Genomic DNA, 72089 nt, shown 5'->3' on the forward strand with positions numbered 1-72089 from the left:
ATCACTTGATTGAGGATGGAAAGCAGTGCTAAAAGATAAGTGAGTCCCCATGGCATTCTAAAAACTCTCCCAGAAGCGAGAAGTAAAGATACTTCCATTATCTGAGTTAATCTCCAGAGGAACACCATGAAGAGGCACTATTCGAGAGATATATAACTCTGCTAGCTGGCTAGCTGTTATACTCTCACGAACTGGAAGAAAATGAGCTACTTTGGAAAGATGGTCGATGACCACAAAGATAGCATTATTTCCTTTCTTGGTCTTGGGAAATCCGGTGATGAAATCCATACTGACTTTATCCCATTTCCATTCAGGAATAGCTAAAGGTTGAAGGGTGCCAGCAGGCCTTTGATGTTCTGCCTTAACTCGACGACAAACGTCACAGTTAGCAACGAACTCATCAATTTCTCTCTTCATCCTAGTCCACCAAAACCTGTGGCGTAGGTCCTGATACATCTTAGTACTACCAGGATGAATGGTGAGAGGAGAATCATGAGCCTCCTTAAGGATCAATTGCCGCAGACGTTTGCTCTTAGGAACCACTAGACGGTTCTGGAAGAACAAAACACCTTGCTCATTGATAGAGAAATCCCTAGCGTTTCTGCTAGCAATATTCTCCTTGATCCGGGATATACCCTTATCATATGCCTGCACGGCTATGATTTGATCCCTAAGAGTAGGCTTCACCACCAGGGTTGAAAGGAATCCTCGAGGAACAATGTGAAGATTTAACTTCCGAAATTCCTCATAGAGATGTGGTTGACCTCGTTGTAGCATCAGGTTGTTACAGTAAGACTTACGACTTAGTGCATCAGCCATAACATTGGCCTTCCCCGGGGTGTAAGTTATTCCTAAGTCGTAATCTGTGATCAACTGAACCCACCGTCTTTGCTTGAGATTCAAATTCGGCTGGCTGAAGATATATTTCATACTTTGGTGATCAGTGAATATTTTGCAACGATTACCAAGAAGGTAATGTCGCGAGGTTTTAAGTGCATGGACTACAGCTGCAAGCTCAAGATCATGTGTAGGATAATTATCCTCATGTGGACGCAACTGTCGAGATGCGTATGCAATCACATGACGATCCTGCATGAGAATGCAACCTAATCCTTGTCGCGAGGCGTCGCAATAGATAAGAAAGGCCTTAGAGAAATCTGGTGGTAACAACACAGGTGCGGAAGTTAGGCGTCTTTTCAGTTCCGGAAAACTATGCTCACACTGTGGTGTCAACTCGAACTTTTTATATTTCCTGAGGAGTTCAGTTAGAGGATTTGCAACCTTGGAGAAATTCTCGACAAAGCGGCGACAATAGCTCGCTAGACCAAGAAAACTCCTAACTTGCTTAACCGTTTCAGGTTGAGTCCAATCAAGGACAGCTTGAACTCTCTCGGGATTGACAGCAATACCCTTACTAGAGATTACGTGACCTAGATAGGTCACTTCTGGTAACCAAAATTCACATTTTGAAAACTTGGCATACAGGCGGTGCTCTCGAAGTTTTATCAATACCAGCCTTAGATGCTCGGCATGTTCTTGTTCATTCTTCGAGTAGATGAGAATATCATCGAGGTATACTACGACGAATTTATCCAAATACTCCATGAAGATTGAATTCATCAAGCGAGAGAAGGTGGCTGGGGAATTGGTTAAACCAAAGGACATGATGGTGTACTCATATTGGCCATAACGATTGACAAAAGCCGTTTTTGGGATGTCCCCGTTCTTGATCTTGATTTGATGGTAACCCGACCTCAAATCCATTTTGGAGAAGATTGAGGATCCAGCGAGTTGATCATACAGGTCGTTGATCCTGGGGAGCGGATACTTGTTCTTTATGGTGACCAGATTAACTCATCGATAATCTACAAACATCCGATCCGTTCCGTCTTTCTTCTTAACAAAGAGGACGGGACAAGCCCAAGGAGAAGAGCTAGGACGAATGAACCCTTTATTCAAGGCCTCATCTAGTTGCTTCTTAAGTTTGGCTAGCTCCAAGGGTGCCATCTTATAAGGTCTTCTGGCTATTGGGACAGTTCCCAGAACAAGGTCTATCACAAACTCTACATCCCTGTCAGGTGGAATTCCTGACAGTTCTTCTGGGAAAACATCCGGAAAGTCACGGACTACCGGAATGTCTTCAAGTTCCGGAAGAGGGTTGGCATTGAGGGAATAGATTTGGAATTTGGCAACTCGAGTAGAGACATTGACTATCTCACCCGATGGATGGGTAAGCTGAACATTTCTAGAATGAGTATCAATCTTGGCATAATGAGCTAACATTCAGTCCATACCCAAGATGATATTGATATCCGAAGATTTCACGGCTATCAAAGATGCTAGAAAAACTAGCCTATCTACTAGAATTTCATTGTCATAGGTTATCCTGGAGGTTTGCCACTTACTACCAGGGGTTTGGACAACCAATGGGATTGGCATATCACAGAAAGACATGTTATGCAACTGTGCATAACTTTCTGAAATGAAGGAATGAGATGACCCAGTGTCAAAAAGAACAGACGCTGGGTGATGATTAACAAGGAGAGTACCCAGTATAACGTCGGGATCCTCTGCATTTTCTTCTGCTGAAACATAGTTCACACGGCCACGTGCAGGTGTTGGCTTCACATAGTAAGCTTTGTCCGACTTGCCTTGCTCAACGGACTTTCTGGGTTGCTTGGCGCCCATATTCTGAGGACACTCTCGGGAATAGTGCCCTCGTTCTCCACACTTGTAACAGATCACCTGATTGGCAGGTGGTGCAGCATTGCTAGCTGGACCACCATAGGTTTTTGCTGGAGGGTTGGTGTGATTCGCCTGAGGCGCCACATAGGATGGCTTGGCGGCAGAGAACTATTTGGAACCCACAGCCTGCGTTTTTCGAACACTGAACCAGATGACGAGCCAGAGTCACGGGAGTGCTTCCTTGTGGCTTCATAGTCGGTATGACTAGTCTCGGCACTGATTGCCTTGTTGACAAGATCTTGAAAGCTTGTACATTCGTGGATGCACAAATCACGACGAAGTTCAGGGCTCAGACCCTTGCGGAATCTTGCTTGATTCTTGGCGTCAGTTGACACCTCTTCAGTTGCATAGCGAGCGAGGTTACCGAACTCGCGGCTATAGGCATCCACGGTCAATTTTCCCTGGGTGAATGCACCGAACTCCTCTCTCTTTCTGTCCGTCAGACCCTCTGGAATATGGTGCAGACGGAAGGCTGCACTAAAGTCTTCCCATGTGGCTACTGGTCCAGTAGGACGCATAGCTTCAAAGTTCTCCCACCATAGATTGGCGGGTCCTTCCAGAAAGTACGCCGCAAAGGTCACCTTGTCGGCCTCAAAAACAATTGCAGAGCGAATCTTGCGCGATATACTGCACAACCAGTCATCAGCGTCGAGGGGGTCGACAGAGTGATGGAACTTCGGAGGATTCAGCTTCACGAAGTCATTGAGGGACACTGCATCATTCCTCGGCTAACGAGCCGTATTTTGCTCAATACGCTCTAGCAAACAGTTGGTCCCCCTTTTGTTTCTTTCTGCCTCAAGCTTAACTTCCGCTAGAGAGGGCGGGTGTGGCAGTTCGTACTGCGATGCTTGACTACCCTCCCCCTGCTCATGAGCAGGGGCACGGTTCAACCTGGTGAACACCATCCTGACAAACAAACTCACAGCTTAGACCAATATAAACATCAATACTAACTATGGATTAAGAATGCACTCAACAGATGGAATGCGGAAATGAACATCCGAACAACATGGTAACAAGCAATTGCTATATATACACCATGGTTCATACACACAATTACATAGTTCAGTACAACCTTAACCGAAGAGCAAACTACTGAAAAGATGACATAACTCGTCAGAGGCTTTCCAAGCTTCCTATACATTATTTATCTATGCCTCCAGAATTCATCTCACGACATAAGCATACTCCACAAGACACACGTGACTATGGAAGTACAACTACTACCATACAACTCTTCCACTCATGGATTCAGGCATCCGCATAGAACATCTCATAAAGGTTGCCTCCATGGCCTAGAAGCTCGACCTGAGGATCAGGAAATACTCGAGCCTGAGTACCCTGGGAACCGTGAGGACACGGATGTGGCCTTGATCCCCTGACTGGTGGTAGTAGAGGTCCCCGAAGAGGGGTGACTCCACCTATAGCAGGCTAATGTTAGCTGAGCTTCCCTTGCAACGACGCCAGAAATAGTCATGTCGACGGCACCAGGAATCCTTCTGCTGCCGCTACGCCTTAAGGGACTTCCTAGGCAAGTATGCAAAGGATTTCCCCCGTGGCCTTGGAGCCTTGCGTTGTTGTTCCCTCGAAGCGAAAAGGGTGATGTACCACAGCGGTGGTAAGTATTACCCTGAGTTTGAGAACCAAGGTATCATTCCAGTGGAGGAGTATCACAAGATCCTGCACAAACACAAAAGCTTGCTCCCAACGCTATGAAGGGGTTGTCAATCCCTTATAGATTGTTTGCCAAGCGAGAACTGAAAGCAACAAAGTAACAAAGCAAAGTAAAAGCGGAGGTGTAAACGATGGATGTGAATAGACCCGGGGGCCGTAGTGTTTACTAGTGGCTTCTCTCATGAAATCAAGTAGACGGTGGGTGAACAAATTACTGCCGAGCAATTGATAGAACCGCGTAAAGTCGTGACGATATCTATGGCAATGATTATATCTATAGGCATCACGTCCAAAACAAGTAGATCGATACTTTCTGCATCTACTACTATTACTCCACACGTCGACCGCTATCCAGCATGTATCTAGCGTATTAAGTCCATAAGAACAGAGTAATGCCTTAAGCAAGATGACATGATGTAGAAGGATAATCTCAAACCAATGATGAAAACCCCATCTTTTTACCCTTGATGGCAAGTACTTAATGTGTGCCTTGCTGCCCCTACTGTCACTAGGAAAGGTCACCACATGGTAGAACCCAAAACCAAGCACTTCTCTCATTGCAAGAATCATAGATCTAGTTGGCCAAACAAAACCCAAGACTCGGAGAGACTTACAAGGATATCAAATCATGCATATAAGAAATCAACAAAGACTCAAATATATATCATAGATAATCTGATCAAAAATCCACAATTCATCGGATCTCGACAAACACACCGCCAAAGAAGATTACATCGGATAGATCTCCATGAAGATCATCCAGAACTTTGTATTGAAGATCCAAGAGAGAGAAGAAGCCATCTAGCTACTAACTACGGACCCGTAGGTCTGAAGTGAACTACTCACGAGTCATTGGAGGGGCGATGATGATGATGATGAAGCCCTCCAACTCCAATGTCCCCTCCGGCAGGGCGCCGGGAAGGGTCTCCAGATGAGATCTCGCAGAAACGGAAGCTTGCGGCGGCGGAAAAGTATTTTCGAGGATCCCCTAATTTTTTGCTGAATATTTGGGAATATATAGGCCAAGGATCTAGGTCAGGGGGCGGCCAGGGATTCCACAAGCCCTAACACCGCCGCCTCCCCCCTGGTGGCGTGGTGGGAGCTTGTGGGCTCCCTAGAGCCCACCTGGCTTGGCCCAGAGGCCCCATGATCTTCTTCCGTTCGGAAAAAAAATAATTTCGGGGTTTTTATTCCATTTGGACTCCGTTCCAAATTCAGATATGAAAAGAGTCAAAAACACAGAAAAACAGGAACTCGCACTTGGCACTGAATTAATAAGTTAGTCCCAAAAAATATATAAAAGGTACATAAAACATCCAAAGATGACAAGATAACAGTGTGAAACCATCAAAAATTATAGATACGCTTGAGACGTATCAAGCATCCCCAAGCTTAACTCCTGCTCGTCCTCGAGTAGGGAAGTTATAAAGAATGAATTTTTGATGCTTTCATGCTACCTAGCATATGTGTCCTTTGTAATTCCTCTTATGTGACGTGAATGTTCAGATCCATTAGATTCAAAACAATAGTTTGCTATTGACGTGGAAACAATAATAATTCAAGCAAACTAGCAAGGTAATCATGAACTTTCAAAATAACAAGGCCAAAAGAAAGTTATCCCTACAAAAGCATATAGTCTGGCTATGCTCTATCATCATTGCACAACGAATTTAAATCATGCACAACCCCGGTATTGGCCAAGTAATTGTTTCACACCTTTACTTTCTCAAACCTTTTCAACTCTCACGCAATACATGAGCGTGAGCCATGGTTATAGCACTATAGATGGTGTGGAATGTGGTGGAGGTTGCAAGACAAAAAAGGATAAGATAGTCACATTAACTAGGCATATCAATGAGCTGTGGAGATGCTCATCAATAGATATCAATGTGAATGAGTAGGGATTGCCATACAAATGATGCACTAGAGCTACGAGTATGTGAAAGCTCTTAAGGAAAACTAGTGGGTGTGCATCCAACTTGCTTGCTCACGAAGACCTAAGGAAATTTTGAGGAAGCCTATCATTGGAATATACAAGCCAAGTTATATAATGAAAAATTCCCACTAGCTATATGGTGGTGACAAAACGAGAGACTCTCAATCATGAAGATCATGGTGCTTAATATCCACAAGTGTGGAAAAAGTGGTAGCATTGTCCCTTCTCTCTTTTTCTCTCATTTTTTATATATATTTTTGGTGGGCTCTTTGGCCTCTTTTATTTCCTCACATGGGACAATGCTCCATTAATGATGATCATCACACTTTCAACTCAAAACTTAGAGCAACTATGACTCTATATGGAATGCCTTCGGTAGTGTACCGTGTCAATGATCTAGCATGGCATAGATATTAATGGAAACATCATGCTAGCTATATTACGATCATGTAATGGCAATGTAGATGTGGTGGCACATGTCATGGTGGTAGTTGCATGGAAATATATCTCAGAATGACTTTGAAAAAGCCATAGTAGGTAGGTATGGTGGCCGTTTTGAGGGAGGCTAATGGTGGGTTTTGTGCACTGGCGAAAGTTGCACGACACTAAGAGGATAGTGATGGTGGTAGGTGAAAGTGCATCTAAACCATGGACTCAACATTAGTCATGAAGAACTCATATACTTTTTGCAAAAAATTTATTAGTAATCGAAACAAAGCATTCAACGCATACTCCTAGGGGAAGGGTTGGTAGGTATAAACCATCGCGTGATCCCGACCGCCACGCAAAGGAAGACAATCAATATACTAATCATGCTCAGATTTCATCACATAGCGGTTCACCATACGTGCATGCTACGGGAATCACTAACTTCAAAACAAGTATTTCTAGATCACAACACCTTACTAGCATGACTTCAATATTACCATAACCACAAGTCAAAACTAATTGAGATGAATCAAACTTCTCTAACTATTCATTGCACATGAAGGTGGAAGTTTTCGTATCCCTTTGGATAACTACCCATTTTGAGACTACTTTCAAAGCATAGATCAACTACCAAGCCACGCACCGCTGCGCTCTAAAAGATATAAGTGAAGCCCATAGAGCAAAAGTATCTAGCTCAAAAGATATAAGTGAAGCACATGTGAGCTGAATTGTCTAACAAAAGATATAAGTGAAGCTCGACAAAATCACGGTGAGTGCATGTCTCTCTCTCTAGGTGTGCAGAAAGGATGATTGTGACACAACAAAAATAAAAGACTCCTACGATACAAGATGCTCCAAGCAAAAACACATATCATGTGGTGAATAAAAATATAGCCCCAAGTAACGTTACTGATGGATTGAAGACGAGAGAGGGGATGCCTTCCCGGGGCATCCCCAAGCTTAGGATTTTATGGCATCCTTGAATCTCTCGGGGTTCCTTGGGCATCCCCAAGCTTGAGCTCTTACCACTCTTTATCTCTTTGTCCATAAGAACTTCACCCAAAACTTCAAAACTTCACAACACGAAACTTAAACAGAAACTCGTGATAACATTAGTATGAGAAAGCAAACCACCACTTCCTTAGGTACTGTAGAAAACTTAAATTCTACTTGTGCTGATGTTGGGTTACTGTATTTTCAATCTTAAATGGCTAATACCCCCCGATACTATCCATAGTTCCATCAAAATAAGCAACCAACACAACAAAAACAGAATTTGTTAACAACAGACCAGTCTGTAGCAATCTGTATATTTCGTATACCTCTGGTATTCTAAAAATTCTGAAAGCTTACGACCATCTGAAGAATTTGCGTAGAAATCAGTAGAAGAAAGAATCAACTAAAAACTCTTACAGGAAAAAAATGAACATTCTTTTCGTGAGCAGAAAGTTTCTGTCTTTTCCAGCATGAACAAACGATTATCCCCAAGACTCATCATAACGGTTTTGCTTGGCACGAACGCAAAAGAAACACAAGAACACAATCATAACAGAATTATGAAAGTGTGGAAAACACAAAACAAAAAGAAAAAGGATAGATTCGTTGGGTTGCCTCCCAACAAGCGCTTTCGTTTAACGCCCTTAGCTAGGCATTGATAATTCAATGATGCTCACACAAAGACAAGAATTGAAGCACAACGAGAGCATCATAAAGCACGTGAAAATCAAGTCTAAGTCTAACATTCTTCCTATGCATAGGCATTTTATAGGAGAACAAATTGGCAAGACAACCAATAGTTACAAAATGCAAGGAAGAAGAAAGAGACAATAGCAATCTCCACATAACGAGAGGTAATTTGGTAACATGAAAGTTTCTACCAAAATATTTTCCTCTCTTATAGCAATTACATGTGGGATCATATTCAAATTCAACAATATAGCTATCCCATAGGATATTCTTTTCATGATCCACATGCATGCAAAGTTGATGCTCTTCAAAAATAGTGGGATTATCATCAACTAAAGTCATGACTTCTCCAAACCCACTTTCAATGTTATTGCAAATATCATATTCATCATGAGGTTTGAACAAATTTTCAAGATCATAAGAAAGATCATCACCCCAATCATGATTATTGCAACAAGTAGTGGACAAAGCAAAACTAGCATCCCTATGCTTAGGGTTTTGCATATTTTTAGCATGATTGTCACTAATAGAATTTATAGTGAAACCATTGCAATCATGCTTTTCATCCAAGGAGCCCTCGTGAATCACTTCATGAATTTGTTCATCACGATTTTCAGATTCACGCATCTCAAGAAAAACTCCATAAAGATAGTCAAGTACCCTCAACTCACTAGCAATTCATTCCACATAAGTGGGTCTCTTAAAGAGATTAGCAAGTGGATGATGATCCATATCACTAGATTTTCAGGAAGCGAAGATGCAAGCATATTGAAGGCACATAGCACACAAGAAACGGAAAGGCAAACGAGAGAAAAGGGAAAATAAAAACGGCAAAAGGCAAAAGGCAAAAGAAAACGACAAATGTGAAGTGGGGGGGGGGGGGAGGAAAACGAGAGGCAACTGGCAACAAAAGTGGGGGAGATGAGTTTGTGAGACCTACTTGGATAGATCTTGATTTCTCCTCCCCGAGAACGGCGCCAGAAATACTTCTGATGTTAGCTGAGCTTCCCTTGCAACGGCGCCAGAAATAGTCGTGTCGACGGGACCAGGAATCCTTCTGCTGCGGCTACGCCTTAAGGGACTTCCTAGGCAAGTATGCAAAGGATTTCCCCCGTGGCCTTGGAGCTTTGTGTTGGTGTTCCCTCGAAGTGAAAAGGGTGATGTAGCATAGCGGTGGTAAGTATTTCCCTCATTTTGAGAACCAAGGTATCAATCCAGTGGAGGAGTATCACAAGATCCAGCACAAACTCAAAATCTTGCTCCCAACGCTATGAAGGGGTTGTCAATCCCTTATAGATTGTTTGCCAAGTGAGAACTGAAAGCAACAAAGTAACAAAGCAAAGTAAAAGCGGAGGTGTAAAAGATGGATGTGAATAGACCCGGGGGCCATAGTGTTCACTAGAGGCTTCTCTCAGAATAGCAAATAATACGGTGGGTGAACAAATTACTGTCGAGCAACTGATAGAACCGCGCAAAGTTATGACGATATCTAAGGCAATGATCATACATATAGGCATCACGTCCGGGACAAGTAGACCGATACTTTCTGCATCTACTACTATTACTCCACACATCGACCACTATCCAGCATGCATCTAGTGTATTGAGTTCATGACGAAGAGAGTAATGCCTTAAGCAAGATGACATGATGTAGAGGGATAAACTCAAACCAATGATGAAAACCCCATCTTTTTACCATTGATGGCAACAACACGATGCGTGCCTCGCTACCCCTTCAGTCACAGGGTGAGGTCACCGCACGGTATGAACACAAAACCGAGCACTTCTCCCATTGCAAGAATCATGGATCAAGCTGGTCAAACAAAACCCACAACTCAAAGAGAATTACAAGAATATGAAATCATGCATAAGAGAGATCATAAGAAACTCAAATAAGATTCATAGATAATCTGATCATAAATCCACAATTCATCGGATCTCGACAAACACAGCGCAAAAGAAGATTACATTGGATAGATCTCCATGAAGATCATGGAGAACTCTGTATTGAAGATCCAAGAGAGAGAAGAAGCCATCTAGCTACTAGCTATGGACCCGTAGGTCTATGGTGAACTACTCACGCATCATCAGAGAGGTCATGGTGTTGATGAAGAAGCCCTCCGTATCCGAACCCCCCTCCGACAAGGCACCAGAACGTGCCCCAGATGGGATCTTGTGGAGATAGAAGTTTGCGGCGGCAGAAAAGTACTTTCGATGATCTCCTGATTTTTTCCGGAATTATTGGGAATATATAGGCGAATGACCTAGGGCAGAGGTGGCCCAGGGAGCCCACAAGCCTGGGAGGCACGGGCCCCCTGGCCGCGGCTAGGGGGCTTGTGGGGTCCCTGGTGGCCCCCTGGCTTGGTTCTCAAGTCCCCCGATCGTCTTCTATTTCACAAAAAATCTTTTTGGAAGTTTCATTCCGTTTGGACTCTGTTTAAAATCCTCCTCTGAAAGGGGTCAAAAACACAGAAAAAACAGGAACTGGCACTTGGCACTGAGTTAATAAGTTAGTCCCAAAAAGATATAAAAGGCATACAAAGCATCCAAAGTTTGACAAGATAATAGCATGAAACCATCAAAAATTATAGATACGTTGGAGATGTATCACATATGACCCCTCCATTCTCGAAGAATGCCGCACTCATCTGTGTGCGGTCTTGCAAAGTATTCAGTCCATTGATAGCAGTCTGAAAGGAGGTTTCGATGCACTATTAGAAGGCATCAAGGTAAACCACATACTTTTTTGTTTATAATTATGCATTGTCTAAATGTTTATTATACCAAGTAGCCCTCAAGCCGTGTGTGAGTTTGAAAGACTCGTGCAGGGGTTAGAATTATTTGGCAAACAATGCATGTAGCCCTCAAGGCTCTGTTGGGTTGACCAGAACACATCTTGGCAAAAAAGATATTTGATTTTTTCAAAATGAACACAATATGTTCTTTTGCACACCTCTGCGTGACCTGCAGCCCCCAACTCTCTGGAGTTGAAGGAGATCTATAGGAAGTTAACGGTTGTCGTAGAGGAGCTGGATATCATCAACAAGCATTTTGAAGACGCTCAAAGTGAGTGCGCGAGCCTTAGCATTTATATGGCTTTATATGTAATTTCATCTCTAAACAAGTGCTTGCCAACTGATTATCACACCTCTAGCTGTCGGTGTTGATCGTCTCAAGGCCGAACTGAGCGAAGCCAAGCAAGGGGCTACGAAATAGAGGACGACGGCCATACAAGCTAAGGCTATCAGTGAGAAATTTGAAGCTTGGGACAGTGAACTTCAACATGAACTTAAGGAGTCCATCACGAAGAATGAGGCCCTCGAGCCAAAAAAGGAGAAAATCGACCGAACTGACATCGGTCACCGTTGCCCTCCAAGAAGAATGGAAGGAGGCATATGATCTTGATACGTCTCCAATGTATCTATAATTTTTCATTGTTCCATGCTATTATATTATCTGTTTTGGATGTTCTATATGCATTAATATGCTATTTTATATTATTTTGAGACTAACCTATTAATGTAGAGCCTAGTGCCTGTTTTAGTTTTTTCATGTTTTCAGTATTGCACAGAAGGAATATTAAATGGAGTCCAAACGGAATAAAATCTCCGGAATGATTTTTCTTGGACCAGAAGACATCTTCCAGAATTCAAGAAGGGGGCATGAGACCTTTTTGGAGGCGACAAGCCTGCAGGGTGCGCCCTAGGGGGGTGCCCCCCTGGCTTGTGCCCGTGCAACTCTCCTGACCCTAATCCTTTGCCTATAAATTCCCAAATATTTTCCCATTACCGAAGGGAGGCACAAAAATACTTTTCCACCGCCAGGAGCCTCCGTTCCCATGAGATCTAATCTCGGAGCCTTTTCCGGTAATCTGTCGGAGAGGGAATTGATCATCGAGGGCATATAAATCAACTCCATTGCCCCTGTGATGATGCGTGAGTAGTTCACCATAGTCCTACGGGTCCATAGCTAGTAGCTAGATGACTTCTGCTCTCTCTTTGTTCTTCAATACCATGTTCTTCATGATCTTCATGGAGATCTATCCGATGTAATACTCTTTTGCGGTGTGTTTGTCGAGATCCGATGAATTGTGGGTTTATGTTCATATTATCGATGAATACTATTTGAATCTTCTCTCAATTGTTATATGCATGATCTCATATCTTAGCAAGTCTCTTAGAGTTATTGGTTTGGTTTGGCCAACTAGATTGGTAATTCTTGCAATGGGAGAAGTGCTTAGTTTTGGGTTCAATCTTGCAGTGTCCTCACCCAATGATAAAGTAGGGGTAGTGAGGCATGTATTGCATTGTTGCCATCAAGGATAAAAAGATGAGGGTTTCATCATATTGCTTGAGTTTATCCCTCTACATCATGTCATCTTACTTAATGCGTTACTCTGTTCTTCATGAACTTAATACTCTAAATGCAGGCAGGAGTCAGTCGACGTGTGGAGTAATAATAGTAGATGAAGAATCATTTCGGTCTACTTGACACGAACGTGATGCCTATATGCATAATCATTGCCTTGGATATCTTCATAATTATTCACCTTTCTATCAATTGCTCGACAGTAATTTGTTCACGCACCGTATTATTTTCCTTTATGAGAGAAACCTCTAGTGAAACCTATGGCCCCCGGGTCTATTTTCCATATTATAATTTCAGATCTATAAACCAAAAATATCAAAAATATATTGTTGCTATTTATTTACTTTTGTTTTACTTTTAGTTCTAGCAATCTTTTATCTATCTCTATCAGATCTCGTCCTTGCAAATAACTCTGAAGGGATTGACAACCCCTTTTTAGCGTTGGGTGCAAGTGTTTGATTGTTTGTGTAGGTACTACGATTGGGGCCTTGCTTGTTCCTCCTACTGGATTGATACCTTGGTTCACAAAAAATTGAGGGAAATACTTATCTACTTCACTTCATCACCCTTTCCTCTTCAAGGGAAAACCAACGCAAGCGCAAGAGGTAGCAGATCTCTAGAAGGAGGTTCTTTAGATCAAACATATCATGACTGGTAAGCGATATTTTTTGCAAGGTACCTTTGGCGGGCGAAGATTTGTACCCCTTAACCGAGTATGGATCTCTTCAGGTGCGATTGCCAATCTGCCGAAGAGCGCGATAGTGGCTGAGAAGTACTATGCTTCTCAGGAGGATGCGGCTCAACAGAGGCTCTTTGGGCATAGTTCCTGAATCCGGAGCATCCGCAACTTGCGCCTGACCAGTTGAAGCAGCTAATGGAGCTGCACAAGATGACTGAGCCGGCCATGAAGGACTTGTGCATCAGGCTGTTCCCGACCAAACCGTTGCTCATCAACTACTTTGGCTTGGTTCATAAGCTAATTGTTGCGTTGCCTTAAATTGACGTTCTGAAGTGCTCGATCTGCATCGAAGGAGCTCGCATGGCTTTTGCGAAAACAATGATGCATTTGCCAAAGTTGGAGCCTATAAAAATGGCCATTGCACCTCCGCCTCCTTGGAAGGAACACATGTGCCCGAACGTTATTTCTCCATTGCTATGGAGGGTGCCCAAGCTAAAGAGGCACTATGCATGAAAGACATAGTCCTATGAAAGTTCTTGTATGATACAATGCCTTTTAGTTTTTTGCATGGTAGATCATGCCTTTGAATTGCAACTCTTGTTTTGGTTTCTAATACTTACAGTTTCCACTTGTCAGCTTCATCCCCCACCAGATTGTAGTGAGGGTGTTTTCAAATTCCGCATTGTTACCCTTAGCCAACGTCTTGGCACCATCAAGGCGGTAAAGTGGGATAAAACCACACAATCGGGCCATCGGGTTTTAATAATTCCGTTTGACCATAAGATCATGACCATGGGTGCTAAGTAGAACCCTTTCAAAAATTTGTGATATTTGGTTTATACCATGGTGTAAAAAATCTTTAATCACTTGGTCTGAATGATTTCAAACCTGTCGCAAGAGGCGTCGAACCCCTAATGGTTCCATAGTTTGACACTTGTGTTCGGATCGCGGACCAGTTCGCGCTCATCGTGCCGGTCAGTTTCGGCTTTCTCCATTGAGGTACTTAACCAGACAAACAAGAAATACAATCAGAGTGGTTCTCCCTTTACCCTTTTAGCCGAACTAGTGAAACGTAAATGGGTAAACACAGGAGCGGGGTAACCCAACATTTGACCAAAGACATGATTCATAAGTGATACATATAACACAATTCGAAGACCCCACACTTAGTAAAATTCCCAAATAGCAATGTAACCGTCTGAAAGGGGGTGATTGTGAAGACCAAACCCCCTGTTAGTGTAGCCAATGAGTGCGTACAAAACAAACTTGTGTAAGTATTCGAGAAGCAGTTCACGAAAAGTAGGAGGCAAAGAATCATTGCTAAGCTCATAAGTAAGAAAAGAGCGTTCCTACTTTAGAAGAATTATGAATTGTATAATTCGGACTTTCACAAGCAGTTGTATATATATAGATGAATAAAATAGTATAGAGTAGGGGTTTACACAGGGTTGGATATGACTAGTATGATGCTCCTGCAAGCACCATGTTGCACGTTTGTGCCTTTACTCTTTTGGAGGATACTCCTTGGCTAGGAGGGAACTCCAATGAACAACTCTGGTGGTCAATGTGGTATTGAGAAGCCGCCGATGTGTATGTGTGCTTGACACAGAGATTGGTCCTTAATGGTACGTGTATATGTCCGGAGATTGTACTACTCATGGTTCGGTTTATCTGAACATTAAGTGGTGTACTATTGGTCCTCATAGCATCCCATGGAATCTTAAGAGAAAAGTTGTGTCTTTGAGGTATTTACTTTGCGGGCGGCAAGGTGCGGCTATGAGGGGTGTATCCCTATCTATCCACTAAGGTATGCGACTAAGGTATGCAGCCCATTTATGCTCCTTAACACATACTCTTGTTTAGGAGTCGTGTCACTGGCATGTACTTTTGCTGCTAAAGCCGCACTATGTTCCACGGTCTGAAGGGATCGTTCGGTGTTACATTAATTGTGATAACACCCTTGGATCCCATCATCTTGAGCTTGAGGTATGCATAATGGGGGACGGTGATGAATCGAGTGAACGTCATACGACTGAGGAGTGCATGGTACCCGTTGTGGAACGGGACAACATCAAATATTAAATCTCTGCTTCAGAAGTTGTCAGGTGAGCCGAACACTACCTCTGGGTTATCATGCCTGAACAACGAGCTTTGATGCCAGGAATTACTCCTTTGAAGGTTGTCTTACTAGGTTTAACTCATGATGGATCAATACCCATTTTTCGCACTGTATCCTCGTAAATAAGGTTAAGGCTGGTGCTCCCATCCATGAGGACTCGTGTGAGGTGATACCCATCAATGATGGGATCAAGTACTAAGGCCACTAACCCCCATGCCTAATATTGGTAGGGTGGTCCGTGGGATCATAGGTCATTGGACATGCCGACCATGGATTGTACTTCGGGGCTACCGACTCTATGGCATATACGTCCCGAAACACATGCTTCCTCTCCTTTTTGGGCAGATGGGTGACATAGATCATGTTCACCGTCTTTACTTGAGGAGGAAACTGCTTTTGGCCACATTGTCCGGGCGACGGGGCTCTTCGTTCTCCTCACTGCGCGGGCTTTTGGACTGGTCTTTGGCCATGCTTTTACCTGCCGCTTTGACTACCCAATAATTACGGTTGGTGTGTGTAGCAGGCTTATTTGGAGTGCCATGTATCTGACAGGGCCTTTCGAGTATTTTGTCCAGCGCGGTCGGCCCATCCCGATTTCCCTTGAAGGGTTTCTTCTTGGGTCCAGGCTTAGAATTGATGAATCCAGCATTGACTGTCGTGTCACCGGCTTCACTGCCATTGTGTCGATGCTTTTTTTATTGCATCCTAGTTTCCATTGCTATCCCGGAATGTAGAAGTGCCAGGGTTTACGGGAGGGTTATTCCATCGAGCCAGCCAAGTATCCACGCCTGCACAATGGCGTGTCCTGAGGGAGGTGAGGCCAGCCATTGTCCTTGGCCGTTCCTGGCCTAGTGTCCAGGCAAGCCACTCATCCCGTATATAGTTGCGGAAGGAAGCCAATGCTTCAATGTTCGAACAATCAACAATCTGGTTTTTCTTTGTGAGGAATCTATTCTAGAATTGCCGGGAGGACCCATCGGGCTGTTGGATTAGGTGGCTTAAATCATTGGACCAGGTGGACGAATGTAAGTGCCTTGAAAGTTGTCTCGAAAGACGTATTCAAGGTCCTCCCAACTCCCAATAGAGTTTTCTTGGAGGTTGTTCATCCACTGCCTCATCGGCCTTTGAGCTTAAGAGGTAAGTACTTGATGGCATGGAGATCATCTCCACGGACCATATTGATACGCAGGAGGAAATCCTCGATCCAGACAGCCTGATCTGTCGCACCATCGTACTGTTCTATATTAAAGGGTTTAAACCCTTCGGGGAACTGATGCCACATTACCTCGTCCGTGAGGCACATTGGGTGAGCGACTCCCCTTATCTGAGTTGTATCCTGCTAGAGATTGGTCGAGGTTCTACGGTGGTGAGCACCCCAAACACCATCATTCTGGTACGAGCTTCGTATATGTTCTGTCTTGTGGGAGTGCGACGTCCGGATCCATAAATGGATTGGGTTTGATATTCTTTAGAATTGATTTTCAGCCACAAATCATATCGGTCATTGGTTTGAACCGGCTCTTTTGCTTAACCTGTCGTCGAGGAGGACGGTCTGGTTGATCATATTGTGCGAAACAGGGTGGTGCGGGCTCCAAGGCCTCATCTCCGAATTCCGGTAACATGCGCCGACTTGGGTAGCTCTTGGTTGGACCCTATCGCTCCTGTCCACACCTTTGTTTTGCAACCAAGACTTCGGTCCATATTTCATTAATGGAGTCTTGTTCGGCTTTGAGTTGTCTCTGCTTTAGCTTAAGGCTCCGAATAGTGGTGATGAGCTATTGCCTTAACACTTCTTGATACATCGGGTCTTCGAGGACAATAAAGTCTTCGGCTCCGAGGCTCTCGTCCTCCTCGATCGGAGGAACGTAGTTGTTGTCTTTAGAGTCGTCAAGATCCTCCGGCTGGTGTATACCTTGTATCCTGGTAAATCAGTTTTATATACGGAGTCTAAGGGTTTTGGGGATTCGGCAAGATTTTCCATATCCTCGGGATCTGGTTTTTCCCTGTGCATGTATTGCTTTCCTTGCTCTTACGAGCTTTAGGCTTTTTGCGCTGGCGGCGGTGTTTGACAGGTTCGTCGCCGCTGTTTTTGGCTAGGGTGTCATCATCGCTTTTTCCTGTATCACCTTCGTCCCTGGGATTGTCCACCATGTAGACATCATAAGTCGAGGCGAGAGTCCATCGTACCACGACGGGAGGGTGTGGTGATTGAATAGCCATGTCCATATCTTTGGCTTCTTTAGAAGAGAAGTCTATCACATTGGTTAGGTATTCAATGGTGGCAACAAAGTGGGTGGTGGGCAGGCAATAAAGTTCCCTGCACCTAGCTCCAGGGCTGGAAAGGTCCTGTGTAGGAGACCGGTTGTCTGAAAAGTCATCGGTTCGTGCTTGGGTCTTAGTCTCATTTGACCATGAGAGATCCGCCGTTCTGGTGATCGAAGCCCCGATGGGACTGTATTCTGAAGGTCTGGCGTAGGAAGTGTATTAGGTGGGATGACCCTCGTGCCTACGAATTCCATAGCCGGATCTTGGCTCAAGGCTGAATCAAGGTTAAAACCTATTCCAGACTCGAAGTCTAGAGTAGGGTCCGAAGTTAAAGCTTCAGAGTCTCCGAGGTTTTCACGCGCAATCGGATTCTCCAAAAGACGAGGTCACCCCTGATACGTCTCCAACGTATCTATAATTTTTGATGGTTTCGTGCTATTATCTTGTCAAACTTTGGATGTTTTGCATGCCTTTTATTTATTTTCTCGGACTAACTTATTAACTCAGTGCCAAGTGCCAGTTCCTGTTTTTTCCATGTTTTGACCCCTTTGAGAGGAGATTTTGAAACAGAGTCCAAACGGAAGAAAATCCCCGAAAAGATTTTTTCTGGAACGGAAGAAGATTGTAAGTGCATCTAGTGCCCCTTAGTGATTTTGGTGGTTTGAAGACTTATAGGTTAAGTATCTAATGTGTTCATGAGTGTACACATGATCTATAAGTCGCTGAGGAGTTTGAGATATTTGAAGAATATCGACCCCTAAAAATGTATATCTTCGGCTGAAGAAATTGGTCTAAAGCTGAAGAACTGAATCACGAAGAATTTGAGATGAAATTGATATTCCTCTTGAAGATATTGAAATTGAGGAATTCGGTGTGTCCTGAAGAAAATCAATCTGAAGACTTTGAAGCATGAAGATTTATCCTTTCTGTTTTATTTTCTTCACACTTGAGTAATAGGAACACCGTACTGTTAAAGGGGGTCGAGGTAACACATTGGAATGAATTTCCTCATGATGCTCAACCCAAGCCTAATCCTACCAAAAGCCTCAAGTGAAGAATATGAGAGACATGAGGACTCTCACAGTTGAGGGTCCAGACCGTTATCGATAGCCACGCCACATCATTGGTCTTATCCACACCAACAATCATATTATTTAAGGGCATTAATGTCAAATCATGTCGGGATGCTCCCAGGATATAAATAGCCGCCCCCACAACCATTAGCTGGTTGGCTGCTCCGTTAGAAACTGGCACTTGTCATAAGAGCAACCCAAATTCCTCAGTGTCTTCGAGAGTAATTCATCAGTGAGGAAATACCCCAAACACCAAACCACAAACCAAGAACCGAGTGATTGAGCATCACTGAAGAAGTTGTTCCTGTGTGGGACTAAAGCCTTTTACCTTTGAGGACTGTGCATCCTCCAGACGGTTAGGCGTCATGGTCTAGAGCAATCCAGCAGTCAATTGTGGATCGCCAGGTGACCAAGTTTGTGAGGGTTTGGAAGTCTGCCCTGAAGACTTACCACAAGTGTTGGGCGACGACTGTGTGTTCTTAGCCCAAGGAGAATACGATAGGGACTGGGTGTCCTTTGGTTTCAATACCAAGCCTCTCCAAACCAGATGTACAACTGTTACAGCAGTTGGAACTGGGTCATCAACCATTGTCTTCATTGTGAAACAGGTTTTATTTCCTCAACTCTTTATATTCCTCAGATTGTGTGTTGATGATTTTCACTATCACTGTTTGAAGAATTTGCTGAAGACTTTCTCTAAAATTCCTCAACCCCAAATTCTTCACGCAAGTAAATCCTCATCTGTTTTCTGCGTGCCTGCATACTGTGCAAACTATTTTCATATTCTTCATCCTGAAAAACTGCTGTAGTGATGAATTTCCTCAAAACGAATTTCCTCAATGATGAAATTCTAAAAATCTCCTATTCACCCCCTCTAGTCGATATAACGCACTTTCAAAGAACGGAGAGCTTGGGGGCCAAGCCAGAAGAGCCCCAGTGCCCCACAAGCCCCCACCCTGTGGCTAGGGGGCGCCATGTAGGCTTGTGGGCCCCCTGGAGGTCCCCTGACCTAGATCATCCGCCTATAAATTCCCAAATATTCCAAAAAAATTAGAGGACAATCGCAATCACTTTTCCGCCCTCGCAAGCTTCTGTCTCCGCAAGATCCCATCTGGGGCACGTCCTGGTGCCCTGCCGGAGGGGGGATTCGGACATGGAGGGCTTCTTCATCAACACCATAACCTCTCCGATGATTCGTGAGTAGTTCACCATAGACCTACGGGTCCATAGTAACTAGATGGCTTCTTCTCTCTCTTGGATCTTCAATACAAAGTTCTCCATGATCTTCATGGAGATCTATCCGATGTAATCTTCTTTTGCGGTGTGTTTGCCGAGATCCGATGAATTGTGGATTTATGATCAGATTATCTATGAATCTTATTTGAGTTCCTTCTGATCTCTCTTATGCATGATTTCGTATCCTTGTAATTCTCTTCGAGTTGTGGGTTTTGTTTGGCCAACTAGATCTATGATTGTTACAACGGGAGAAGTGCTTGGTTTTGGGTTCATACCGTGCGGTGACCTCACCCAGTGATAGAAGGGGTACCGCGGCACATATCGTGTTGTTGCCATCAAGGGTAAAAAGATGGGGTTTTCATCATTGGTTTGAGATTATCCCTCTACATCATGTCATCTTGCTTAAAGCGTTACTCTGTTCGTCATGAACTCAATACACTAGATGCATGCTGGATAGCGTGTCGATGTGTGGAGTAATAGTAGTAGTGGCAGAAAGTATCGGTCTACTTGTCTCGGACGTGATGCCTATATGCTAGATCATTGCCTTAGATATCGTCATGACTTTGCGCGGTTCTATCAATTGCTCGACAGTAATTTGTTGACCCACCATAATACTTGCTATTTTGAGAGAAGCCTCTAGTGAACACTATGGCCCCCAGGGTCTAGTCCACACCATATTTTCAGCCTTACACTTTTTACTTCGTTTCACTTTCCGCCTTCAGATCTCACTTTGCAAACAATCTTGAAGGGATTGACAACCCCTTTGAACCGTTGGGTGCAGGCTTGTTTGTGTTTACGCAGGTACTCTGGACTTGACGAGACCCTCCTTCTGGATCGATACCTTGGTTCTCAAACCGAGGGAAATACTTACTGCTCCTGTGCTGCATCATCCTTTCCTCTTCAAGGGAAAAACCAACGCAAGCCCAATCTCCGTCAACGTGTCAATTTCTGGCGCTGTTGTTTGAGAAGTAGTAGAAGGATTTCTGGCACCGTTGCCGGGAGGAAGATCAAGTCAAGAACTCATCCAAGTAAGTGTCGCAAACTCATCTCTTGCATTTACTTTGTTTGCCAGTTGCCTCTCGTTTTGCTCTCCCCCACTTCACCAATTTGCCTTTTTCGTTCGCATTTTCGTTCGCCCTTTTTCTCACCTGCTTTCTGTTTGCTCGTGTTCTTGCTAGCTTGCTAAAGTCACCATGAATGAAAACACCAAGCTTTGTGACTTCTCGAATACTAATAATAATGATTTTATTAGTACTCCGATTGCTCCCGCCACTAGTGCGGAGTCATACGAAATCAATGCCGCTTTGTTGAATCTTGTTATGAAAGAGCAATTCTGTGTGGCCTTCCTAGTGAAGATGCTGCATGCCATCTCAATACCTTTATTGAGCTTTGCGATATGCAAAAGAAAAGAGATGTGGATAATGACGTGATTAAATTGAAGCTTTTTCCTTTCTCGTTGCGAGATCGCGCAAAAACTTGGTTTTCTTCTTTGTCCAAAAATAGTATCGATTCTTGGGATAAGTGCAAAGATGCTTATATATCCAAGTATTTTCCACCGGCTAAGATCATATCTCTCCGTAATGATATCATGAATTTCAAGCAACTTCATCATGAACATGTTGCACAAGCTTGGGAGAGAATGAAATTAATGATTAGAAATTATCCCGCTCATGGCTTGAGCCTTTGGATGATTATTCAAATCTTTTACGCTGGCTTGAATTTCGCTTCTAGAAATATCTTGGACTCCGCCTCAGGTGGTTCGTTCATGGAAATCACGTTAGGAGAAGCCACAAAGCTCTTAGACAACATCATGACGAACTACTCTCAATGGCACACTGAAAGGTCACCTACTAGTAAGAAGGTACACGCTATAGAAGAAATTTACTCGTTGAGTGCTAAGATGGATGAGTTAATGAATTTGGTTGCTAGTAGAAGTGCTACTTTGGATCCTAATGATTTGCCTTTGTCTTCTTTGATTGAGAGTAGCAACGCTAGCTTGGACGTTAATTTTGTTGGTAGGAATAACTTTGGCAACAACAACGCTTTTAGAGGAAACTATGTTCCTAGGCCTTTTCCTAGTAACTCCTCTAATAACTTTGGCAACTCCTACAACAATACCCCTGGAAATTACAATAGATTACCCTCTGATCTAGAGAGTAATATCAAAGAGTTCATCAACTCTCAAAAGATTTTCAATGCGTCCATAGAGGAAAAACTACTCAAAATTGACGATTTAGCTAAGAGCGTTGATAGGATTTCTTGTGATGTTGATGCTTTGAAAGTTAGATGTGCTCCTCCCAAAATGAACAAGGATGAAACTTTGAAATCTATGTGTGTTTACATGATTGAGAGCCAAGAAAGAACCGCCCAAATTCGTCCTAGACATGAATGGCTTAAAAAGGCGTGTTCTCGTGATGAGAATCATGAAGATCTTAATGTGCTTGGTGTGACTCCCATTGAATCTTTGTTTTCTTGTGTCAAACCTAATGATTATGGGGCTGGATATGAATCCAATTTGGTTGAAAAGTTCCCATTGATTTGGAGTCCATCTATCTTGATGCTAAAAGCGTTAAAAGTGGAGTAGAAGACGTTAAAACTTTGAGTAGTAATGAAGCTACTACCGTGGATTTCGAGGAATTCAATTATGATAGTTGCTCCTTGATTGAAGGCATTTCTTTGATGCAATCCATGATGAACTCTCCACACGCTTATAGCCAAAACAAAGCCTTTACCGATCATATCGTCGAAGCTATGATAAAACCTCATGAAGAGAAACTTGAATTGGAAGTCTCAATCCCTAGAAAGCTTCATGATGAGTGGGAACCTACCATCAAAATCAAACTCAAAAACTATGAGTGCAATTCTTTGTGTGATTTGGGTGCTAGTGTTTCTGGGATTCCAAAGTGTTTATGTGATATTCTGGGTTTTAATGAGATTGAAGAGTGTTCTCTTAATTTGCATCTTGATGATTCTACTATCAAGAAACCCATGGGAAGGATCAATGATGTTCTTATTATTGGAAATAGGAACTATGTACCCGTGGATTTCATTGTGCTTGACATTGATTGCAATCCTACACGCCCTATTATTCTTGGTAGACCTTTCCTAAGGACTATCGGTGCTATTATCGATATGAAGGAAGGGAATATTAGATTTCAATTTCCTTTAAGGAAGGGCATGGAACACTTTCCTAGAAAGAAAATAAGATTGCCTTATGAATCCATGATGAGGGCCACTTATAGTTTGAGCACCAAAGACGACGATACGTGATTCTATCGCTACTATGCCTAGCTAAGGGCGTTAAACAATAGCGCTTGTTAGCAGGCAACCCAATGAATTTATATTTTTCTTTCTGTTTTGTTGCGTCCACACTTTCATAATTCTGTTGTGATTGTTTTTTTTGTTTTTCTTTTTGTGGTTGAGCCAAGCAAAGCCTTTATGATTGGTCTTGGTAATGGTTGTTTGATCCTGCTGGAAAAAGACAGAAACTTTTCGCTCACGAGATGATTTTTCATTTTTATTCAGAAAGATATTTTGAGTTGTTTATTTTTGCTGCTGATTGATATGCTTTTTCCCGAGACTGTCGTAATGTTTCAGATTTTTTGAGGTACCAGAAGTATATGAAGTATACAGATTGCTACAGACTGGTCTGTTTTTGACACATTTTGTTTTTGTTGAGTTGGTTGCTTATTTTGATGAAACTATGGTTAGTATCGGGCGGTACTAGCCATGGACAAGTGAGAATACAGTAGCCCATCATCAATATAGATGGAATTCAAGTTTTCTAAAGTACCAAAAGAAGTGGTAGTTTGTTTTCTTGTACTAATGTTATCACAAGTTTCTGTTTAAGTTTTGTGTTGTGAAGTTTTCAAGTTTTGGTGACGTTCTCATGGACAAATAGATAAGGAGTGGAAAGAGCTCAAGCTTGGGGATGCCCAAGGCCCCCCAAGACAAATTCAAGGACACCAAAAAGCCTAAGCTTGGGGATGCCCCGGGAAGGCATCCCCTCTTTCGTCTTCAATCCATCGGTAACATTACTTGGAGCTATATTTTTATTCACCACATGATATGTGTTTTGCTTGGAGCGTCTTGTATCTTAGGAGTCTTTTATTTTTGTTGTGTCACAATCATCCTTGATGCACACCTTTTTGGGAGAGAGAGACATGCACTCATCGTGATTTTGCTAGATACTTTTGCTCTTGTGCTTCACTTATATCTTTTGAGCTAGATACTTTTGCTCTTGTGCTTCACTTATATCTTTTGAGCTAGATACTTTTGCTCTTGTGATTCACTTATATATTTAGAGCACGTCGGTGCGTGATTTGGTAGTTGGCTTATGCTATGAAAGTAGTCCCATGTGCTAGGTACCCAAAGAGGATGCAAAAACCTCCATCTTCATGTGCATTGAGTAGAAAGAGAAGTTTCGATTCCTCTCAATTAGTTTTGAGACATGGATTCGGTAATATTGAGAGTTATGTTAGTAGGGTGTTGTGAATCTAGAAATACTTGTGTTGAAGTTAGTGATTCCCGTAGCATGCACGTATGGTGAACCGCTATGTTAGGAAGTCGGAGCATAATTGATCTATTGATTGTCATCCTTTGTGTTGAGGTCGGGATCGCGCGATGGTTTACACCTACCAACCCTTCCCCTCGGAGTATGCCTTTAGCACTTTGTTTTGGTTACTAATAAAAAGTTTTGCAACAAGTACGTGAGTTATTTATGACTAATGTTGAGCCCATGGTATAGATGCACTTTTACCTTCCACCATTGCTAGCCTCTCTAGCGCCACGCAATTCTCGCCGGTGCACAAACCCACCAAATTCCTTCCTCAAAACAGCCACCATACCTACCTACTATGGCATTTTCATAGCCATTCCGAGATATATTGCCATGCAACTCACACCGTTCCGTCTCATGACTTGTGTCGTCATTCTCATATTGCCATTGCATGATTATACTAGATTGTTGCACATCCCGGTACACTGCCGGAGGCATTTCCTATGGAGTCATCATCATTGCGATCTTTGAACTTTCAGTAACTAAAAAGTGTGATGATCATCATTATTAGAGAATTGTCCCATATGATTAAATAAAAAAAGGAGGCCAAAGAGCCCAAAAACAAAAAAAGAGAAAATATAAAAAATAGAGGCCTAAGAGCCCAAATAAAAAAAGAAATGAGAGAAAAGAGAGAAGGGACAATGCTACTATCTTTTTCCACACTTGTTTTGTCACTACCATATGCTAGTGGGAATCTTCGTTTTATAACTTGGCTTGTATATTCCAGTGATGGGCTTCCTCAAAATTGCCCTAGGTCTTTGTGAGCAAGCAAGTTGGATGCACACCCACTAGTTTTCCTCTTGAGCTTTCACATACTTATATCTCTAGTGCATCTCTTGTATGGAAATCCCTACTCATTCACATTGATATCTATTAATGGGCATCTCCATAGCCTATTCATACGCCGAGTCAATGTGACCATCTCCTCCTTTTTGTCTCACAACCACCACCAGACTCTATTCCACCTATAAGTGCTATATCCATGGCTCGTGCTCATGTATTGCGTGATAGTTATAAAAAGTTTGAGAAAGTAAGAGTGCGAAAACAATTACTTGGTCAATTCCGGGATTGTGCATGGTTTACATTAGTTGCGAAAACAATTACTTGATCTATGATTCTTGCAATGGGAGAAGTGCTTGGTTTTGGGTTCATACCATGCCGTGACCTCACCCAGTGACAGAAGGGGTAACAAGGCACGTATCGTGTTGTTGCCATCAACGGTAAAGAGATGGGGTTTTCATCATTGGTTTGAGATTATCCCTCTACATCATGTCATCTTGCTTAAAGCGTTACTCTGTTCATCATGAACTCAATACACTAGATGCATGCTGGATAGCGGTCGATGTGTGGAGTAATAGTAGTAGATGCAGAAAGTATCGGTCTACTTGTCTCGGACGTGATGCCTATATGCTAGATCATTGCCTTACATATCGTCATGACTTTGCGCGGTTCTATCAATTGCTCGCCAATAATTTGTTCACCCACCGTAATACTTGCTATTTTGAGAGAAGCCTCTAGTGAACACTATGGCCCCTAGGGTCTACTCCACACCATTTTTTCAGCCTTACACTTTTTACTTCGTTGCACTTTCCGCCTTCAGATCTCACTTTGCAAACAATCTTGAAGGGATTGACAACCCCTTTGAAGCGTTGGGTGCAAGCTTGTTTGTGTTTGCGCAGGTACTCTGGACTTGACGAGACCCTCCTTCTGAATCGATACCTTGGTTCTCAAACTAAGGGAAATACTTACTGCTCCTGTGCTGCATCACCCTTTCATGTTCAAGGGAAAAAACAACGCAAGCCCAATCTCCGTCAACGTGTCAATTTCTGGCGCTGTTGTTTGAGAAGTAGCAACCCCGAGCATTGGCGGCGAATTCTAACTTGCCAAAATTAAATTCCTGCATCGGAGTGATCCCGTTGATCTGATGATGAGTCGCCTTGGTGTGCGAGGTGCTGCCGAAAGCATAGGTTTGGCCAAAGACAAAGATATCTCCGGACTAAATGCCACCGTTGGTGACCAATCAAGCCATCGATCCTTCTCGTGATCCTGCAGCACAACTCTCAGTGAAAGCACCAATATCGGTGTCAAAACCGACCGATCTCGAGTAGGGGGGCGAACTATGGATCTAGGGTCGATGGGTAACAAGAGACAATGGAGATAATGTTTTACCCAGGTCGGGGCCCTCTTGATGGAGGTAAAAGCCTACGTCCCGCTCTTGGTGTTATTGATGAGATAGTACAGAGTACAAGGTTGATCTAGTGCGAGATTGATGTTGTGGTCTAAACCCTAATCATAATGAGCTTGATGTTTTTTGCGAGCTATGACCCCCTAGTTTATATAGACGCTAGGGGTGTAAGGGTTTACACATGGTCGGTTATAATAGAGAAGGAACGTGTCGAAGCCTATATTTCCTTGGATTGCACACCATGTCTTCGGAAAAGTCCATCTAGAATACAACACTTCTCCCAATGGTCAAACAACTGAGAGAGCCTAGCCCATACGGATAGGTATGCGGCCCAAGGACCCCTAGTCCCGAACTCCCTCACTTATGTCCTGCTCCAGTTGTACTAATGAAGTAGTACACAGTACAAAGTTGATTTGTCTCGATATCAGATGTTGTGGTCCAAACCCTAATCGCAATGTGCTTAATGTGTCCTATGGACTATGGCCCCCTAGTTTATATAGATACAAGGGGTGCTAGGATTACACAAAGTCAGTTACAATAAGGAAGGAATATGTCAATTACCATGCCGCCTTCGATTGTACGCCTTGTCTTCAGAAGAGTCCATCTTGATCGCAATACCTCTAATGAAGGTTGAACATGTCCATGAGTACGGCCCATGATAATTGATAGGCGGCCCGAGAACCCCTTAGCCCCGGACTACCTCAGTAGCCCCCTAAATAGCCTCCAATGAGGTAGTCTAGGCTCACCATCTTCATGCTTCTAGAGTCTTTGGTTTGTGGGGCAAGTTCTACCATATATTCGGTTGATCCTATCATGTATTGTTCTTCATCTACGATTGATGAATCACTGCTGGGTCCACAAAAATGAATATTTCCCCCCGCGGTATTAACCACCTCCTCGACTCCCCCACACTAGAAAAAAAGGAGGTTCCTTCCCAAGAGAAAAAAGAGAAGTTGCTTCTCATATAATCTACACGTGCCCCCAGCAACGCTCCCCATCCCCTCCAATACGTCAAGAAGAACACTAGAGAAACAAAGGCATGGTGAGTGCTACAGGCTCATCCTCATTCCCTCATGGCTCTCTTCCAAAAGATTGGGCTAGTTGCTCCGTCTCACACCTTCGTCTGTGCGAGGTCGAGGTGCAAGAGTATTTGACTGACTCAGATCTGGCACCCTCCCACCCCGTGCTAACCTCCGCCAATGGTGAGGCCTTTGCGGAGAAATTCCCTATGCTCAACACGATGGAGAGAGTATGCTTCATCCCGTTCCTCTTATGAGGCCTAGGCTTCCCTATTCACCCCTTTTTACGGGGTTTGTTGGAGTACTATGGGATCCAACTTCATCACCTTACCCCTGGATCTATCCTCCGCATCTCGGGATTCGTCGCTCTTTGCGGAATGTTTCTGGGTTGCAAGGCCCATTTTGATTTGTGGAGGAAGTTTTTCTACATTCTCCCCTGTATTGAGGGAGGGACTATATGCGAAGCGGGTGGAACCAAAGTGTGGCGTATAGCAGGAACTGGGTATCCGGTAGGGACCCCGAGGGCAGCTCCGGAATAGTGGACCTCAGAATGGTTATATATCAAATATGTTCCCCTATTCGACCCCGTCCAAAGGGTTTTGCCCAAATTTGCATCCGCTCCCCTTAAGAAGCGGTTCAACTGGCGCCCGAGGAGTCCTTACCAAGAAGACAATTCGGAGGTGAAACAGTTGGTTGCCACGGTAAATTTTTTGACACATTTCCAACTCACCATGATCGTGGTGATGGCCGCGACCGTAAATCGATGTGTTCAGCCTCTTCAACAAAGGTCCCATCCCATGTAGCGATACAATGGTTCAAGCGACACCATTCGATACAAGCGGGAGGGTCCAACTAGTCCAGTACCAATAGCTGTCGTATTAGCTGACTCTTATAAAGGAGAAAAGGAGTATTTTATCAGCCGAAACACCAAGGAAGGTTATTCCAACCATGGCCCTATCAAATGGGTTAGTATGGCTCGATTCCCCCTAATTCGGATTCTTATTCGCATCAATCTTTGGATGAATGAATTCCTAAAACTTTGCATGAACATGAATGGAGGCGCGTGGTAGAAAAAATTAGCTGCCCACCTCCTCAGCCAAAAGACTATGCCAAGGACGACGACCCTGGATTTCATGACGATCCGAATATGTCAATTACCTTCCACGATGGATCCTTTTTCACATGAGCATTAACGGCTCCGAGGTTACCCTCGTAGCTGATTATCCTAAGATACCTCCTTCCTTGACCAAGGGAAAGAAGAAAACTTCTTCTCGAAAAGTACGCCTACCTATTACAACAACAACTCCTGCCACAACCGGTCGTTGCTCCAGGCGGCGGACGTCTATTAACATAGAGTCTGCTGAGCCCATGCCAAATAATGGTAGGGCCTCTAAGCGTGGGGCATCTTCAGGGCCTACTTCGATTGCTCCTCCTACCAAGAGGTAACAAATTCCCTGCAAGCATTGCTTTTTCAATCTACGACAAGTATTTACGCGTGTCGTCATATTTTATAGGAGCCGAACACAGCCATCACAATCAACGGAAGGGGATAATGCGGAGGTCCCTCATGCCGATCAACCCCGTGAGGATCACGACGAGGTTTTGGTTACCAACTCCAAAGTTGAAAGTGCAATGAACGACGAGGAGGTGCCCGAGTAGGACTTGAGGGAGTCACTAGTTATATGTCAACAAGCCTTAAGGTATGCATCCAAATATTTTCCATTTGTGAATAAATCCCTAGCCACTACCCCCGATCCTCGATTGGGTAGTATGACTGATCTGAGGGTCTAACCATGATTGTTGACATGCTTTCTAGGCTGGGAGGGACAAGAATAAGGAGTTGTCCCAGGAGATTGGGACGTACCACACACAACTCGAGGTTGTGAAGGTTGAACTAGAACAAGTGAAGAGTTTCACAAGAGAAGCACATGCTGAGAATTTTTATTTTGAACTTACATAATTGCCCTATTTTCTTTGCTAGACGAAAGTGTATTTTGTACGACCTAAATCTACACGTCATCTGCAAAAAGATCTCGAAGCGGCCAGAGAATCACAAAGATACATCGAATCTCAGAATGGAACCAGTTGTAACTCATTATTCGTGTTGATGAAACTAAAAAGCTTAAGGCGAAAAACAAGAACATATTAGCCGAATTAAGAGTTTAAAGACTCAGCTTGCACATGCCACCAAGGAGAACAAGAGATTGAAGGGTGGAATGTTCAATAAGTAATATGCCAAACTCGTAAATATACGAACATGTGTTCTGAAATTGACGAATATTCCATGCCTCTTTATAGTACTCCTAACTAGGCGGCCTGATGAAGAAGTCAGTTTATTTAGTGGTGACCTTCTAAGTGATGAAGAGCATGATGAAGGCATTATGGCCGCCGAGGACCCTCCATAAAGGATGACCGACTGGCTGACCGCTTTAAAGGAGCTCATCGCTGATTTGAATTGTGGAAAACATTGGCCGGTCAGGAAGGTGCTCGGGGGGCATGGTCAATGGTGAAGACGAGGTTTATTAAGCTTAATCCTAAAGAACTCGCACGAGTTGGGCCGACAGGGACCGATAGTCAGGATGTGCCTCTTAACTTATTTTATGACCAAGTGTGCGTGCCACACGCTTGTCACAACAAGATTGTCGCCTGGATGTAATAATAGACAACCTAAACCAGCAACTGATGCGTGATTTTATGTAACTAAGTATTTATATCATTTTTTTTCTCCGTACGATGTGTTAATACTTTCTTAACCGACCATCCAATTGTGCCTCCCTTGATAGTGTTCCGTTCTATGTGACCTATGAACTAGGTAAACAGTTCGGTGGACCAGGAAATCTGGCCATACGGTGCTCACAGACATACAATTATCTTGGTGTTATGTTATATTACTTTTATTTAGTAAGAAACATCTTCCCAATAAAATAGTTCCTTCATAGGTTCCTTTCTTTGGATTTTGGAGTATCCGTTGTGTGCGGATCAAGTGTATGCTTGAGAAATTTAACCCTTGGTGATGACCACCTAATTGTTGTCACCTTCCTGTGTCGGACCAATTTGTCATTAAGAACACTAGCTTTTGGCTTCACCCGTCTGGGGTACGTATTCGGATTACCCGGTTGTAACAATCGGAGAGGTGCTCCCTTTATCCTCTAGCCAAACAATTGGGGATGTAGAGGATAAGCACAGGAGCCACGAAACCCAGCTTGGCAAAATATTAAATCAAATTTAGTGCATATAGAGGCTTAAGTATAGGAAGAATAGACGTATCATGAAATAGATACACAAATGTACTATTATCGACTTTAGAAATCTGCAAAGTGTTTGCGGTAAATACATGTTTAGAGACACAGTTCGTTCTATTCGAACATAATCTGGGATATGCTAATCCACTTGAAGGAGGAAAAAGGATATAGAAAAACTTTAAAAGCTAACAAGGGAACAAATCATCATGACTGCACTAGTTTAGCTGTAGAAACACCGAAGACGAGCCGCATTTCATGGGTTTGGTTCAAGGGGATTATCTAACCATTGCACAGACGATGAGCCCCTCCTGTAAGTATGTCTTCGATGATAAAGGGGCCCTCCTATTTGAGTGCAAGTTTATTCTTTTTCTTCTCAGGGAGATGTAGCACATGCTCGTCCACGTTTTAAGTCATCGCCCGAACCTCCCTGCTCACATAGCACCGAGACCGCTGTTGATAGAAGGTGGAACGTGCCACAACTATATTGTGCTATGATACGTCCCCATCGTATCAACTTTTCCTAACAGTTTTGCTCTTGTTTTGGACTCTAATTTGCATGATTTGAATGAAACTAACCCGGACTGACGTTGTTTCAGTAGAACTACCATGGTGTTGTCTTGTGCAGAAATAAAGTTCTCGGAATGGAACATAACTTTTTGGAGATTTTGTATGGAATAAAATAACATTTCTAGAACCAAGACCCACCACAGGAGAGGCCACAGGCCCCCAATAGACATCTGGGCGGGCCAGCCCCCTGGCACGGACTAGTGTCTAGTGGGGCCCACGGGGCTCCACTGACCCTATTTCCAGCGCTATAAAATTCTATTTCCAGAGAAAAAATCTGAGAGGAAGTTTCAGCACGTTTCATGATACGGAGCCGCCGCCACCTCGTGTTCTTCATTAGGAGGCCTAATATAGAGTCAGTTTAGGGCTCTGGAGAGGGGAATCTTCGGTCTTCGTCGTGACCAACCCTCTTTCATCACCAATTCGATGATGCTCTCTAGTAGGAGTGAGTAATCCCTTCGTAGACTTGCTGGTCGGTGAAGAGCTGCATGAGATTCATCTTGTAAACAAGTTAGTTTTGTTACGGAGATTGATGTTTCTATGACTTTGTTGTGCTTCATGCTTGTCAGTAGGGCCCGAGTGCCATGATTTCAGATCTGAACTGTTATTTTTTTCACCATTATATCTATGTTCCTGATTTGATCTTGCAAGTTATATGCACCTACTACGTGTTAGGATCCGCATACCCCCAAGTGACAATAACTGGGATTTTTTGCGGCAATTACCGTAGTATGAGGAGTTCATGTATTCACTATATGTTAATGCTTTGTTCCGATTCTATATTAAAAGGAGGCCTTAATATCCCTTAGTTTCCTTATGGCCCCTGCTGCTACGGGAGGGTAGGACAAAAGTGCTCATGCAAGTTCTTTTCCATAAGCACGTATGACTATTTACACAATACATGCCTACATTATATCGATGAACGGGAGCTAGTTCTATGTCGCCCTATGTTGTGAGTGTTATATGATGAATATTATCCAGCAATATCACCGATCCAGTGCCTACGAGTTTTCCAAATATTGTGCTTCCTAAGGTACTACTGTTGCTACTGCTCTTACAACTACTACAAAATTGCTATCGCTGTTGCCGTTACTGCTGCTACTGTTATCGTTACTGCTCCTACTGTTACCACTACTATCAAAACTATCATATTACTGTGCTAGTGATTATTGTGCTGCAGGTACTAAATCTCAAAGTGTGGTTGAATTGAAAACTCAGCTGGTAATACATGCAAATATTCTTTGGCTCCCCTTGTGTCGAATCTATAAATTTCGGTTGAATAATCTATCCTCAGAAACTATCACGATCCCATATACTTCTGGGTTGTGATGCTCTTCTTCTAGTGCATCCAAGCCATCGTGTCGATCCAACTCGACTTCGTTTTCCTCGTACATGCACACTCTAGGTGCATTATGGATGATATCAAAGGGGAGGGCTGCTTCTGCCCCATACACCATCAATAAGTGTGTATAACCCGTGGACTTGTTCGGAGTTGTGCACAAACCCCCACAGTATAGAATCGAGCACCTCTACTCAATTGTAATCATATTCTTTGAGAGATCGGACTAAATGAGGCTTGATTTCGCTCATGCCGAGACCATTAACCCATGCATTTGTTTGTGGATGATACACAGAAGCATAATCAAGCTTAATGGCCAACTTCGTTCACTAGTCCTTAACTTCCTAGGCTATAAAATTGGATCCATTATCCGTTATTATGCTATGCGGAACACCATAATGGTGAACCATATCTGGTATAAAATCGATGACCGGTCCCGACTTGGTAGAAGTTACTGGCTTAGCTTCGATTCACTTAGTGAATTTATCGACCATAATGAGTAAATATTTCTTTTTCTTGGATCTCCTTTAAGAGGTCCTAGCATGTCCATCCCATAGACCGCAAACGACCAAGTGATAGATATTGTTCGAAGATTTATTGCAGGCACGTGGCTCTGATTTGCAAAATGTTGGCATCCAACACAATGCTGGACAAACATATGAGCGTGGGCTCGAGTTGATGGCCAACAGAAGCCAAATCAGAATGCCTTTCTTACTAGATTTCTAGCCGCTGCGTGGTGACTGCCCATACCTGCGTGTATTTCAATCAAAAGTTGTTTACCTTCTTATTCGGATATGCATCGCTGGAGGATTCGAGTAGTGCCTTTTCTATAAAGTTCCCCTTCATGAACCTTGTAAGACTTGGATCGTCGAACTATTCATCTTGCTTCTGTTTGGTCACATGGAGTTCGTGGCAAAGAAGAAAAGCGAGGAAGGGTTCGCTCCATGGCGCGATTATGGCCATAATTTCGTAAGCCGAGAGTGTTTCCTCCACTCCGGAGCCGCTGATGATTTGATTATCTGGCTCAACTGTAGGGAGAGTAACTTGCTCTGTTCATGTGGCTCCCACGTCTTCGTTCTCGTCCTGCAATACCACAGAAGGCCTGAAAATTCATTCGAGGAAGGTATTTTTAGGGACGGGGTCGCGCTTGGCACCCATACGAGCGAGGACATCAGCATCCTGATTATTGTCTCTAGGGACATGGTGGAACTCAAGGCCTTCGAACCGAGATGATATTTTGAGGATAACGTTCCTATAAGCTTCCATCTTTGGATTTTTGGCCTCAAATTCACCATTGACTTGAGAGATAGCAAGGTTCGAGTCCCCTCGTACCTCCAGCCTTTGTACGCCCACCGAAGTTGCCGTCTGTAAACCATGTAGGAGAGCTGCTTATTCAGCCTCGTTATTAGAATCAGTATACATGATTTGTAACACGCACCGAATATTATCATTGGTGGGGGATGTAAGTATGACTCCAGCCCTCAAGCCAGCAAGCATCTTGGAACCATCAAAGTACATTGTCCAATGGGAGTATGCACTATACTCTTTAGGGAGTTCGGCTTTCGTTCATTCAGCTAAAACGTGAGCCAACGCCTGAGTTTTAATAGCTTGACCTAGCTTGTAAGTGATTCCAAAGGGTAAGAAACCTATAGCCCATTTAGCTATGCATCCCGTGGTGTCCTTGTTGTTGATTATATCATTCAAGGGTACCTTAGATGCTACCATTACCGAACACTCTTGAAAGTAGTGTTGGAGCTTGCGAGATTCCACAAAGACTATATAGGCTATATTCTGGTAGTGACGATAGCGAATTTTTCACGGGGTCAGGACTTCACACACATAGTAGACTGATTTCTGTGTCCTTAATTTGTGGCCCGCCACCTCTCGTTCGACCATGAGCACCATATTGACAACCTGGTTAGTGGCTGATATGTACAATAGCATTGGTTCTCCTATTGTAGGTGTTGTCAGTATTCAGTTGCTGGCTAGCAAAGTTTTAATTTCCTCCAGGGCTACTATTGCTTCTTCAGTCCACTCGAAGCTTTTGGTTCGCTTGAGCAGTCGATGGAGCGGTAGTGCCTTTTCGCCGAGGCGAGAAATGAAACGACTTAAAGCCGCCACACAGCCCGCCAGTTTTTGTACGTGTTTTAACTCCGTCGGGATTGCCAGCTGGGATAGAGCTTGGTTTTTTGCCGGATTGGCCTCTATTCCTTTATGGGAGATGATGAAACCGAGCAGTTTACGTGCAGTAACGCCGAAGACACATTTCTCGGGGTTGAGTCGTATATCATATTTCCGGAGATTGTCAAAGGTTTGACGGAGGTCATCCACCAGCTGACTGACGTGTTTGGTTATATGACCACGTCATCCATGTATGCCTCAACTGTCTTGCCAATTCGTTTTTCTAGTCATGTTTGAATCAAGCGTTGATATGTGATGCGTGCGTCTTTTAACCCGAAGGGATTGTGTTGAAGCAGAATGTACCGTAGGGAGTGATGAAAGCAGATGCATCCTTATCGGATTCATCTTTTTCTGATGGTTTCCGAAGTAGGCGTTGATACGTCCATTTTGCATCATGCTTTTATGTTGATATTTATCGCTTTATGGGCTGTTATTACACTTCACGGTACAATACTTATGCCTTTTCTCTCTTATTTTATAATGTTTACATGAAGAGGGAGAATGCTGGCAGCTGGAATTCTGGCCTGAAAAGGGAGCAAGTTTGAGATACCTATTCTGCGCAACTCCAACAGCCGTGAAAATCAACAAGGAATTATTTTGGATTTTATAAAAAATACTGGCGGAAGAAGTACCAGAGGGGAGCCACCAGGAGGCCACAAGCCTGCTAGGCACGGCCTACCCCCTGGCCGTGCCTAGGGGGCTTGTGGGCTCCCTGTTGCCCCTCTGGCTCCCATCTTTTGCTATAAGGAGGGTTTCGTTCGAGAAAAATCAAGAGGAGGCTTTTGGGAGGAATCGCCGCCGCCACGAGCTCTGGCAGGGCCGTCCTGTCGGGGAAACTTCCCTCCCGGAGGGGGAAATCATCGCCATCGTCATCACCAACACTCCTCTCATCGGAGGGGATTCATCACCATCAACATGTTCATCAACACCATCTCATCTACAAACCCTAGTTCATCTCTTGTAACCAATCTCCGTCTCGTGACTCCGAGTGGTACTTGTAAGGTTGCTAGTAGTGTTAATTACTCTTTGTAGTTGATGCTAGTTGGATTACTCGATGGAAGATTATTGATGCGGCAACAAAAGTCCTTCCCTGGCGCGTAGGAATTCTTCTTGTTACTTCTCTGATTTGCGTTGGTTTTTCCCTTGAAGAGGAAAGGGTCATGCAGCATAGGAGCAATAATTATTTCCCTCAGTTTGAGAACCAAGGTATCAATCCAGAAGGAGGGCCTCGTCAAGTCCAAAGTACATGCACAAAAACAAACAAGCTTGCACCCAACGCTCCAAAGGGGTTGTCAATCCCTTCAAGATTGTTTGCAAAGTGAGATCTGAAGGCGGAATGTGCAACAAAGTAAAAAGTGTAAGGCTGAAAATTTTATGTGGAGTAGACCTTGGGGGCCATAGTGTTCACTAGAGGCTTCTCTCAAAATAGCAAATATTACTGTGGGTGAACAAATTACTGTCGAGCAATTGATAGAACCACGCAAAGTCATGACGATAGCTAAGGCAATGATCTAGCATATAGGCATCACGTCCGAGACAAGTAGACCGATACTTTCTGCAACTACTACTATTACTCCACACATCGACCGCTATCCAGCATGCATCTAGTGTATTGAGTTCATGACGAACAGAGTAACGCTTTAAGCAAGATGACATGATGTAGAGGGATAATCTCAAACCAATGATGAAAACCCCATCTTTTTACCCTTGACGGCAACAACATGTTACGTGCCTCGCTAGCCCTTCTGTCACTAGGTGAGGTCACCGCATGGTATGAACCCAAAACCAAGCACTTCTCCCATTGCAAGAATCATAGATCTAGTTGGCCAAACAAAACCCACAACTCAAAGAGAATTACAAGGATATGAAATCATGCATAAGAGAGATCAGAAGAAACTCAAATAAGATCCATAGATAATTTTCTCATAAATCCACAATTCACTAGAACTCGACAAACACACCGCAAAAGAAGATTACATCGGATAGATCTCCATGAAGATCATGGAGAACTTTGTATTGAAGATCCAAGAGAGATAAGAAGCCATCTAGTTACTAGCTATGGACCCGTAGATCTATGGTGAACTACTCACGCATCATCGAAGAGGTCATGGTGTTGATGGAGAAGCCTTCCATGTCTGAATCCCCCCTCCGACAAGGCACCAGGACGTGCCCCAGATGGGATCTTGCGGAGACAGGAGCTTGCGGCGGCGGAAAAGTGATTACGATGCTCCCCCGATTTTTTTGGGAATATTTGGGAATTTATAGGCGCAAGATCTAGGTTAGGGGACCTCCAGGGGGCCCACAAGCCTGCATGGCACGGCCCCCTGGCCGCGGGGTGAGGGCTTGTGGGGCCCCTAGGGCTCTTCTGTCTTGGCCCCCCCAAGCTCTCCAATCTTCTTCCGTTCTAGAAAAAATCATTTCGGGGATTTTCTTCCATTTGGACTCCGTTTCAAAATCTCCTCTGAAAAGGGTCAAAAACATGGAAAAACAGGAACTGGCACTTGGCACTGAGTTAATAAGTTAGTCCCAGAAAATAAATAGAAGGCATGCAAAACATCCCAAGTTTGACAAGATAATAGCATGAAACCATCAAAAATTATAGATACGTTGGAGACGTATCAATTATATGTTCAGATCCTTGATGCTATTCAATACCTCTTTGGTCATGAATATAATTATGCTTCGTGAGTAGTCACTTTTGTTCCTGAGGACATGGGATAAGTCTTGCTAAAAGTAGTCATGTGAATTTGGTATTCGTTCGATATTTTGATGTGTTGTATGTTGTCTCTCCTCTAGTGGTGTTATGTGAACGTCGACTACATAACACTTCACCATTGTTTGGGCTAGAGGAAGGCATTGGGAAGTAATAAATAGATGATGGGTTGCTAGAGTGACAGAAGCTTAAACCCTAGTTTATGCGTTGCTTCGTAAGGGGCTGATTTGGATCCACTAGTTTAATGCTATGGTTAGATTTTGTCTTAATTCTTCTTTCATAGTTGTGGATGCTTGCGAGAGGGGTTAATCAGAAGTGGGATGTTTGTCCAAGTAAGGGCAGCACCCAAGCACCGGTCCACCCACATATAAAACTATCAAAGTAGCGAACGCGAATCATATGAACATGATGAAAACTAGCTTGACAGAATTTCCCATGTGTCCTCGGGAGCGCTTCACCTCCTATAAGAGTTCATCCAGGCTTGTCCGTTGCTACAAAAGAGATTGGGCCACTTTGCTGCACCTTTGTTACTATTGTTACTTTCTACTTGCTACGAATCATCTTATCACACAACTATCTGTTACCAATAATTTCAGTGCTTGCAGAGATTACCTTGCTGAAAACCACTTGTCTGATCCTTCTGCTCCTCGTTGGGTTTGACACTCTTACTTATCGAAAGGACTACGATAGATCCCCTACACTTGTGGGTTATCAGGCGTCAAGAAAACATAGTGAGTCGTGTCTGGCGGTGGCATAAACGATTTGGTCTATGCGTGGTAAAGTGAATGGATCCTTAGGGCAAGCTTTATTGAAAATCTTGTTTAAGTGTCAAAATATTGCCTTAAGGGACTGATACTCTGGCGTTGTATGCACATGTTAGGAAAAATAGAATATATGGTTGAGCTCATAGCACATGAATACAGAAGAAATTGGGTATAGTGATTAGTGTCATACTGAACCTAGGATGGAATAGCATTTTCTGCACCAAATGTAAACAGGACTTGAAGAACAAATCAAACCTGTCCAATCTCGCTATCACCATTGGTAACTAGCACAACATCTCGAGGGTCCTCGATATCTATTCTCATCCAAAAATGTGCCTACAAATAAGATATTATGACAACAGAACAGTATACATCTATGGACTTTTTTTGTCTATGCACCTGAAGACTCATCCTCCTCGCCCTCGGCACCCCCATCCTTGGGAAGCAAATCGGGTGCTCCATACCACTTCCTCAACTTTGGACCGCCTGTACAAAAAGATTTCAGAGAATACAACCTGGTAGGCAATAGCACAAGACTTGAACAAATAGACTTGATCCAACAAAATTTAATATTCAGCTTACCTCGCAATGGAATCATACATCTATCAGCGCAATCATATATGTATTTGTGCATGACATTAGTCCCATTACTTTTAGTCATACATCTAGCAAGTTTTAGTCCCATTACTTTTAGTCATGGGATTAAAACGTATCAAGCACCCTCTCAGTATTTGCATTGGCACACGAACGCTGAACACTCGCTCTAGAGCCGACGACGCAAACCCGGAGATGCAAGCAGCAAGGAAGGGCCTTGCAAGTAACGGACATATATTCTAGGCATTAACACTTAGTGAATACATGAACTCCTCATACTATGGTCATCTCCGGGAGTGGTTCCGGCTATTGTCACTCCGGGGTTGCCGGGTCATAACACATAGTAGGTGACTACAACTTGCAAGATAGGATCAAGAACACACATATATTGGCGACAACATAATAGGTTCAGATCTGAAATCATGGCACTCGGGCCCTAGTGACAAGCATTAAGCATGGCAAAGTAGCAGCAACAATAATCTTAGAACATAGTGGATACTAGGGATAAATCCCCGTCAAAACTAACTCGATTACATGATAGATCTCATCCAACCCATCACCTTCCAGCAAGCCTACGATGAGATTACTCACGAACGGTGAAGAGCATCATGGAATTGGCGATGAAGGAAGGTTCATGATGACGATGGCGACGATCTCCCCTCTCCGGACCCCAGAACGGACTCCAGATCTGCCCTCCATAGGAAGAACAGGAGGTGGCGGCTCCTCCGTATCGTAAAACGCGATGAACTCTTCTCTTTTATTTTTTCCGGGAGAAAGGGACTAAATAGAGCTGAGATTGGCGGCGGTGGAGCAATGTGGGCCCCACAAGCATGCGAGGCGCGACCAGGGGGGCCCACGCCTGGTGGGCTTGCGGGCTCTCAGCTCCACCCCTCCGGTTGATTCTTGCGCTAGTATTTTTTATATATTCCACAAAAAATCCCCGTAAATTTCTGTTGGGGAACGTCGCATGGGAAACAAAAAATTTCCTACGCGCACGAAGACCTATCATGGTGATGTCCATCTATGAGAGGGGATGCGTGATCAACGTACCCTTGTAGACCGTACAGCAGAAGCGTTAGTGAACGCGGTTGATGTAGTGGAACGTCCTCACGTCCTTCGATCCGCCCCGCGAACCGTCCCGCGATCAGTCCCACGATCTAGTGCCGAACGGACGGCACCTCCGCGTTCAGCACACGTACAGCTCGACGATGATCTCGGCCTTCTTGATCCAACAAGAGAGACGGATAGCTAGACGAGTTCCCCGGCAGCGTGACGGCGCTCCAGAGGTTGGTGATGAGCTCGTCTCAGCAGGGCTCCGCCCAAGCTCCGAAGAAACGCAATCTAGAGGTAAAACCGTGGAGATATGTGGTCGGGCTGTCGTGGCAAAGTTGTGTCAAATCAGCCCTAAAACCTCCGTATATATAGGGGGAGGAGGGGGAGCCTTGCCTTGGGGTCCAAGGACCCCCAAGGACTTCGGCCGAGCCAAGGGGGGGAGTTCTCATCCGGGTTTCGAAGGAGGAGTCCTTCCCCCTTTTCCCACCTCCTCTTTTTTTTCTTTTCTCTTTGATTTTTCTTCCTATGGTGCATAGGGCTCTCTTGGGCTGTCCCACCAGCCCACTAAGGGCTGGTGCGCCACCCCCAATTCCTATGGGCTTCCCCGTTGTGGGTTGCCCCCCGGGTGAACTCTCGGAACCCATTCGTCATTCCCGGTACATTCCCGGTAACTCCGAAAACCTTCCGATAATCAAATGAGGTCATCCTATATATCAATATTTGTTTCCAGACCATTCCGGAAACCCTCGTGACGTCCGTGATCTCATCCGGGACTCCGAACAACATTCAGTAACCAGCCATATAACTCAAAAACGCATAAAACAACGTCGAACCTTAATTGTGCACACCCTGCGGGTTCGAGAACTATGTAGACATGACCCGAGAGACTCCTCGGTCAATATCCAATAGCGGGACCTGGATGCCCATATTGGATCCTACATATTCTACGAAGATCTTATCGTTTGAACCTCAGTGCCGAGGATTCATATAATCCCGTATGTCATTCCCTTTGTCCTTCGGTATGTTACTTGCCCGAGATTCGATCGTCACTATCCGTATACCTATTTCAATCTCGTTTACCGGCAAGTCTCTTTACTCTTTCCGTAATACAAGATCCCGCAACTTACACTAAGTCACATTGCTTGCAAGGCTTGTGTGTGATGTTGTATTACAGAGTGGGTCCCGAGATACCTCTCCGTCACACGGAGTGACAAATCCCAGTCTCGATCCATACTAACTCAACGAACACCTTCGGAGATACCTGTAGAGCATCTTTATAGTCACCTAGTTGTGTTGTGACGTTTGATACACACAAAGTATTCCTCCGGTGTCAGTGAGTTATATGATCTCATGGTCATAGGAACAAATACTCGACACGTAGAAAACAGTAGCAACAAAATGACACGATCAACATGCTATGTCTATTAGTTTGGGTCTAGTCCATCGCGTGATTCTCCTAATGACGTGATCCAATTATCAAGCAATAACACCTTGTTCATAATCAGAAGACACTGACTATCTTTGATCAACTAGCTAGCCAACTAGAGGCTTGGTAGGGACAGTGTTTTGTCTATGTATCCACACATGTATATAAGTCTTCATTCAATACAATTATAGCATGGATAATAAATGACTATCTTGATACAGGAATTATAATAATAACTAAATTTATTATTGCCTCTAGGGCATAATTCCAACAATTTCCAGGTCATTCCGAGAACTTTTATTTCTGCGCAAAAACAACACCATGGCAATTATGCTGAAAACATCGTTAGTCTGGGTTAGTTCCATTCAAATCATGCAAATTAGAGTCCAAAACAAGGGCCAAAGAATTTGGAAAATAGATACGATGGAGACGTATCATTGTGCTACTCCGTTTGACGTGAGATCTATCGAACTGCATTTTATCCAAGGTATGCTCAGAAATGAGGTTTAAGCCACTGTCACCATCCATTAGTCCCTTGGATAGTTTTAAATCATCTATAATTGGATTGAGGACTAATGCGGAAGGTGCTTGGTTAGAATGTATTCCAGGCTGGTCTTCCTCCATGAAGCTTACATGCACGTTTATCCAAGGGTTTGTTGCTACCACCATGAATACCTGGTTGGTTTCTCGAAGAGCCCTTTTCCTTTGATTATTTGGGGAGATAGTCTCATAAATTGTGAGTACGTCGGCACAATTGTGATGCAATTTGGATGAACGCCCCAACGGTGGTTGAGTCCCAAGGATAGCCTCCCCACTTTTGGCCACCTGCCTGACGACCCAACAAGTTTGAAGCATGTGTGTTGAGACAGTAATCGGTAATGCATAATGTATAGGACATGGGATGTCAAGTAGTTTATCAAGTACGGTTTGGGATCCGTCAAGGAATTTATTCTTCTTTCCCGAGGGCCCGCACTCGATCGGTCGTTGTGGGGGGTGCGCTTCCTTCTAGTTCTTTGGGCTGCTCAGTATGGATTGGTTCCACTTGCAATTGCTGAGACCGCTAGGTACTTTCCATCGCATGGTACTTACATATAAATTGAGAAAGCTCAGTAAGGCTTCGTATGCACTGGCGGGAGAGGGCATTTAAAATTCCCTTCTCGTGGGATTTATGCTAGAATATGTCTATAATATCCTAGTCGTTGCAATCCGGTATCTGGTTTATGGTTAGTAGGAATCTAGCCCAGACGTGTTGGACTATTTCCCCTGGCTCCTTCCGGACGCGGTGCAGGTCCCACATGCTAGGCCTTTCTAAGATGCTCAGATGACGCCTAGATTGGGAGGTGGGTGGGAAAAATTTGGTGTTTCGACAAAACAGGTGCATCTGGTATCGCCAATCCTATATGATACGGTTGAGGAGTTCGGAACGTAGAGTTCGGAGCCAGGACAACCGTCCAGGCATGATTGCTTGCATTCCGTATTGAGTTCGGGGTGTATCTCGATTGCCGGATGGACTGGAGAGTCTGGGTTACTGGGTATCGCGAAACAGATGGTTCTGAGTTCCGGTGGTCGGGAGGGCAAAACTTCCGCTGGTTCCTCAAAAGTGATGATTAGGTGAGTGATAGGTGGGATATGGATGTCCCTGTCACCGGGTCTGATATCGATCTGGTCATAGATCGATGGTTGTTCTTGGGACAATCTCATGGCTAACTCCCTAACATTCACGGTGTATGTGCGCCCAAAATCCGTGGGATCAACCAGAAGTGTTGTCGTCTTTGGAATAGTCGGAGCCGTGCTCGAGTTGCGTTCAGCCGCCGGTGATCCGCATAAAGGGCTCGGCTCGGGATTCAAGACCAGAGCCTGGTCAAGAGCCGCCTCGAGGACGAGATCCACCTCCTTTGACGTTGATGCATCAAAGGTAAGAGGTGTTGTGAGAAAAAGGTCTCCCTGAGGATCACCGATGAACTCTAAGTTCCTGAACCTGATCCCTTGATCGAGGGAAAGTCTTTCGACCCGGTCTAGGTGACCGGTGGGATCGGCATGCAACACCATGTTACCGAACGCGAAGATCAGCCCACGAACGAAAACATCCCCAGTGCGGATGTCGTTGTTAATGATGTGGCGAGCCATCAATCCTTCCATAGTTCCAAAGCGGGCTCTCAATGAAAGCAACAATGTCGGTGTCAAAATTGGTCGATCTCGGGTACGGGGTCCGAATTGTGGATCTTGGATCGACGGGTAACAGTGGATGAAGGAGACGATGTTTTACCCACGTTCAGGCCCTCTTGATGGAGGTAAAAACCCCACGTCTTCCTCTTGTTGTATTGATGAAGTACTACAAAGTACAGAGTTGATCTATCTCGAGATCAGATGTTGTGGTCTAAACCCTAATTGTAATGAGCTTAACGTGTCCTATGAACTATGGCCCCTAGTTTATATAGATACCAGTGGTGCTAGCGTTACACAAAGTGAGTTAGAATAAGGAAGGAATATGTCGATTACCACACCGTCTTGGATTGTATGCCAAGTCTTCGGAAGAGTCCATCTTGATCCCAATACGTCCAATGACAGTTGAACAGGTCCAGGTGTCCGACCAATGAGAACAGATAGGCGGCTCGAGGACCCCTTAGTACCGTACTCCCTCAACTATTGCTACACATGTTGAAACTGAAACTATGCGACTGGATGAATTAATTGATGCTCATATTACCAAAGCAAGAGAACCGGAAAATGCTGAAACTGATGAAGATTTTCAATCTCCTGTTACACCTCCCTCTCCTAATAGAAATGAATTGCCTTATGTACCTGAAGGTTATGTTATGGATGTGGAAGTAGTTAGGGACTTTCTTGCATGTGGAAATAGAGATGATTTGAAGAAACTACTACGCAAACTAAAAGAAAATCTATGATGGAGTAAATGAAACATGATCCTAAATTTGCCACTTCTCCTACATTTTTCACTCATACGGAATATGAATTCTCTATAGACCGTGAATTGATTCCATTAGTAGAGTCTGATCCTTTTCATGGTTATGAAAATGAAACTATTGTCGAACATCTCATGAAGCTGAATGATATTGCTGCTTTGTTTACTAATGATGAAAAGTATGTTACAATTATATCCTTAAGATTTTTTCCTTTCTCACTAAAAGGCAAGGCCAATGAATGGTTCCTTTCTCTAGCTCATGTTTTTATGCATAGTACCTAGGATATGCTTTATTACTTTTCTGAAAAATACTTTTCCGCTCATAAGAAACAAGGTGCCTTATAGGAGATATTTAACTTTGTGCAAATTGAAGAAGAGGACCCCACCTCAAGCTTTGGGAGGGTTCTCTAGTTACTTAGAGCTTTGTGTGATCATCCTCTTAAGAAAAATGAAATTCTTCATATCATTTATAATGGACAAACCAATGCCTATAGGGATATCCTAGATAGTTCTGGTGGTTATGTTTTTAGGGAAAGAACAGTTGGACAAGGTTAAGAATTATTGAATAACATATTGCAAAATGCTGATGATTGGACACTCCTTGAACCATCTCCGGAACCTATTCAAAAGAAGAGAGGTTTTCTATTCCTCAGCCCTGAAGATATGCAAGAAGAAAAAATATCTATGGAAGAGAAAGATATTAAAACCAAAGATGTCAAGAATTACCAGCTATGAAAGAAATGCATGGACTTTATACCCCGACATAGGTAGTAGAGGTAAATTCTCTCCATTCCTTTAAGGAAAGTGATATACCTTATACTAAGACTCCCGGTCACTACATGGATGGATTTGATAATTACATTGTTAAGCAAAAGTACTTCAATAATCATGTTAAGGATGAATTACGACGTAATGCCACGATGATAGACCACTTAAGCGACTTGATGTTTACAATTTCTAATGATGTGAATGGTCTAGGTAAACATGCTTCTATGGTTCACAACCAACTATACCAAGTTGCTGTCACAAAATGATTTGCTTGCCAAAATAAATAATAATATGAATGATCATGTTGTTAGAATAATGACTAGAGGAGGTAGGATGACTCGGGAACCTCTTGATACTGAGGGTCACCCTAAAAGAATTGAACAAGATTCTCAAAGGAATAAGAAAATGCACCTAGATCATATAATAAGAGAAATAAAAGGAAAGATGATAGGGCTTTGCATCCTTCTAGTGACCCCGTTGAGAAACATAATGATGTTTCTATTTATGATGTTGAGACACAATCAGGTAGTGAACATGAACTTAGTTATAATGATAATGATAATAGTGATGTTCATGTAGAAGCTCTACCACATAGTAATAAGGAACCTAGTAATGAGGAGGAAATAGAACCCGCTTGTGGGGAAAAATGACACCTATGGGAACCTTCAAGGATCCCTTCATAGTTTGGCGGGGAGAGAGGTGACGCCTAGAGCGGAGCTAGCGATCAGCACCGACAAGAATTTTACCCAGGTTCGGGCCGCTTAGCGCGTAAAACCCTACTCCTGCTTTGTTTGTTGTATTGGGTGCTTACTGTAGGCTTACCTTCTACACTGATTGCCTTTCAGCTAGTGATCAAAAAGCGTAAACCCCAAAAAGGTCCAACCCCTAGAACTGAGCTTTGGGCCTCCTTTTATTGGAAAGGGGTTACCAACAATGCTCTATAGTGGGTTCACGAGTCGCGTAGTAAACAGGGTTCACCGCTATCCATCTACCGCAGTGTCAGGGGTAGTAAATGCCCTGTTGATTGCAATCTCTGGCGATAGCTAGACGAATGCTTATGACAACAAACCTTCCCCCGCAACGGCACCAGAAGAATGCTGATAGCACTCCCAAGTAATGAAACTAGAAGAATGTTGTTGACGGCCCACCAACGCGTGGGTTCGCAGCAGTTTTAGAGGGTAGACTATTCGACCCAATTTGTTGGTTTGCACGACGGGAGGTGAGAGAATACTCTCAAGTATTAGCAGCTGAATTTGTCAGATTCAACCACACCTGAAAGATTAGTATCTGCAAGAATAGTAGTAGCAGCAAAGTAATGAGTAACGGCAGTGTAACAAGCAATAGCGACGACAAGGAACAGCAGTAGTGACAACAGTAGTAAGTAGCAACAGTAGCAAGCGACAGTAATAGCAAGAGTGGTAGCAGCACCAGAGCAAAACAAGTAACAGCAGTAGCAACACTAGTAGCAGCAGCAATAGAGCAAGACAAGTAATAGCAGTAGGACAAACTCGTAGGCAATGGGTCGGTGATTTGTTTGGATGATATTCATCATGCAATAGCTATAACACTGAGAGATATGTGGCTAGCTCCCGTTCGTCAATGTGATGTAGGCATGCATTCCGTGTGTCGTCATACGTCCTTAGGGAAAAGAACTTGCATGACATCTATTGTCCATCCCTCTCGTGGCAGCGGGGTCCAAAAGGAAACTAAGGGATATTAAGGTTCTCCTTTTAATAAAGAACCGGACCAACGCATTAACACGCATGGTCATCTCTGGGAGTGCTTTCGGCTATTTTCACTCCGGGGTTGCCGGGTCATAACACATAGTAGGTGACTACAACTTGCAAGATAGGATCTAAAACACACATATATTGGCGACAACATAATAGGTTCAGATTTGAAATCATGGCACTCGGGCCCTAGTGAAAAGCATTAAGCATAGCCAAGTAGTAGCAACATCAATCTAGAACATAATGGATACTAGGGATCAATCCCCGTCAAAACTAACTCGATTACATGATAGATCTCATCCAACTCATCACCGCCCAGCGAGCCTACGAATAGATTACTCATGAACGATGAAGAGCATCATAGAATTGGAGAGGGAAGAAGGTTGATGATGATGATGGCGATGATTTCCCCTCTCCGGAGCCCAAGACGGACTCCAGATCTGCCCTCCAGATGAAGAACACGTGGTGGCGGCGCCTCCGTATCGAAAACGCGACGAAAACTCCTCTTTTTCTTTTTTCTGGGACGAAAGGGATCTTATAGACCTGAGATTGGGGGCGTCAGAGCCGTGTGGGCCCCACAAGCCTGCCCACCGCCACCAGGGGGTGGTGGCGGAGCAAGGGCTTGTGGCCCACTGGCCAACCCCCTGAGGTGGAACTTGGCGCAGATATTTTTGATATTTTCCAAAACTGCTCCCCGTAAATTTTCAGGACGTTTGGAGAACTTTGATTTCTGCACAAAAATAACACCAAGGCAATTCTGCTGAAAACAGGGTCAGTCCAGGTTAGTTCCATTCAAATCATGCAAATTAGAGTCCAAAACAAGGGCAAAAGAGTTTGGAAAAGTAGATACGATGGAGACGTATCAACTCCCCCAAGCTTAAAACATTGCCTGTCCTCAAGCAACTCAGTTGACAAACTGAGAGTGAAAGAAAAACATTGACAAACTCTGTTTGCTCTTGTTGTTGCAACTATGTCTAACTCATAACCAGAATTTCAGCAAGATCATAAGTTAACCACATAAGCAAATGACACAAAGATCTCACGGTAAACTAATATCTATGGCATAATCAGCTAACGAGCAAATAATAATGAGTTTCAAATACCAACACTTCAATCAAAACAAGCATGAAACTATATGAATAGATGGTATCTCGCTAGCTCTTTGTGATACAGCAAAACATAAGTGCAGAGCACTTTCAAAGATCAAGGGCTGACTAAACATTGTAATTCATAGCAACGAAGATCCAGTCATAGTCATACTCAATATCAATCAAAAGCAAAGCACATAAATGACAGAGGTGCTCTCTAATTGGTACTTATAAAAGAGGAGGATGACTCAACAGGAAAATAAATAGACAGGCCCTTCGCAGAGGGAATCATTGATTTGCAGAGGTGCCAGAGCTCAAGCTTTGAAAACAGAGATAATTATTTTGGGTGGCATGCTTTCATTGTCAACGCAATGACCAAGAGTTCTCAATATCTTCCATGCTACTCATGCTATAGGCGGTTCCCAAACAAAAAAGTAAAGTTTTAACTCCCCCACCACCAATCAATCACACTCCACGGCTAGCCGAATCCTCGGGTACCGTCCATACTAACATCAATCCAGGGGGAGACTTGTTTTACAGTTATGTTTTCGATTTAAGCGTGGAACTCGGCATTCCAAATACCGGCCCCTTTCTCGTGAATTACTGTGAATAAACACATGTCGAGGATAACACTCCTAGCATGGAAGATACCAATAGCCCTCTGTCACCACATGAGCAGTTCGGGCATGCAAAACAGATTATTTCTTGAAGGTTTAGAGAATGGCACATGCAAATTTACTTGGAACGGCAGGTAGATACCGCAAATAGGTAGGTATGGTGGACTCTCATGGAAAAGCTTTTGGGTTTATGGAAGTGGATGCACAAGAAGTATTCCCGCTTAGTACAAGTGAAGGCTAGCAAAAGACTGGGAAGCAACCAACTAGAGAGCAACAACAATCATCAAGATGCAATGAGTTTGACTAACATTAAATGCAAGCATGAAGAGTATATAAATCACCATGAACACGAACATCATAGAGGCTCTGTTGATTTTGTTTCAACTACATGCATGAACATGCGCCAAGTCAAGCCACTTGAAACATTCAAAGGAGAATACCATCCTATCATACTACATCATAATCATCTCAGAATCTATATTGGCATTCAAGACAAACCATTATAAGCTCTCAGCTAAATAAGCATGGCATCAGAAACTATGATCTCTAAGTTGTCATTGCAAACATGGTTCTCTCACAACAAAGCTAAATCTGAGTCGACAAGCTAGTCATATTTACAAAAACAAAATAGATAGAGTTCATACCAGCTTTTTAGTCTCGGTCACTTCATCATATATCATCATTGTTGCCTTTCATTTGCACGATCGAACGATGAAAATGATAATAAGCGCATTGGACCAAGCTGAATCTGCAGGCAAACACAAAGGAGAAGACAAAATAATATGGTTCTTTGAAAGCTGAACAGGTAAGCATGCAAGAAACAATAAACATTGTAACCAATATCTTCTACCTTGACACAAAGGAAAAGAAACTATTTACACGAGAAAGCTCCAACAAGCAAAAGAAGAAAGAAAAATCTTTTTGGGTTTTCTCAAAACGACACAAAACAAGAAAACAAGAAAACGAAAAGAAACTAGCATGGATAATACACTGGCAAAGTGTAAACACCGGCTAACAGAGTGAAAGCATAAGGATGAATGTAATGTCGGTGAGAACACGTACTCCCCCAAGCTTAGGCTTTTGGCCTAGCTTGGTCTACTCCCATGGTGGGAAATAACAAGCTCCAGGATACTACGGAGCAGACTGTGGATGCCACTGCTGTGTGAGCTCCTCTGGCTCCCACTGATAAACTGGCGTCTGGTACTCGACTGGCGGCTCGGGCACGGGCGCCTGTGGTTGGGCCAAGCCCCAATATGCATAGATGTCCGCGGGCATAATAGTGTACCTGCCTGCATGAAGATCAAACAAAGAAGGAGCATGCAAAGTAATAGTCTCTCGAGTACCCTGACTAAACACCAGGTTATAAATTATCCGTCTACTAGCATCTTTATCCAGAAAATCATGGCGAACCATGCTGTCATAATCCAGATATGTCTCAGGGAGAAGCATCTCTCCTTCCTCTCCAAGTCTAATGGATATCTCAAAGTGTCTGGCAAGACGGGTAGCATAGATACCTCCATAGACAACACCTTTAGAATGGTTCAGGTTCAACCGTTGAGCTACTATAGCGCCCAAGCTATAAGTCTTATCGCTATAAAGGCCTTCGCGCAAAACCACAAGGTCTGGAGAACTAAGTGATCCAGCCTACCCACGGCCAATCAAACATTTTCCCACAAATAGTGAGAAGTACCGAAGCACAAGAAAATGTATGCTAGCAATTCTAGCGCGAGACACCCCTCTCCAACAGCAATAGAACCAATGAAATCCTCCAAGTTCCGTGGACGAGGGTCACGGATATCCCCAACATAAGGTAATTTGCATACATTGCAAAAGTCCTGCAGCGTCATGCACTGGGGGACATCGTATATCATGAACTCAACCATGGGAGGATTCTTCGTCGGATAAAAGTTGAAGCTTTGAACGAAAATATTGGTGAGGAGGAGATATTGTGGGAACTTATCTTCAACAAACGCAGCAAGACCTGCGTTCTCCACCAAGTAATAAAAGTCTTCATAAAGTCCGAAGGCACGCAAAAATTCATCACTTGGCCACTCGCATGCTCGAACTTCTGTGACTCGAGGGACTACGTACTTGGGGTGGTTCTTCTCATCCTCCTTGGGGTTACGGCTTGAAGAACCTCTCAAGAACCTCCTCATCTTTTCCCTTTTCTAGCTTTGAAAAATTCTGAAATTTTTCGAGACTTCGAAAGAAAAGTGAATAAGGATTAACCCAACTTGTAGAAACTACTCCTACTAGTGCCTAGAGACCGTATCACGCGTTAAAACTACTTGGGACCAACTAAAATCAACATTTCTAGCTCAAGAACAAGGTCACCAAGGTAGCAAGAATTCGCGAAGGATAAAGCACTAGAGCAAAAACTAATTGGACCAATGGAGGAGTCACTTACCAAGGAGTAATTTCCCCAAAACAGTTCGGAGCATGGTGCTTTGAGCAAGGAGATCGAAAATCACAGCCAAATGAGCAAGAACACGGGTTTGAGCTGCGAAACAATTTTTTCTGGAGGAGGAAGAAGAGGTTGAGAGCTGGAATGAGTGGAGGGGGTGCCTGTGGGTCCCACAAGCTTGCACCCTGCCACTAGGGGGGTAGGTGGAGGTGGCCGGGCTTGTGGCCCACTAGTCTGGCCCCTAGGCCAGCTCTCAGGCCCAGAAATTTTCAAAAATTCCAGAAAAAATCATACTAAATTTTCAGGACCATCTAAGAAGTTTTATTTTTGAGGTATTTTTCTCCGGGACGCTAAAATAGAAAACAGGAAAAACTAAACTAATTCTATCATTTTTCTTCTAAGAAAAAGAAAAGGAAAACTTAAAACAGAGGTATGTGACTCTTTGGTTCATCCGTTTCACGGTCATCGAAAGAAATCCGTCAATAGGATTGATCAAGTCCTTATGACAAAACCTTCTCGAATCGCAAGAGAGAATGGAGAATTTTCGAATAGCCACTAAGTCACCTCAATGGGGATATGTATCTCCCCAACAAGCAAATCATACTTCATCTTGACACAAGGAATAGGGCATTCAAAGCTCCCAATGAGAATCAATGAAGTCTTTTCGATAGGATTGATGCAATGTACTGGATATCGTTTCTTCGGAAAGTGCACTGTGTTCTCATTACCGTTGACATGAAAAGTGACATTGCCTTTGTTGCAATCTATAACAGCCCCTCCAGTGTTTAAAAAGGGTCTTCCGAGGATGATAGCCATGGCATCATCCTCGGGGATATTCAAGATAACAAAGTCTGTTAAGATAGTATTATCAACCACAACAGGCACATCCTCGCAAACCCCGATAGGGAAATCAGTTGATTTGTCAGCCATTTGCAGAGAAATTTCAGTGGGTGTCAACTTATCCAATTCAAGCCTATGATAAAGAGAGAGTGGCATAACACTAACACCGGCTCCAAGGTCACATAAGGCAGTTCTTACGTAGTTTCCTTTAATAGAGCAAGGTATAGTGCGCACTCCGGGATCACCAAGTTTCTTAGGAGTTCCACCTTTTAAAGTGTAGTTGGGAAGCATGGTGGAGATCTCAAGATCTGGTATCTTTCGTTTATTAGTCAGGATATCTTTCATGTACTTGGCATACGGAGACATCTTGAGCATATCAGTTAACCGCATCTGCAGAAAGACGGGTCTTATCCTCTCAACGAAGCGCTCAAAATCCTCATCATCCTTTTTCTTGGATGGCTTAGGAGGGAAGGGCATAGGTCTCTGAACCCATGGCTCCCTTTCTTTACCATGCTTCCTAGCAGTGAAGTCATTCTTGTTGTATCTCTTAGGTTGTGGATTATCAGGATTAACCGTAGGTTCAATCTCCACATCCTCATTATTGCTAGGTTGAGCATTATTATGAACATCACTGTCCATATGGTCACCAGGTTCATGTTCATCCCCAGATTGCATTTCTGCATCACACGCAGAAATATCATTAGGTTCTTCAGGTGTGACAGTATTTGGTGAACTGGCGTGCAGGTTTCTATCATCCTTCTTCTTCTCCTTAGGATGACTAGGTGTATCAAGATTGATTCCTTGAGAAGCTTGATCAATTCTCTTAGGATGACCTTCAGGATACAAAGGTTTCTGAGTCATTTTGCCTCGTCTAGTAATGACTCTGACAGAGTTGTCATTTAATTCATTGAGCAGGTCATTCTAAGCTTTAAGTACTTGTTCTACCTGAGTAGTACTCATAGAGGCATGTTTACTCAGAAGCTTCAGAGCATTGACATTTCTGTCTACACAAGCACTTAAATGGCTAAGCATACGAGTACTTTGTTCCAAATGTCTGCTAATATAATCATTGAAGCTCTGTTGTTTCGCAACAAAGTTGTGAAATTCATCAAAGCATAGGCTAGCAGGTTTATCAAAAGGAATATCACTCTTGTCAAACCTACGCAGAGAATTCACTTCCACTACGTGTATCGGGTTATCGAGACCATGGATCTCTTTGATAGGTGGTAGATTTTTGACATCTTCAGATCTAATGCCTTCCTCTTGCATAGATTTCTTGCTTCTTGCATATCTTCAGGACTGAGGAATAGAATACCTCTTTTCTTAGGAGTTGGCTTAGGAGGTGGTTCGGGAATAGTCCAAGCATTATCATTGATCAAGAGGTTATTCAGTAGGGTCTCAGCTTGTTCTACAGTTCATTCCCTAAAAACACAACCGACACAACTATCTAGGTAGTCTCTAGAGGCATCGGTAAGTCTGTTATAGAGGATATCAAGTATCTCGTTCTTTTTAAGAGGGTTATCAGGCAAAGCATTCTGTAGCTGGACGAGCCTCCCCCAAGCTTGTGGAAGACTCTCTTCTTGGAGTTGAGAAAAGTTGTATATTTCCTGCAAGGCAGCTTGCTTCTTATGGGCAGGGAAATATTTCTCACAGAAGTAATAGACCATCTCCTGGGAACTACGCACACATCGAGGAGCAAGAGAGGTGAACCAGGCTTTAGCGTCATCCTTTAGAGAGAAAGGAAACAACTTAAGGATATAGTAGTGGCGGATCTTCTCCTCTTCAGTGAAAAGGTTAGCTATTTTTGATAGTTTGGCAAGATGGGCTATGACCGTCTCAGACTCATAACCGTGAAAAGGATCAGATTCGACTAGAGAGATTATCTCAGGGTCAACAGAGCATTCATAATCCTTATCTGTGACAAAGATAGGCGAAGTGGCAAACTTCGGGTCATTTTTCATCCTAGCTTCCCGAGATTTTTCCTTCCACTTGAGAAGTAATTTCTCAGCGTCATAGGCATCCTTGCATGCAAGAAAATCCTCAGCTATCTCTCCCTCCATAACGTAACCCTCAGGTATATCAGGCAATTCATATCTAGGAGAGCTAGATCTAGCAAGAGCAAAAGCAAGTTCTATCTCAATAGTATCGGTAGTTTCAGAAGCATCACGAGCATTGGCAGTAACTCTAGCAATATGAGCATCAAGGAACACTCCTAGTGGAACATCAGGCAAAGTAGCATCTCTAGCAGTATCAAGCATAGCATCATCAGGCAAAATAGCATCTCTAGCATCATCAGGCAAAGCAGTATCAAGCATAGCATCTCTAGCAGTACCAGGCATAGTATCAAGCATAGTATGATCAGGCATAGTATCAAGCATAGCATCTCTAGCAGTATCAGGCATAGTATCAAGCATAGTATCATCAGTCATAGTATCAAGCATAGCATCTCTAGCAGTAACAGGCATAGTATCAAGCATAGTATCTCTAGCAGTAGTATCACAAGCATCATCAAGCACAGGCGACATATCAAGATTTCTAGCAGGAGGTGATGTCGCAAACTTACTCATAACTGAAGGTGAATCAAGTGCAGAGCTAGATGTCAATTCCTTACCTCCCCTCGTAGTTGAGGGCAAGACTTTGGTCTTCGGATCCTTCAGATTCTTCATAGTGATCAGCAGATATAAATACCAAGTAACTCAGAGAATATAGCAATACCTCCCCAGCAACGGTGCCAGAAAAATGCTGATTGCAATCTCTATCGATAGCTAGACGAATGCTTATGACAACAAACCTTCCCCTGCAACGACACCAAAAGATTGTTGATAGCACTCCCCAGTAATGAAACTAGAAGAATGTTGTTGACGGCCCACCAGCGCGTGGGTTCGAAGCAGTTTTCGAGGGTAGAGTATTCGACCCATTTTGTTGGTTTGCATGACGGGAGGTGAGAGAATACTCTCAAGTATTAACAGCTGAATTTGTCAGATTCAACCACACCTGAAAGATTAGTATCTGCAAGCACAATAGTAACAACAAAGTAACGAGTAACGGCAGTGTAACGAGCAATCGCGACGGCAAGGAACAACAGTAGTGACAACAGTAGAAAGTAGCAACAGTAGCAAGCGACAGTAATAGCAACAGTGGTAGCAGCAGCAGAGCAAGACAAGTAACAGAAGTAGCAACAGCAGTAGGACAAACTCGTAGGCCATGGGTCAGTGATTTGTTTGGATGATATTCATCATGCAACAACTATAACACGGAGAGATATGTGGCTAGCTCCCGTTCATCAATGTGATGTTGGCATGCATTCCGTGTGTCATCATACGTGCTTAGGGAAAAGAACTTGCATGACATCTATTGTCCATCCCTCCCATGGCAGGGGTCCAAAAGGAAACTACGGGATATTAAAGTTCTCCTTTTAGTAAAGAACCGGACCAACGCATTAGCACTTGGTGAACACATGAACTCCTCAAACTATGGTCATCATCGGGAGTGGTTCCGGTTATTGTCACTCTGGGGTTGCCTGAACATAACACATAGTAGGTAACTACAACTTGCAAGATCGGATCTAAAACACACATATATTGGTGACAACATAGTAATTTCAGATCTGAAATCATGGCATTCGGGCCCTAGTGACAAGCATTAAGCATGGCAAAGTAGTAGCAACATCAATCTCAGAACATAGCGGATACTAGGGATCCATCCCCATCAAAACTAACTCGATTACATGATATATCTCATCCTACTCATGACCGCCCAGCGAGCCTACGAATAGATTACTCATGAACGACGAAGAGCTTCATGGAATTGGAGAGGGAAGAAGGTTGATGATGACGATGGCGATGATTTCCCCTCTCCGGAGCCCAAGACGGACTCCAGATCTGCCCTCGAGATGAAGAACAGGTGGTGGCGGCGCCGCCGTATCGAAAACGTGACGAAAACTCCTCTTTTTCTTTTTTCTGGGACAAAAGGGATCTTATAGACCTGAGATTGGGGGCGGCAGAGCCGTGTGGGCCCCACAAGCCTGCCCACCGCCACCAGGGGGGTGGTGGCGGAGCAAGGGCTTGTGGCCCAGTGGCCCACCCCCTGAGGTGGAACTTGGCGCAGATATTTTTGATATTTTCCAAAACCGCTCCCCATAAGTTTTCACGACGGTTGGAGAACTTTGATTTCTGCACAAAAATAACACCAAGGCAATTCTGCTGAAAACAACGTCAGTCCAGGTTAGTTCCATTCAAATCATGCAAATTAGAGTCCAAAACAAGGGCAAAAGAGTTTGGAAAAGTAGATACGATGGAGACATATCACCTGTCAGGCCCCCTTGACCTGCCTCATGGTGTTATCGACACGTACCCAGGTGTTTTGACACCTGGGCTTTGTGCTGGCGCATGAGGGATGCGCTGGAGCGGTGGCAGTCGGTGGCACTGTGGCAGGAAGGACACCTGGCGAGCGAAGGGAGCTTACCGTCCTAGCGTCCTTGCCAGTGGCCTAACCTGTCTTCCCTGGAAGGAGGGCTTGCCGGGGCCTTGAACGTCTTCCCAGCAAGGAGGGCTTGCCGGGGCCTTGCCTGTCTTCCCGACAAGGAGGGCTTGCCGGGGCCTTGTGGGTCTTCCCGGGAAGGAGGGCTTGCCGGGGCATTGTGGCTTGGGCATGTTCTTCACACCCTTGGAGGGGTTTGACCTTGGTGAGCTTGGGTTATCTCTCCCGTGAGCCTTCTTCGCGTACTGCCACCAAGGGTGCTGCTGGCGCCCGTGCACAAGTCTGGGGCATAGGAGACCCTAGTCTTTAGTGCACCGACACCGCTGAAAATCTTGATAACCCACACACTAAGAATAAACGATATGATAAAAGATACTTTGTTGCTAGAAAACATGGAAAACAAAGAGAACCATGGGTTCAGAAACCCATGCCATTCCCTCACAAGACTTCTAAAAGGAAGGACGAGGAAGAATTTGAACGCTTTGCTGAAATGATTAGGCCTGTCCTTTTGCGCACTCGCTTGACTGATATATTGAATATGCCTCTGTATGCTAAGTATATGAAAGATATTATTACCAACAAATGAAAAATACATGAAACTAAAATTGCTACTATGCTTGCTAATTATTATTTTGATGGTGGAGTACCTAAGAAGTTGGGAGATCCTGGTATACCCTCAATGCCTTGCTCTACTAAAATAAATTATATTAAAACTGCTCTATGTGATTTGGGGGCCGGTGTTAGTGGTATGGATTTCTCTCTATATAAAAGACTGGATTTAAATAAGCTTACACACACTAAGATATCTTCGCAAATGGCTCATATATCCACTACTTTACCTATTGAAATTTGCATGGATGTTCCTGTTGTGGTTGCAGATGTTACTATCTTAACAAATTTTGTTATTCTTGATATGCGTGAGGACGACAATATGTCGATCATCCTTGGTAGACCCTTTCTAAGTACTGCACAAGACGTTATTGATTGCAACAAAAGCAAGGTTACTTTTCATGTCAGTGGGAAGCAACATATTGTGCATTTTCCGAAGAAGAAAACTTTGGTTAATAATATTAATGTCATTGAGCCTAGTGCCACGGTTATCATTGGAGATTTTAAAATCTCTCTATTACTGCCAAGAAGAGATATTACAATCTTGTTGTTGGGGAGATGCAAATCCCCATTGAGGTAACTTAGTGTTATACGAGACCTCTTTGATTTCTTGTCAATCATAAATGGTCATTAATAAGACTTGATCAACCTTATTAATGGAAGCTTTTTAAAAGACATGTGATTGATAAATTGAGTATTCACACCTCTGTGTATCACAAGTTTATTCTCTGTTATTCATAGTTAAGAAAAATAAAATGCCATGATTATCATGTTTTTTGAGTTATTCATGCAATAGAAAAATGACTCAAAAATAAAAAGTCTCATATTGCCACAAAATTTGACATGATTGTTTTTGAAATATTTAACAATTTTTGGTATAAAAATTACAGCACAGAGGTGCACCTACGGGCCACAAGATAACAGGGCACGCCCACCCCATGTGCTTGCCCAGATAGCTTGTGGGGCCCATAGGTCCCCCTACCATATCCCTTCAGCTCACTTCATCACTTACCTCTAGAAAAAATTCTAGAGCTTTCTCCCTCCAGTGTTCTCCCTCTAGAAACAGAAATTTTAGATCTCTTTGCTCGGAACTCCGTTTGCGAAACTGTTTTTGGGAATTGTTCCTTGGTATGTGACTCCTGCATTCCTCCAATTAGTTTTTGCTTTAGTGGTTTATATTTTGCATACTTTGTTGCACTTGGTGCTATAGAAAACGAGCTTGCATATTGAATTATTTGAGTTCAAATTAGTATGAAATCTTGAGATGGCCTCTAGGTACCTATATGAGTAGTTGCTATCAATATTATAATGTTTTATTGACATAAATTTGTGGTTCAAAAATTTCAGAATTTGTCTTTAGGGAAATGTAGCAAGGGAGTTGTTGGGAGGACTCAAGATCGTGACATCAACATTTTTTGCAACACGGAGGTTAGGCTCTGTGAATGGCCACATGCACCCTTCATGAACAAAGCAGATTTCTATGGAGAATTTATGCAATTCGGTGCAAATGCTGGGCTGACCAACTTCCTGACAGATGAGTGTGATTAATACCATCTCCTCGCGAATTTCTTCGTCCATTTTTTTAACTTCTCGAATAGGCCCGGTGCTCCCACAGTGCGCTTTGATTTATATGCAACAAACTATGAAATGCCTCTAGATGAATTTTGTGAAATATGTTTGCTTCCCTCGACGGGGGAATGCACGACCCTAACTAGAGGAGTTCAAGGATTTCCTCCTCACCTTAACTATGGGAGAAACTAGGGGCGTATCAAATTCTAGGGCCACTAGTTTGCATTTTCGATCTGTGCACTATTTCTCTTTGTTTATAGGAAAATGCATAACTCCTATGGAGCAGGGTGGTGGTCTCGGCTCCCACACCCTTGCTATTTTGCACCATGCACTTTACAGCTTAGGAGCTATTGTCTCCCATCACTTGCATCTTAACCGAACCATAGGCAAGGTTCCTGGTGGTATTTATGTCATGCGTTTGGCAAAGCATTTTAATGTTGCTATACGCCCGATTACTGACTTATTGCCTAAGGTTTATCTTGATCACCAGTCTATGATAGAACACCAATTCATTGATTTACCCAAGCCCCCGCAGCATATTCATTATAACTGGGTATACAAAGAGGATACTTGCAATGTTATTGTGTTGCATGCACCCTCTTTGTTTAACCTTCATGACAGGCACAGGTGCACCATCATGCTAGAAGATATAATTGCTTATTGGAATGAGTTAGGTGCTGCGGAGGCCGAGGCCCAGGCATGGGATGATCAGGTGCCTCAGCAACAATTTTTTCCTGGATCGGACGGCTATTATCAATGGTGATCAGCAAGCTAGGCAAATGTCTAAGCTTGGGGGAGTACAAATTTCTCACCGACATTACATTCATGTCCACACACTTCATATAAATAGCAGTGTTCATCCTCATTCATTGTAAATCCATGTTAGTTTTACTTTTCCGCTTTCTTATTGTGTGTTTGAAAAACTTTAGAAAATCCCAAAAAAATTATTGCTTCTTTTCGATTTTCCTTTTCCGTTTATTTAGTTTTAGTATTAAAAAACCCAAAATGATTTCCTTTACTTTTTGTGAGCTTTATCGTGTAAATTGTTTCTCTCATTTTTGTCATTCCCTTGCTTATTTTCTTTCTTGAGAAAAACAGAAATTCCAAAAATATTTTAGTTTATTTCTCTGAATTTATCTTCCTTTTTGTTGAGTCGTTGAAAGGACAAGACCATGTTGAAAACATTGAGTGGCTTCCATACACTTTATTGTTGATCTAATAGAGAGCCAATATTACCATGTCTTGTCCTTCGTATAAAACTGCCTTGCAGATTCCATCTTAGTCCATGACATTCTTGCACTATTACTATTATCACATCATTCGGTCGTGCAAGTGAAAGGCAATAATGACGATATATGATGAAGTGATCGTGGAAAATGAGGTTGGTATGAACACTTCTTGTTTCCCATTTTTGTAAATATGTTTAGCTCGTTCATTCTCGATTCAGTATATCATGAGTGAACATGTTTATAATGACAATTAGAGATTATAGTTTCTCATGCCATTCTTAAATAGGTATGAGTGACTAATGATTTATTTTATATGTCAACATGCACTAAAACAACTATGATGTGGTATAGAAGTATGGTATTTCCCTTTGGTTCATTCGAGCGGCTTGACTTGACCCATGTGCAAAGATGTAGTTGATTCAAAACCAATACATCCTTCATGATGTTTAAATTGAGAGTGTTAATATCTGATGTCCCACAAGCGTATGGGATCGCAACAGTTTTCGAGGGTAGAATATTAAACCTAAATTTATTGATTCACTCACAAGGGGAAGCTAAAAGATATTCTCAAGTATTAGCAGCTGAGTTGTCAATTCAACCACACCTCAAAGATTAGTGTCTGCAAGCAAGGTATCAGTAGCAAGGTAGCATGATAGCAACGACACCAGAGAAAAGCTTTGACAATCCCAGCAATGGCACCAGAAAAGGCACGTTGACGGGAGACAATTCTTGAGACTATTGCTATACTTCCCCGGCAACGGCGCCAGAAAAAGCCTTGTTGACGGGATGTTAGCGCCAACAAAGTCTTGCAACAAGTAATAGCGGAGTAGCAAGGAAAAGTAGTAGCCGCAGAAGCAAAGTAACAAGTAACAGCAGTAGCGACAGCAGCAAAAAAGTAACAGCAGTAGTGACAACAGCAAAGTGGCCCAATCCCTCTTGTAGCAAGGGACAAGCCTAGGCAAAGTAACATAGCGAGGACCAGTAGTAAAAGACTCGTAGGAGTGGATCGGTGATGGACGAGTGTGACAGATGTGATTCATCATGTAACAGCTATAACACGGAGAGATATGTGGCTAGCTCCCGTTCCTCAATCTAATGTAGGCATGTATTTCGTATGTAGTCATACGTGCTTAGGGATAAGAACTTGCATGACATCTATTGTCCATCCCTCCCATGGTAGCGGGGTCCTAATGGAAACTAAGTGATATTAAGGTTCTCCTTTTAATAAATAACCGGACCAACGCATTAACACGTGGTGAATACATGAACTCCTCATACTATGGTCATCTCCGGGAGTGGTACCGGCTATTGTCACTCCGGGGTTGCCGGGTCATAACACATAGTAGGTGACTACAACTTGCAAGATAGGATCTAAAACACACATATATTGGCGACAACATAATAGGTTTAGATCTAAAATCATGGCACTCGGTCCCTAGTGACAAGCATTAAGCATAGCCAAGTAGTAGCAACATCAATCTAGAACATAGTGGATACTAGGGATCAATCCCCGTCAAGAACTAACTCAATTACATGATAGATCTCATCCAACACATCACCGTCCAGCAAGCCTACGATGAAATTACTCACGGACGATGAAGAGCATCATGGAATAGTTGATGGAGAAAGGTTGATGATGATGATGGCTACGATTTCCCCTCTCCGGAGCCCGAAACGGACCCTAGATCTGCCCTCCAGATGAAGAACAGGATGTGGCGGTGCCTCCATATCGCAAAACGCGATGAAACCTTCTCTCTGATTTTTTTCCAGGAGAAATGGAAGATATAGGACTGAGATTGGAGGCGGTGGTGCCACGTGGGCCCCACAAGCCTGCATGGCGCGGCCTAGGGGGTGGCCGCGCTGTTTGGGCTTGTGGCCCACTGGCACACCCCCTCACGTGGATCTTTGCACAGGTATTTTAATTTTATACCAGAAAAAATCTCCGTAAATTTTCAGGACATTCCGAGAACTTTCATTTCTGCACAAAAACAACACCATGGCAATTCTGCTGAAAACAACGTCAGTCCGGGTTAGTTCCATTCAAATCATGCAAATTAGAGTCCAAAACAAGGGCAAAAGAGTTCGGAAAAGTAGATACGACGGAGACGTATCAACTCCCCCAAGCTTAAAGCCTTGCTTGTCCTCAAGCAACTCAGTTGACAAACTAAGAGAGAGAAAAGAAAAACTTTGACGAACACTGTTTGATCTTGTTGTTGCAATCATGTTTAACTCACAACCAGAATTTCAGCAACAACACAATCAAACCACATAAGAAAATGACATCTACGTCTCACGGTAAACTCATATCAATGGCATAATCAACTAGCGAGCAAATAATAACAAGCCTCAAATGTCAACACTTCAATCAAAACAACATAAAGCAGTACAAATAGATGGTATCTCGCTAGCTTTTTCTGAGACTGCAAAACATAAATGCAGAGCACCTTCAAAGACCAAGGGTTGACTAAACATTGTAATTCAAAGCAATGAAGATCCAGTCATAGTCACACTCAACACAGTTAAAATCAAAGCATAAAAATGACAGAGGTGCTCTCTAACTGGTGCTTTTGTAAGAGGAGGATGACTCAACAGGAACATAAATAGACAGGCCCTTCGCAGAGGGAAGCATTGATTTGCAGAGGTGCCAGAGCTCAAGCTTTGAAAACATAGATAATAATTTTGGGTGGCATGCTTTCATTGTCAACGCAATGACTAAGAGTTCTCAATATCTTCCACGCTACACATGCTATAAGCGGTTCCCAAACAGAAAAGTAAATTTTTGACTCCCCCACCACCAATCAATCACACTCCACGGCTAGCCGAATCCTCGGGTACCGTCCAAACCAACATCAATCCTGGGGAGTTTTGTTTGCAATTATATTTTCGATTTGAGCATGGAACTGGGAATTGCAATTACCGGCCCCTTTCCCGTGAATGATAGTGAATAAACACATATCGATGATAACACGCCTAGCATGCAAGATACCAATAGCCCCCTGTCACCACATGAGCGGTTCGGGCATGCAAAACAAATTATTTCTTGAGATTTACTTGGAACGGTAGGTAGATACCGCACATAGGTAGGTATGGTGGACTCATATGGCACAACTTTGGGTTTATGGAGGTGGATGCACAAGCAGTATTCCCGCTTAGTACAAGTGAAGGCTAACAAAAGAATGGGAAGCGACCAACTAGAGAGCGACAACAGTCATCAAAATGCATTGAGATTAACTAACACTGAGTGCAAGCATGAGTAGGACATAAATCACCATGAACTTGAACATCATAGAGTCTATGTTGATTTTGTTTCAACTACATGCGTAAACATTCGCCAAGTCAAGCCACTTGAAACATTCAAAGGAGGATACCATCTTATCATACTACATCATAGTCATCTCAACATTCATGTGGGCAATCAAGACAGACCATTATAAGCTCCTAGCTAAGTAAGCATGGCATAAGCAACTATGATCTCTAAGTTTTCATTGCAAACATGTTTCTTTCACAACAAAGCTGAATCAGGAATGATGAGCTAGTCATATTTACAAAAACAAAATAGATCGAGTTCATACCAGCTTTTCCAGGCTCGGTCACTTCATCATATATCGTCATGATTGCCTTTCACTTGCACGACTAAACGATGTGAACAATAATAAGCGTGCTCGTGCATTGGACTAAAGCTGGAATCTACAGGCAAACACAAAGGAGAAGACAAAGTAATATGGCTCTTTGAAAGCTAAACAGGTATTCATGCAAGAGCCACTAAACATTGTAACCAATATCTTCTACCTTGACCCAAAGAAAAAGAAAAGTATCTACATGGGAAAGCTCCCAACAAGCAAAACAAGAAAAAAAGAAAATCTTTTTGGTTTTTCTCAAACTAGACAGACACATGAAAACAAAACGAGAAAAAAGAAAATAAACTAGCATGGATGATACAGTGGCAAAGTGTGAACACCGGCTCACAAAGTGAAAGCATAAGCAAGAATGTAAAGTCGGTGAGAACACGTACTCCCCCAAGCTTAGGCTTTTGGACTAACTTGGTCTACTCCCAAGGAGGGAAATAACCAGCTCCTAGGTACTCCGGAGTGGATTGTGGATGCCACTGCTGTGTGAGCTCCTCTGGCTTCCACTGATAAACTGGCGTCTGGTACTCGACTGGCGGTTCGGGCACGGGCACCTGTGGTTGGTCCAAGCCCTAATATGCGTAAATGTCCGAGGGCATAATAGTGTACCTGCGTGCATGAAGATTGAACAAAGAAGGAGCAGGCAAAGTGATTGTCTCACGAGTACCCTGACTAAATACCAGGTTATAAATCATCCTACCACCTATATTATTGGAAATATGCCCTAGAGGCAATAATAAAATGGTTATTATCATATTTCCTTGTTCATGATAATCGTCTATTGTTCATGCTATAATTGTATTAACAGGAAACAGCAATACATGTGTGAATAATATATCACAATGTGTCCCTAGCAAGCCTCTAGTTGGCTAGCTCGTTAGTCAATAGATGATCATGGTTTCCTGGTCATGGGCATTAGTTGTCATTGATAACGGGATCACATCATTGGGAGAATGATGTGGTGGACAAGACCCAATCCTAAGCATAGCACTAGATCGTATTGTTCGTATGCTAAAGCTTTTCTAATGTCAAGTGTCTTTTCCTTCGACCGTGAGATTGTGCAACTCCCGGATAGTGTAGGAGTGCTTTGGGTGTATCAAACATCACAACGTAACTGGGTGACTATAAAGGTGCACTACGGGTTTCTCTCAAAGTGTCTGTTGGGTTGGTACGAATCGAGATCGGGATTTGTCACTCCGTGTGACAGAGAGGTATCGCTGGGCCCACTCGGTAGAACATCATCATGAGCTCAATGTGACTAAGGATTTAGTCACACGATGACGTCCTACGGAACGAGTAAAGAGACTTACCGGTAACGAGATTGAACAAGGTATAGGTATACCGACGATCGAATCTCGGGAAAGTTCTATACCGACAGACAAAGGGAATTGTATACGGGATTGATTGAATCCTTGACATCATGGTTCATCCGGTGAGATAATCGTGGAGCAAGTGGGAGCCACCATGGGTATCCAAGCCCCGCTGATGGTTATTGTCCGGAGAGGTGTCTCGGTCATGTGTGCGTGTCTCCCGAACCCGTAGGGTGTACACACTTAAGGTTCGATGACGCTAGGGTTATAGGGAATTGTTATACGAGGTTATTGAAAGTTGTTCGGAGTCCCGGATGAGATCCCAGACGTCACGAGGATCTCCGGAATGGTCCGGAGGTAAAGATTGATATATAGGACGGATGATTTCGGACACCGGAAGTGTTTCGGGCATCACCGGTAACGTACCGGGACCACCGGAGGTGGCCCCGGGGGTCCACCGAAGAGGGGCAACGACCCCGGGAGGCTAGATGGGCTAAGTGGGGAAGGGAACCAGCCCCTAGGTGGGCTGGTGCGCCCCCACCCAGCCCATGCGCACCAGAGAAGGGGAAGGGGGGAACCCTAGGCGCAGGGGAGGCCCAAGGCCCACCTAGGGCGCGCCCCCCTTTCCCTGCCCTTGCCGCCGCCCCCTCCCATCTGGTGGCTGCCGCACCACCTAGGGGGGAACCCTAGGGGTGGCGCACCCCCCTCCCCCTCCTCCTATAAATAGAGAGGTGTTTTGGCCCTTGGGAGACAGTCTTCTCCCTCTCCCTCGGCGCAGCCCTGCCCTTCTTCCTCCTCCTCTTTGCCGGTGCTTGGCAAAGCCCTGCCGGGAGACCTCGTCTCTCCATCGACACCACGCCGTCATGCTGCTGGAGTTCTTTGCCAACCTCTCCCTCCTCCTTGCTGGATCAAGGTGTGTGAGACGTCACCGGGCTGCACGTGTGTTGAACGCGGAGGTGCCGTAGTTCGACACTAGATCGGAATCACACCGCGATCTGAATCGCTTCGAGTACGACTCCATGAACCGCGTTCTAGTAATGCTTCCTCTTAGCAATCTTCAAAGGTATGAAGATGCTCTTACCCCTCTCTCATTGCTGGTCTCTCCATAGGAAGATCTGAATATGCGTAGGAAAATTTTGAATTTATGCTACGTTACCCAACAGTGGCATCCGAGCCAGGTTTTCTATGCGTAGATTCTATGCACGAGTAGAACACAAAAGTTGTGGGCGATGATTTGTCAATTTGCTTGCCTCTACTAGTACTATTATTTTCCGACGGTATTGTGGGATGAAGCAGCCAGAACGACTTTACACGTACGCTTACGTGAGACTGGTTCCACCAACAGACATGCACACCGTGCATAAAGGTGGCTAGCGGGTGTCTGTCTCTCCTACTCTAGTCGGATTGGATTTGATGAAAAGGGTCCTTATGAAGGGTAAATAGCTTTGGCATATCATCGTTGTGGCTGTCACGTAGGTAAGAAGGCGCTCTTGCTAGAAACCCAAATCAGCCATGTAAAACTTGCAACAACAATTAGAGGACGTCTAACTTGTTTTTGCAGGGTTTGACATGTGTTGTGATATGGCCAAAGTTGGGATGTTGCATGTATGATTTATGAGATGATCATGTTATTGTAATAGGTTTCACGACTTGCAGGTCGATGAGTATGACAACCGGCAGGAGCCATAGGAGTTGTCTTAATTTATTGTATGAGATGCAACGCCATGTGCTTACTACTTTTACTTCATTGCTAACGGTTAGCTATAGTAGTAGTGATTGTAGTAGTTGGTGTGACGACTTCATGGAGACACGATAATGGAGATCATGAGGATGGAGATCATGGTGTCACGCCGGTGACGATGATGATCATGCGATGCCTAAAGATGGAGATCGAAAGAGCAAAGATGATAATGGCCATATCATGTCACTATATGATTGCATTGTGATGTTTATCATGTTTTACATCTTATTGCTTAGAACGACGGTAGCATAATAAGATGATCCCTCTTAAATATTCGAGAACGTATTCCGCTAAGTGTTCACCGTTGTGAAGGATCGTTGTCTCGAAGCACCACCTGATGGTCGGGTGTGATAGATTCTAACGTTCGCATACAACGGGTGTAAGCCATATTTACACACGCGAAACAGCTAGGTTGACTCGACGAGCTTAGCATGTACAAACATGACCTCGAATACAAGAGACCGAAAGGTCGAAGATGAGTCGTATGGTTGAATACGATCAGCATGAAGTTGCTCACCATGATGACTAGTCCGTCTCACGTGATGATCGGGCACGGGTTAGTCAACATGGATCATGTATCACTTAGATGACTAGAGGGATGTCAATTTAAGTGAGAGTTCATACTTAATTTGATTAAATTAACTTAATTGTCATGAACTTAGTCTAAAAGTTGTCTTTATAAATATTGTAGATGGCCGACGTCAACCTCAATTTCAACACATTCCTAGAGAAAAACAAGCTGAAAGATGATGGTAGCAACTATGTGGACCGGGTTCGCAACTTGAAGCCCATCCTTGAAGCAGCTAAAAAGGCTTATGTCCTTGATGCGACTCTAGGTGACCCTCCCGCTCTCGCAACAGCCCAGGACATTCTGAACGTCTGGCAAACGCGGAGTGATGACTACTCTCTGGTTAGGTGTGCCATGTTATACAGTTTAGAAACGGGGCTCCAAAGGCGTTTTGAGCAACACGGTGCATATGAGATGTTCCAAGAGCTGAAGCTAGTTTTTCAAGCTCATGCCCGTGCCGAGAGATATGAAGTCTCCGACAAGTTCTTTAGCTGTAAGATGGAGGAGAACAGTTCTGTCAGTGACCACATACTCAAATTGTCTGGGTTACACGGTCGTCTGACTTCACTTGGAGTCGAACTTACGGATGATGCTATAATTGACAGAATCCTCCAGTCTCTCCCACCAAGATACAAAGGCTTTGTGCTTAACTAAAACATGCAAGGGATGGAGAAGACCATTCCCGAGTTGTACTCGATGCTCAAGTCTGCGGAAGTATAAATCAAGAAAGAGCATCAAGTGTTGATGGTCAACAAGACCACTAGTTTCAAGAAGGGCAAGGGTAAGAAGAACTTCAAGAAAGACGGGAAAGCTGTTGCCGCACCCGATAAGCCAGATGCCGGGAAGAAGAAAAAGAATGGACCCAAGCCTGCGACTGAGTGCTTCTATTGCAAGGGAAAAGGTCACTGGAAGAGGAACTGCCCCAAATACTTAGCGGACAAGAAGGCCGGCAACGTTAAAGGTATATGTGATATACATGTTATTGATGTGTACCTTACCAGCGCTCGTACTAGCTCGTGGGTATTTGATACTGGTGGTGTTGCTCACATTTGCAACTCAAAGCAGGAACTGCGGAATAAGCGGAGACTGGCAAAGGACGAGGTGACGATGCGCGTCGGGAATGGCTCCAAGGTCGATGTGATCGCCGTCGGCACGTTACCTCTACATCTACCGTCGGGATTAGTTTTAAACCTTAATAATTGTTATTTAGTCCCAGCTTTAAGCATGAACATTGGATCAAGGTCTTGCTTAATGCGAGACGGCTACTCATTTAAGTCAGAGAATAATGGTTGTTCTATTTATATGAGTGATATGTTTTATGGCCATGCTCCGCTGGTAAATGGTTTATTCTTGATGAATCTCGATCGTGATGTTACACATATTCATAGTGTGAGTACAAAAAGATGTAAAGTTGATAATGATAGTCCCACATACTTGTGGCACTGCCACCTTGGTCATATCAGCGTTAAGCGCATGAAGAAGCTCCATACTGATGGACTATTAGAGTCTCTTGACTTTGAATCATTTGACACATGCGAACCATGCCTCATGGGAAAGATGACTAAGACTCCATTCTCAGGATTAATGGAGAGAGCAACCGACTTATTGGAAATAATACATACTGATGTGTGTGGTCCAATGAACGTTGAAGCTCGCGATGGCTATCATTATGTTCTCACTCTCACCGATGATTTGAGTAGGTATGGGTATATCTACTTGATGAAGCACAAATCTGAGACGTTTGAAAAGTTCAAGGAATTTCATAGTGAGGTTGAGAGTCAATGTGACAGAAAAATTAAATGTCTATCATCTGATCATGGAGGAGAATATTTGAGTCACGAGTTTGGCACACACCTAAGGAAGTGTGGAATCGTTTCACAACTAACGCCGCCTGGCACACCGCAACGCAACGGAGTGTCTGAACATCGTAATTGCACTTTATTAGATATGGTATGATGTATGATGTCTCTTACTGACTTACCGCTATCATTTTGGGGATACACATTAGAAACTGCAGCACTCACTTTAAATAGGGCACCGTCTAAATCCGTTGAGACGACACCGTATGAACTATGGTTAGGCAAGAAACCTAAGTTGTCGTTTCTTAAAGTTTAGGGTTGCGATGCTTATGTGAAGAAACTTCAACCAGAAAAGCTCGAACCCAAAGCGGAGAAATGCGTATTCATAGGATACCCCAAGGAAACTATTGGGTATACCTTCTATCTTAGATCCGAAGGTAAAACCTTTGTTGCCAAGAACGGATCCTTTCTGGAGAAAGAGTTTCTCTCGAAAGAAGTAAGTGGGAGGAAGGTAGAACTAGATGAGGTAATTACACCCCCTCTCGAACAGGATAGTAGCGCAGCGCGGGAAGTTGTTCCTGTGGCGCCAACACCAACTGAAGAGGAAGTTAATGATAATGATCAGCAAGCTTCGGATCAAGTTACTACTGAACCGTGAAGGTCCACGAGGGCACGCTCCGCACCAGAGTGGTACGGCAACCCTGTGATGGAAATCATGTTGTTAGACAACGGTGAACCTTCGAACTATGAAGAAGCGATGGCGGGCCCGGATTCCAACAAATGGCTTGAAGCTATGAAATCCGAGATAGGATCCATGTATGAGAACATAGTATGGACTTCGGTGGACTTGCCCGATGACCGGCGAGCCATAGAAAATAAATGGATCTTCAAGAAGAAGACTGATGCAGACGGTAATGTAACCATTTATAAAGCTCGACTTGTCGCAAAGGGTTTTCGAAAAATTCAAAGAGTTGACTACGAAGAGACTTTCTCTCCCGTAGCGAAGCTGAAATCAGTCCGAATCATGTTAGCAATTGCCGCCTTTTATGATTATGAAATTTGGCAAACGTACGTCAAAACAGCGTTCCTTAACGGGAACCTTAAGGAAGAGTTGTATATGATGCAACCAGAAGGTTTTGTCGACCCTAAGGGTGCTCACAAAGTGTGCAAGCTTCAGTGCTCCATCTATGGGCTGGTGCAAGCATCTCGGAGTTGGAACGTGCGCTTTAATGAGGTGATTAAAGCGTTTGGGTTCATACAGGTTTACGAAGAAGCCTGTCTGTACAAGAAAGTGAGTGGGAGCTCTATAGATTTCCTCATACTGTATGTGGATGACATATTATTGATGGGGAACAATACAGAAATGTTGGAGAGCATAAAGGCCTACTTGAACAATAGTTTTTCAATGAAGGACCTTGGAGAAGCTGCATACATATTAGGCATCAAGATCTATAGAGATAGATCGAGACGCCTCATAGGTCTTTCGCAAAGTACATACCTTGACAAGATATTGAAGAAGTTCAATATGGAAAACTCAAAGAAAGGTTTCTTGCCAGTTTTGCAAGGTATGAGATTGAGTAAGACTCAGTCGCCGACCACGGCAGCAGATAGAGAGAAGATGAGTTTTGTCCCCTATGCTTCAGCCGTAGGCTCTCTAATGTATGCCATGTTGTGTACCAGACCTGATATAAACCTTGCCATAAGTTTGGTAGGGAGGTACCAAAGTGATCCCGGTATGGAACACTGGATAGCGGTCAAAAATATCCTTAAGTACTTGAAAAGGACTAAGGAAATGTTTCTCGTTTATGGAGGTGACGAAGAGCTCGTCGTAAAGGGTTACACCGACGCCAGCTTCGACACAGATCCGGATGACTCTAAGTCATAGACCGGATACGTATATTTGTTGAATGGAGGGGCAGTGAGCTGGTGCAGCAGCAAGCAAGAAGGCGTGGCAGCATCTACATGGCAGCATCTACATAGTTGCTTCAGAAGCGGCTCATGAAGGAATTTCGATGAAGGAGCTCATCACCGACCTTGGAGTGGTTCCAAGAGTGTCGGGTCCAGTGACACTCTTCTGTGATAACACTGGGGCCATTACCATAGCCAAGGAGCCCAGGTTTCACCGGAAGACGAAGCACAACAAACGCCGCTACAACTCCATCTAGGACCATGTCCAGAGTGGAGTGATAGATATTTGTAAAGTACACACGGATCTGAATGTTGCAGACCCGTTGACTAAACCTCTTCCACGAGCAAAACATGATCAACACCGTAATGCTATGGGTGTTCGATACATCACAATGTAACTAGATTATTGACTCTAGTGCAAGTGCGAGACTGTTGGAAATATGCCCTAGAGGCAATAATAAAATGGTTATTATCATATTTCCTTGTTCATGATAATCGTCTATTGTTCATGCTATAATTGTATTAACAGGAAACAGTAATACATGTGTGAATAATAGATCACAATGTTTCCCTAGCAAGCCTCTAGTTGGCTAGCTCGTTAGTCAATAGATGATCATGGTTTCCTGGTCATGGGCATTAGATGTCATTGATAACAGGATCACATCATTGGGAGAATGATGTGATGGACAAGACCCAATCCTAAGCATAGCACTAGATCGTATTGTTCGTATGCTAAAGCTTTTCTAATGTCAAGTGTCTTTTCCTTCGACCGTGAGATTGTGCAACTCCCGGATACCGTAGGAGTGCTTTGGGTGTATCAAACGTCACAACGTAACTGGGTGACTATAAAGGTGCACTACGGGTTTCTCTAAAAGTGTCTGTTGGGTTGGTACGAATCGAGATCGGGATTTGTCACTCCGTGTGACGGAGAGGTATCTCTGGGCCCACTCGGTAGAACATCATCATGAGCTCAATGTGACTAAGGAGTTAGTCACACGATGACGTGCTACGGAATGAGTAAAGAGAATTACCG

This window comes from Hordeum vulgare, chromosome 3H (genome assembly GCF_904849725.1).
Source record: "Hordeum vulgare subsp. vulgare chromosome 3H, MorexV3_pseudomolecules_assembly, whole genome shotgun sequence".
NCBI lineage: Eukaryota > Viridiplantae > Streptophyta > Magnoliopsida > Poales > Poaceae > Hordeum > Hordeum vulgare.